Source organism: Amblyomma mixtum, chromosome 7 (genome assembly GCF_055824585.1).
Source record: "Amblyomma mixtum isolate Tamu chromosome 7, ASM5582458v1, whole genome shotgun sequence".
In the NCBI taxonomy this organism is placed as follows: domain Eukaryota; kingdom Metazoa; phylum Arthropoda; class Arachnida; order Ixodida; family Ixodidae; genus Amblyomma; species Amblyomma mixtum.
In genome coordinates, this window is record NC_143018.1 from 7,620,605 (window position 1) to 7,692,113 (window position 71,509).

At 48.1% G+C, this 71,509-nt stretch overlaps 2 protein-coding genes across 3 annotated transcripts; one reads left to right on the forward strand and one right to left on the reverse strand.

The window, feature by feature from the left end:
• Window positions 1-14,230: 14,230 nt before the first annotated feature.
• On the reverse strand, window positions 14,231-34,781 carry LOC149334877 (neprilysin-2-like). Its single transcript, XM_089553684.1, has 8 exons — window positions 34,008-34,781; window positions 32,194-32,600; window positions 28,729-28,969; window positions 25,758-26,234; window positions 24,157-24,384; window positions 21,908-22,315; window positions 16,926-17,191; window positions 14,231-14,424 (listed from the first exon to the last, which is right to left on the reverse strand). The coding sequence occupies exons 1-8, from the start codon at window positions 34,779-34,781 to the stop codon at window positions 14,274-14,276; spliced, it is 2,952 nt and encodes a 983-aa protein (XP_089409810.1). The 3' UTR covers window positions 14,231-14,273.
• A 12,312-nt stretch (window positions 34,782-47,093) lies between these two features.
• LOC149334878 (cytochrome P450 3A8-like) lies at window positions 47,094-60,365 on the forward strand. 2 transcript variants are annotated; one of them, XM_089551513.1, is made up of 5 exons: window positions 47,094-47,221; window positions 47,477-47,683; window positions 52,513-52,702; window positions 55,175-55,383; window positions 56,798-60,365. In XM_089551513.1, exons 2-5 carry the CDS (start codon window positions 47,507-47,509, stop codon window positions 57,752-57,754), a joined length of 1,533 nt encoding a protein of 510 aa, XP_089407639.1. In that variant the 5' UTR covers window positions 47,094-47,221; window positions 47,477-47,506; the 3' UTR covers window positions 57,755-60,365. The 2 variants fall into 2 exon arrangements, with proteins under 2 accessions (XP_089407639.1, XP_089407638.1); XM_089551512.1 differs by lacking the exon at window positions 47,094-47,221 and having other exon boundaries at window positions 47,232-47,683.
• The last annotated feature ends 11,144 nt before the right edge of the window (window positions 60,366-71,509 follow it).

Sequence of the window (71,509 nt, forward strand, 5' to 3'; positions counted from 1 at the left end):
AAAGGACTAGAAAAGATCATTTACCTACGCCTAATAAAATTTCTAGACAAGACTAAAGCTTTGACTGATTGTCAATTTGGCTTCAGAAAGGGCAAATCGACTGAAACGGCGCTGCTCATGATAAAAGAAAGTATATTGCAGAGCATTGACAATGGAGCATACACGCTGGGCCTCTTTGTCGATTTCAGCAAAGCTTTCGACTGTCTTGATCATAACATACTTCTTGAAAAACTCGCTTCATATGGCATCCGCGGAAAACCTCATGCTTTACTTAAGTCGTATCTCAGCAATAGAAGCCAGTCTGTCTGCATTAAGAACGAACAGTCATCCTTACTTCCAATATTTTGTGGGGTACCACAAGGAAGTGTATTAGGTCCGCTTCTGTTCAACTTGTTTATAAATGACATAATTCATATTGACAACAGTGTTCAGTTCATCATATACGCTGATGATAGTAGTGTCCTTATTTCTGGAAACGATCCCAATGATCTTGTGCTACATTGTAATGATGTACTTGAAAAATTGTCTGTTTGGTCCCAGTCAAATCGCATGAAAATAAACGCTCAGAAAACGAAAGCTATTTTATTTCGAGCCCGTAATAAGAAATTCATTCTTGAAAGGTGCCTAATGATTCGTGGCAAAAGTATTGATCTTGTGGAAGCTCATAAAATTCTTGGTGTGTATTTTTCTTGCCATTTGAGTTGGGACACTCATATACACTATGTTGCAAACAAGATTTCTTCAGTGACTGGAGCCGTATCTCGATGTCGTGCTTTCTTGCCCCAAAAGGTTAAACTTCAACTATATAATGCATTATTTGCCCCGCACATGAGCTACTGTAGTTTAGTGTGGGCAAGCACGACAAGAGCAAATACTGACAAAATAATAGTTCTTCAAAAAAGGTACATTCGTAACATAGCTAACATTGACCGTCAGTCTACAACAAGACATTTATTTGCAGAATATAATATTGTTAGCTTTGACCATCACTATGAACGTCGCTTGTTGCATGTTTTCTATTTTTCTCAACATGACACTCAAAGTTCCCTTCTTTCTCTAGCGCTGCTGCAGCCTAAAGCTAATTCTTTAACTCGAATTTCCCAACCCTGGTTCGTTCCATTTTTTCGCACTCAGTACAAACTGCAATCATTAAAACACAACCTACCAGTCTTGCTAAATAAACTCAAACAAGTAACCTTCAAATCGCCAAAGCAACTACGAATACACTTTTCACAGTTGTAAATGAGAGTATGATTGCAATGACAAATATTCTACCATGTCTCTATTTCTTTGCACATTTTTGTTCATAGCGTTGTGAATATTTTTGTTGTGCTGCTCGGAACCGACGTCTGCTGTTGCCTTTGTAAACGGCTCCAGGGCCCAGTCAAGTTGCTGGCTGCAACTTTTAGCCCTGGAGGCCGTCCAGTATTCTGGTAAATAAATATGAATCGAATCGAATCGAATCGAATATATGCATGATATAGTCAGAAATATACACAGGAGAAACGAAGAGGAGGTGCATCATACACGCTATCCTCAGCCGTCGTCTCTAGGCTGATATATGTACATTTAGCTTCCCGCTTACCACTCTTGTGAACGACCCCCGCCCCTCCTTCTTTTTCTTTTTCCTGAGAACATTAGCGGATGCGAAAGACGGGACTCGAGGGACACGATGCACAATAGATTTATGTTCTTCAGTCGCATGATGAGCTTAGCGTTTACTGCGCCATCTCCTTTGAATAGCTCCACCCTGGTGAATGGAAATGACGAATAGCGGGAAGATTTCTTCAGTGCCAACATTTCTTGCTGCGATGCGGAAGTCCAAAGCTAATTCTCGACTGCGTAGTCACGAAGTCAGAAATAAAAGAAAAAAAAATGTGAGGAAACGAGAGTCAGCGAGGCATTCATAGCGCACACTACTTTCACGAGCTGTTTTTATTTTCGAGTTCTTCGGTTCAGTGAACTGGAAGTCATTATGAAGCGTTCATTTCAAGCGGCCGAAGAAGCTTTCTTTGGGTTGCAAACAAGTGAGCGCTAAAGACGCAACGGTTAATAGCAGCAGTTTCTTGATCTGCTAGTTCGCGGCGATAGTTGAGCCAAGTTCATAGGAGCCTGCAGTATCATCCAAACTTATAGTAGAAGCACAACAAAAGCTCATCGATTTAACTACTTCGAATTCATAAGAACACCTCTGGACCAATGAACATAAAGTTCAGCCTGTTCGCCAGCTGACCAAAGGGAACGGCCCATGCATGCGTTGTCACGTATCCCCTGTGATTGGGTGTAAGGAAGGTGCCCTTCGGGAGAGATGCGCTCAACTGTCGCTGTCATTTTTTGCCCTTGGAGAGCATAAAGTGTCTGCGAGAGCTCTGAAGGCCACGCTTCGCATTTATGCGGCGTCGGTGTCGTTGACGTAACACACCAGTTGCAACGCGTTACGCTGACTGGTCGAAATGTAGTGGCACCACGCATAACATCCTGACAACGCATCACTCTGATTGTACCGGATAAAATGACGTCATGTATGACGCCATAACAGCGGCATTAGATTATGCGTGACCTCATGGCGCTGTTTATGTTAGGATATGCTAATCATCGACTGGTCTCAAAACAACGACGTCACTCGTCATGTCGTTCTGTAAGAAAGGATGGGTCCATCTCTATCCAGATGTACGGACGGGACGAGACGGGACGGGACGGGACGGGACGGGACGGGACGGGACGGGACGGGACGGGACGGGACGGGACGGGACGGATAAGAGACTCTACGTGACGGTGCACACTGTTTCGCTTGAGAATTTCGCACCACCACTGCAGAGTGTCGGTCAAGTCCACATTACTCCAGTAATAAGTGTACGAGCAAATATGAATTACCTGGTCAGTTTCACTGCAGCTAGACACTTCATAGCCAGTCGTTTTTAGGGCGAATGCTAGCTGTGATAAAACAGCGCATACACTGGACACAAGTATAACGACACGAGCGGCGTTGAATAGCATTTGCTTTTTATTCGGGCAGAGTGGGCATATACATATATCGGCGTGCTTCGGCAGCTGATATTAGCAAAAGTGAAAGTCACGCAGCATCAGTGTCCTCGCAAGCAATTAAAATAAGAAGAGATGAAGACAGAAAAAGCACTTGGAACTTGGGCGAACTTGAGTGGGCATGGAAGCCCCTTAATTCAGTCGCGTTAACATCGATCCTGTGGTACTTAACTGGATAATCGCATTTCTTCCTAACCACACCCAGTATGTCACAGCTAACGAGACTGACTCCCTTGAGCTACCCGTCCAATCAGGAGTGCCTCAGGAATCCGTCTTGGCTCCATTGCTTTTTCTTATTTATATTAATGGCCTACCCAACTGTGTTTCTAGCTCTATTTGTCTTTTCGCTGATGGCTGTGTAACCTACCGTAAAACAACTAATGCTTCTGATGTGACATTACTCTAGACTTATTTCAAATAATGTCGCTTCTTGGTGCTCCCTTTGGCAGATGAAACTGAATGCTGCGAAATGCAAAACAATGCGAATTTCCCGCAGTCAGTCATCCTATACCAGCTACTCTATTGATGATTATCCACTTCACTCCGTTTCAACCTATAAGTACCTTGGAGTACACATTGCTAATAACCTTTCTTCGAAGATTCATATTAACTACATAACAGCCAAGACCAATCGCATGATTGGGTAGCTAAAACGTAACTTTTCACTGGCTCCATCTTCACTGAAAAAAATTAGCAGTGGTTTAGCTCTGGTTAAACCTGGAGGACTGCGAAAGCAACGAGGAGAGAGAGAGAGGCGATGGAGAGCGCGCGGCAGCGGCGGCGGCCCCGGCACGCTAGCTGTGCGCCGCTACTGCGCATGCGCAACTGGCGAGCGGGGCGACGGCACCTCTGAGTCACCCGCGCAGCGACGGCGGCGGCGCGCCAGCTGTGCGCCGTGTGACGTCACTGGTCCTCGCGCATGCGCAGTATGGCCTTTCGTCAGCTCCGCAATATGGCTCGGCGACTCGCGTAGTGTTGCTTTCGTAACAAAATAGCTATATACTACTTATGTCCGACAAAATCTTGAATACGCTTCATTCATATGGGACCCTGGCCATGTATCACTGAATAAAACCTCTGAGAGCGTACAAAATCGCTCTGCTCGTTTTATCCTCAATAATTACCACCGCACGGCAAGCGTCACTAACATGAAACAAAGTCTAAATATGCCCCATCTCGCTGTCCATCGTAAGATTTCTCGTATTTGCCTCTTTCATAAGATTTATCATCATAACCGTCAACTCAGATCGCGCCTGATCACAGTTGCCGCTCATGTTTCTGCCCGTGTCGATCATCGTTACAAAGTCGCCATACCTCGCCAAAACATCATGACGTATGTACAGTCTTTGTCAAAAGTAACCAGGCTGCACGTTTTTCTTCTCAGTCGTATAATAAAGCTATTATGCCAGCCCTCAAGCTCTAAATCTCTGTATGGGAAGGAGAACCCCTGCCCTCACCTTCAAAGAACTTTTTGATCTTTAGGGAAGCCGTGGGGGCTCTGTTATACGAATGAGAAGCATACCATGGAGCCTGGTTACTTTTGACAACTACTGTAAATTCATTTCTACCAAAAACATCCCGTAACTGGAACCATCTACCTGCTGCCCTGGTCGCTATCACCGACAACCACCGCTTTCGTACTTCCCTTACTAACATACTTTGAAGTCCTTTCTTTATTTTGTTACTCGCACTTGGCGTTTATCATGTTCTGTATGACTGTTCCTTCATTTTTTTTTAATACGTTGATGCTCTACTCTGCTGAATTCTGTTCATTCTGCATATGCTGCATTCTGTTCAACCAAACTATTGTGTATTTACAACCTACTCGTGTGCTTTGAATGCATGCCGTTTTTTATTTTTTTTTTGTTGTTGTTGCCTTTATTTTCCCCTTCATTATTATTTTTTTTCCTCTTCTTAATCAAATTGCAGAGTGTCTTTTGTATTTCTGCCCCTCCTCTCTACAATGCTTTCGTAAGCCCTGAGGGTAAAATAAACAAATAAATAAATAAACCTCAGCCGCAAAATACGTCGGGCAGTGGAGGTGGAAGGAGGCCAAATCTTGCCTTCCTTCTCGTGTAGATATGATGCATATGTGTTTGCGAAACACTTATTTTATGTGTGCGAGTAGGCTGATCAGTTAGGGCATGTATTAATGAGGATGCCATAAATGAGGCCCCTTTAAGTCCTGTGGCTACATAAATAAGTAAACTAGTTGTTGCAAGAGAACACCGGCGCAACTACGGCAGCACAAGGCGAACTAAGCATGCACGAAGTTTCGTCGCCATTCTTTTGCATGTTGCTTCAACTCGCCCAGCAATCTGTTATTCTAAACTGGCAGTACGTATACTTCTCTTACCGTTAATAGTGGTCACTTTCCTATCGCAGCTTGCGTCTGATGGCGTGGTTGAAGTCTTTCTGCTATGAGGAAAGACGGCCAGAGGAAACACTAGCCGCTTTCCCTCTTTCGAATTTACTCTTCTGCATCTACAGTGCTACGAAAATGAAGACCAGGTACTAGTAATTGGGAAATGGACACCGTCGGCGCCTTCAACCGAGAAACACGCGCTTAGTATGAGTGAAGAGTAGACTCAATAGCCTGTCGAGCTGATTATTCTCTGGACGGATATTAGCAATAACAGCCGTTCTTGATCTCAAAATCCTGCTCCATTTTAAGCTGATTTTGCCTGCACAACACGATAGGCGTTAAACATCGTTGTTTACTAAAGGCCCTCGACAGTTCTTGTTCCCAGCCGCCAACAAACACAGCCTCTATCCGACCCCTGCAGCGAAACACGCGGACAGGGCAGCGCGTTCGTCGAGTCGGTCGGTGTTGTTGATAGATAATCCCACCGCTGTAATTGGATCAACACAGCACTTTTGCTGCCTGAGCTCGGCGATTCCACAGCGGCTTCCCTCGCTCGTCGCCAGACGCGACGGCGTGTTTGTCGCGAATCCCGCGGCATCTTTATTAATTTATTACGCGGCAGCATAAAGCTTGCTTTAAGCGGAGAAGCCGCAGTAGTTGCTGGAGTTGGCATGTCGAGAAGATCTAGACTGATCGACAGGGTCGTAACGTCACACGTTGGGCTGTAGAATGAAATGATCAAAACTTGAATTAAATCGCGATTATGAATTCATAGAACTGAGATGCCATTGCGACATGCAAGGATGTAAAGTGACATAGGCGCCAAGGGATGTCCATAGTTAATCCCTGCGTGCTGCAGGCCTATTCCGCTTCTTATTTTCATTACGCGGTATGGCAGCACGACCGGCCAGCATGATGCCCGTCTTCGTATATACACCAAGGACTGATTCAAGGTTTCTCGGAAAAATTGCGTTTTCCTCTAGTGCTGCCTACCATAGATGTATACGATAACGCTCAGCTCCCGAGAACTTTGTTCGTAAGGAAATACGAAGTTTTGACTCAGACTTGGAGCAAATTAACCGTAATTTGTCGTAAAAGAGCAGCATGTAGCAGGCTGTGCCATTTTGGCTCAGTTTGGCGGAGCAATAGAATCGCTGCATCATGCAATTGGTTTATTGGGGTTTAACGTCCCAAAGCGATTCAGGCTATGAGGGACGCCGTAGTGAACGGCTCCGGAAATTTCGACCACCTGGGGTTCTTTAACGTGCACTGACATCGCACAGTACACGGGCCTCTAGAATTTCGCCTCCATCGAAATGCGACGTGATGTTGATGCCTATAGATATTTTCAGGTTTATACGAAAAATGAACACTGACCGTTTACGCTGGATTAAAAAACATGAAGGCAACTTTCAGGGAGTTATTCTTCCAAAATCTTGTGATTAAAGGAACACTGAGGACTGATTGAAGTCGGCCTCTATTGATATATTGTCATGACCAAGTTAAAGAGAGGATACTCTTATTGATGGTCTTTCATTGTTGCGCTTTCGACAACACTTAAACGCATGAAAGAAACAACACATAACACGGATGCGTTATGTGAAAAAGTGCATAACACGAAACTATGCTGTCAACCAACCAGCCGAATTGAAACCTTCTTTATTTACTTTAATTTAAAGCGAAGATTCTGTAAGCTAAAAAAGATAAAATCAAACGTGTATTGTCACCGTTGGCCGAATTTTCAAGCAAATTGCGGTGCGTCAGGACTCAAGACAATTATTTCACGTGGATCCCTGACGCCAGGCTACACCGCCATTCACTTGTGGAAGGTGATTACGGAGTCCTCTTCGGCTTGACCCATCGGTTTGAATCGAGCGGTGGGGAAATAACTGTTCCATTTTTAATTTCAATTATCTCAGCAACAAAGGCGTCTTTTGCTGCCAAGGAAGTATTGATATAGCCCCAAAGAGCCGCAATATCTGCTTTCACGATGAACAAGGATTCGATTGAGTGGTTCTGATTCTCCCTTCACGAAAGGAGGCCTGGAATTTTGTTTCCCGAGCTTGCGTTCTTACGCTTCTTCAAAAGCTCGGCGCGCACTTCGTGCTTGCGTTGTTACCTTGCAAAAGTTCATTTCTCTTCGTTTATTTGATGTTCTAGCTACCAGGGATATGAGCCAATGCGGCAAGAAATATTTGAATTTTGCGTGGTTCTCGTGGTTTTTGCCTTGAAGTATTGTCCCTCGAACGAGGGCGAGTGGAAAGAAATACGAGAAATTAAAACGAGCACGAAACGTTCCGTGCGTCGTATTTGTTCGGAACCAGTCGATTGCATTATATCAGCCGCTATGATAAAAGTGCTGTCTTTTGGGAGGTAACATGGCCGCGATATGTTGCGGACATAATTAAAACTACAGTATAAAATGAAATGCCGGGAATCAGGATTGCTTTGCTTAAATGATTTTCGCCGACTATACGTTTCTCCCGTGCTGTACTCACCACATAAAGGAAGGATATTAATTTATTTTTCGCCCGGACCTCTTCAATGACTGTTATCGTATTATCAGCTCACGAGAATTTTATCGTTTAATCAATCAATCAGGTCAGTCAATCAGCCGATATTTTGTAGAACTTTATTTTTCAGCAGAACCAATATATTAATGCAACTGGAACGCTACCGCCGTGATGAGTATGGAACCTACGTGCCCTTGCTCATACCGCCACGGATTCTGAGCCACCATAGCAAGGGGGGGGGGGGGGGGGGGGGGGGGGATGCTGTTTTACTTTTACAGACATTTAGGGTAAATAGGTAGTGCAATGACTTTCAGCATAGGTGCTAGTAAAATAAACTAGAACATAGACGTAGACAGAGAGATATATGAAGAGGAAGAGAGAAGACAGGGATGTTAACCAGAAGGACGTTCCGGTTGTCTACCCTGCTCTGGGGATGAGGGAACTGAAAAAGGAAAGGAAGAAGGGGTAAGGAGCACAGTCACAATTTGTCACTCAAGCCAGTTGTTCCCAAGAATAGTTTTGCAGCCTAGAGGGCAGTCGACTGCTGTGGTCGCAGTGCGAGGATGTTATCCTCTGTCAAAGGGCGAGGATCGAAGCGGTCCAGAGCACAACACAGCTTATGTCATTCGCTCGCAGAAGGGATATCGGCCATTCCAATCATTCATGCAGAGGTTCTTGGTTCCTTCGGGCTGTAGTTTAGTTGAGCCGCAAGCACTGGATGTAGCGCATCCAGTGCTCGCAGTGCGCTGTGGTGCTGGCGTGCGAAGGCTAGAAAGCAGGGCACATATGGCATTCTTCAAGGACGGGAGCATTGCAGTCACTTGCAGATCTTGGTCATGGTCCGGAACACGGCTTTTGTCTGTACCGGTCGTAGCCGTTGGACAATGGGAGTTCGGCAACGTCCCTGACCCAAAGGGCGTACAAGGCTTCGGTAGCGGTGGTCAGGTAATATCTTAAGAGGCATTAAGTCCGGCGTCACCAGACGCAGGGTTCCCTTGATTTAGTGTGGCTGTTGGAGGAGGCGGGCACGCTGCAGTGGCGTTTGGGGCCTTCCCTTGAAGGGTGACTGCCTTCTCTGAGGACCTTTGGCGGCGCGAATGACGTCGTCGCACCTTTCCAGCGACCTCTGTCTGCGTAGAATGGTCTCCAGTACCGCCCGTTCAGTTTTTAGACGAAGGCAGCATTTCGAGGAAGAGTCGTGAGGGCCACGGCAGTTGATGCACTTCAAGGCAGTCGCGCGACAAATGTGGCCGCTGTGTGGCTCGGAGCATCGTGAACATCGTGTAGGCAAAAAATAACAGCGCGAAATAAGTGAGTCAAGATTAAACGACAACAGGTATCAAATTTTTGTTTTCGTGTTTTCTTCTTTTCAGAACATGGTTTAGATCTCAATATACCTAGATCACACCCTGATATTCACCTCCGACCTCTAGATAATATGATTGTATTTCTTCTTGGCGCAATTTCCGTTTCGGTGTCATCAACCGAACGATCGCTGCGACATGTAGCTGGTCTTGATGTCACTGGAGGCACGAAAAAAACGGCAGTATACCTGCTGGTACGCCGTTTGTTGTCATTCCCGCTCTTGAGTAGACGGGTTTATGTTTTGTAGTGATTAAAACTACGTATCAACATTTATATCGCACTTTTTTTTTTCGTGCCTCCTCTGACCTAAAGGCCCACTACACGTCACAGCCATCCTTCAGTTGATGAAACCGAAACAACATGAGAGAAGAAATTCAGTTATAAATAACATAGCGGTCGAAAGCGAATATCGCTGTGTGATCCATGTGCTATATTAATGTCTAACGCATCATTTGAGAGAAGGAAACACGCGACTACAGTTAGGTGTCTAGATTGTCCTTTAAGGCAAGCACAGGCTAGATAGGCTGCCTTGATGCGATACCAGCTTGCCTTAATTGTAGAAAATTGAAGCTTCCCAAAGTTAAGGGGAGTAGAGTAGCTGCAAATTCACCAACCTTAGATTGTTCGATACCATCCTTGTCCGATAAGCGACGTCGAAGACTGCTTCAGACAGTTTGGCCATCTGGCTTTAGCGAGCAGACGACGATATATGAGAACTTGGCTTCGGGAATGTAATGCCATGTTTCTAACATACGCCGTCGAAATGCCGCCGAAGCGTCATATTCTACGAAGCGTCCATGAATTGCGTCCGTGTTTACTATCATAGAAACGCAAATGGCTACTCAGGAATGGAATGCATGCAAGTTATGCACTGAAGAAGAGCCGGACGGCTGCTATCATGACGCTATAATAAAAACGCACCGATTTCACTTCTTTTCGGTACAATTTACAGTGCGGTTGGAATGGCGATACAAAGTTATGGCGAATACGTCGTGACGCGGATGCCTCCACGCCTTGAATATGTACGTGTTCCTCATATTTGTTGTTTACTTTGGCACTGATTATAGAATCTTTGTTTTTTTGTAAATGAGCCCGTAAGTAAGGATGTCGCTAAGAATGCACATATATGGACCAAAAGCTGCGGAGTTAGCTAGCAGCTGCGGAGTTTTCATATTCAGTATGCTGCTACTGCCCAAAACAAATGAAACAGCTTATGGGGTGGTGCTGTTTACAGACACGTATCCTTACACGTGCCACCCTGGGTATCTAGCACCCGTATCATGTCTTTGGCTATACAGGTACAAGCAGCCAACAGTATCAGCGGCCCATTGTAAAGCGTTTCCTACCAGTCCATGCCCAAACTCTGGACATCTGCGCGCTACGTGCCTCGAATCGAATGCACGTTAGACTGCCGAGACGGGGGGAGGAACCCATTTTTATGAAACAGCACCGGCTCCCCCCTCTCACGGAAAATATACGGTGGCATTACGTCCGCAGAATGGACATTAGCTTGTCCGAATGGGCTTTCACCGGACACGTTCACGTTTACGTTGCTCGCGAATGACGATATGGTCAGTGGATGTCCGAGTGCGCGCACATTGTCTGTTCGAAATTCAAGGCGTGGAAGAGACCGCAAAATTCGCCCTCTCTTGGGGCCTGTTTGCAACGCTCTGCATTTCGCTTCACGCGAAACACTCGATACTGAGGTGAGTGCTTTTAGGCTGTTCTGGGACAAAGGGAGTCCGGTACTCACTTTTTCGCTGCCTGCCGCTCTAACGTTTCGCAATATAAGCGTCAAATCTCTCCAGCTCGAACACTGCTCAGCTGAACAAATTTCGTATTTCACGAACGGTGCAGTTTCCGAAACACACGTGTAACAACGCTTGGGAAGAAACATTTACGGACAAAGCTGATCTCCGGCTGGAGCGGGACACACATTACCCAAACATCGATACTGCTTTCTAAGATGCGCTTTACGAGCAGATCTGCTCTCGGAGCCTGAGTAAACACTTTAACGCGTGTGCTCCGCAGAATGGTGCAAACATTCTGTCATAGGGCTTTGCGGATGGAAATCAGAGAGCTGAGAAAAAAAAATTAGCCTTAACTCGAGAGACTGCCCAGTGCAAGCATTGTGTAACTGAGCCATCCGCGTTTCTATCCGGAGAGGAGGTGGAGTGCCTTGGGTGCAGAGCGCAAAAGGAAAGGAAATACGAGAATAACTTACTGTATTACATGATTCGTGTCTTTTTTTGTTTGTTTGTTAGGAGCGTTACGAGTACAGTCGAGGCCGCTTATAACGGCCGCAGTTATAACGAACGCCCGCTTATTACGAATGAGGGTGGTGCTACCGCCAGAATATGCATTAGGGCATTGGAGCGGCCGGAGTGGGTGAGAGAAACGGGGTTTAATGACATCATAGTTGAAATCAAGAGGAAGAAGTCGGCCTGGGCAAGGCATGTAATGCGAAGGCAAGATAACCGCTGGTTTTTAATGGTAATGGAGTGGATTCCAAGAGAAGGCAAGCGTAGCAGGGGGCGGCAGAAAGTTAGGTGGGCGGATGAGATTAATAAATTTGCGCAAATAGGGTGGCCGCAACTGGCTAAGGACAGGGTTAATTGGAGAGACATGGCAGAGGCCTTTGCCCTGCAGTGGGCGTAGTCAGGCTGATGATGATGATGATGGCTGAGTCTCAGATACAACGAACAGCCGTGGCGGTGTAACTAGGTTGGAACGAACGAGGAGGCACCAAAAACTCGGCCCCGCAGTCGAAAAACTCTCCTATAAGCGCGGAGATGGAGGACCGCCTCTGAGCCCCCGGGCGCACGTCACACCCTCACGGCCGCCGACAAAATGGCAATGATGGTGCCACCATCTATGCGTCCGTAACCTGGACATTGTCGACACAACGGCACAGGTTTACCAAATGCTGCCCTCGAAAACGCATGCCTTGAAAGGCGACATCCACACTGATGAAAGAAAGGGCAAGCTAACGGCAGCGACCAGCAGCAATGCTTTGAGAGGTACGATTCCGTACGCTACAGATCGAAAACAAGCCTGAATAACGCGTGTCATCTTGATTTCATGCGACGAGCGTGCATGAACCAGGCAGAAATTCCAAAGGCGCGATGGGTATTGCGGGCGATTTGCTCGCTGAGTGTTGCTTGAGAGCTTTGCAACGCACCACGCGTTGACTTCTCTGGCGTTGGTGACAACATTCTTCTCGCCACGAAATGTCAAGTGCAAGATCCAGCCACAATATAGGGGTGCCTTTCACGCGCTCAAGATGTCCTATCATCGGTACATCATCCAACTGACACTGATAACAACTCACTCAGCAGATGGCGATGTTCCGGTTCTTCGCTGCTGTGGAAAAGGTTAAGGCGTTAGATCAAGTCAACTCGAATGAGCCTGAAAACGTTGAAAACGTTGACGGCATTGAGCACCAAAATTACCGTTAGTCGTGACATGGTGTATGGCCCACAGGGCACAATTTTGATTTTAAAAAAAGTTTTTTGTTTACTAGATTGATCGCATTCTAAACCCTTCATAGTAGCGAAACAATGTTTTAAATTCATTGTATGTGCAGTACTTTTAATTCATTGCATGGTTTGGTTTATTTGTTTATTGGGGTTTAACGTCCCAAATCAACTCAGGCTATGAGGGACGCCGTAGTGAAGGGCTCCGGAAATTTCGACCACCTGGGGTTCTTTAACGTGCACTGACATCGCACAGTACACGGGCCTCTAGAATATCGCCTCCATCGAAATTCAGCCGCCGCGGCCGGGATCGAACCCGTGTCTTTCGGGTCAGCAGCCGAGCGCCGTAACCACTGAGCCACCGCGGCGGGGCAATGTACAGGAAATTTGTACATTCTGTACTGTGGTTATTCTGTGCAGATGGGTCCGTAAGGCCTTAGCTCTGCCTTTTAATGTGTTTGTTCCTTGTGCAGTTGCGCAGGCGAAATAAGTCATGAATGAAAGGCTAAACGCTCCAAAAGATACAAAGATCTAGAGTTTTCAATGCTTTATTTTCAACCAGTTATGTACCTGATGCGCCTTCAAATAGGTGGCATTATCAAAGCACAGCAACAAAAACAATAAACAACGACATTCATCAGTATTTACATACACAGCTCCAAAAATTCTAACGCTAAAAAACTGCCAGCTGTAACACGCTATAATACGTTCCATTTGTGACGCTTGAATAACTGCCTGGGCACGTCAATGCCGAGGCATGTTCAGAAAACGCGGATGATTTTTTTGCGGAAAAGGTACCGCAAAAAGTACAGAAATATTGCCGCTGCGACACAAGCACCGGCAAAACGAATTTCCGAATCCGGGGCAGCTTCCGGAGTTTGAAGGCGCTGTGTCACAACAATCTTGCACTGAGACGATCACTAAGAATAGTCTAACAAAGCTGCGAAAAAAATGTCTCTTCACTTTAACAGTCTCTCTCGCAGTCCTGTTCGCCTTCAGCGCTGGAGGTCAGCGGGTTTCCCACTACTGAGCCACTGTGGGTGATGAACACACAAGGCGGCCTTGAGACAGTCCGCAGAGCAACCTACTGCGAAACACAACCTACACGTTGAATTGCATTCTGCTTCGAACAACACGAAACATATGAAGGCTGTCCACCTAATAAACGATTACGATATCGGCAAGGTATTGCAGGGAAAATAACGCATGCTTGGCCACTGCGGAAAGTCAAAGTCCACACAAAAGCTCAATGGACTAAGACGTCAACGATTAAGTAGCATCAGAGGCGTGAGCGGGTAGGCAATATCAATCAACTCTAGGAATATTAGACACCTCTACGAGTGCTTGTCATGTTTATGAGTGCAACTACACTTTTCAGAGCAATTTGAGGACGGGATAATGGAGTCAATATTATAAACTGAGGAAAAATAACAGGAAGGGAAGAAATTCTCAAACGCAAGGACATGAAACTGGGTAGGCGAAATGAAGTGTTCGTTAGGATCGGCGCGGGCGTCAGAGCAAGTTGAAAACGTGACATGCATCCTGGGGAACCATGGGAGATCCGGGCGTGCAGTTGAAGGAGCGACCAAAGTCGCTAATGCTGCGCACAGCGGCGTTGCAGTCCGAGCCGCGTTGACTTGCCATGCGCCGGCTTCCTTCGCACCTGTGCCCTCAACGGACAGGAAAAAACAAGGACTATATTTTTTCATCGCTTATTAAAGGGCAACTGCAGCACTTTTTTTAGAATTTCGTGATATTCAAGGATTCAAATCTATATAGACTTCAGATAAAGCCTGCGAAGTGTTTTTGCACTAGCATCTAAAATAGTGATGTAATCGACGATTGAATTTTGCGCTTCTCCTCAATGCACCGGAGGAGTGCAAGAAAACTCGGCGTGACGTCACAGAAGATATTTCAAATTACCGCTGTCGTCAGCCACACCCTGCCCCGACTCATTTTACGCTGCCAAACAACTTCGACAGGGCTTGTCTTCGGTGGCGTTGGTTTTTTTTTCCTTCAAAGCGGGCGTTTGTGCATTGGAAATGTACTGATACCTTCGATGACGTCATCATGCGTCCCCCACTTAGCGTTGTGCGCCGCGGAGAAGCTTGAAAGGTGTCCGGATTTTAATCAGCGATTACTTCAATATTTCAAGTGCTAGCCCAAAAAGACTTCGCATGCTTTACCTCCAAGATTCACGAATTCCACCTTCTTAATCTCGTTGATTTCTAAAACCTATGCAGTTTCCCTTTAAATATGATGTTCGCCGGCTATAGCACTTCAAACTGTCAACTGAAGATCGTGCAACATGCAAAGAGCAAATAGCGTAACACAGCCACGAAATGCGGGAAAACCTCACAATCTTACACAAACCCCACCCGTCATTCAACACGGAACAAGCACACATCATTCGCAAAGTTCTCTCCTCTCCTTGCAGGGTTGCAAACCAGAAACCTTTCTGGTTAACATCCCTGCCTTTCCCCCCTCTCTGTATCTCTCTCTCCTCTCCGCACAAATGCTCTGCAACTTCGGATGGCGTGAGACAGCTGACCGTTCCAACTGTAGGAGGCACCGGCAGATACAGGACCCATTCTGTACTTGTGGGACACTGCCATTACTTCTTATTTCTTTTACTCTCATCCTTCTTCCTGGAATTCTTGGCTTCAGTCAGACTCGGCATATGAACAACGGGCCTTGCCGGAGCAAGCACTCTTTTTCACAGCATTTAGCACTGGCCTGAAGTAGCGTTTTTTCCACCTCCTCCACTCATTTCGGAGCAGATGATTGAACGCGTTTAAGTATTCTAAAGTTTCTACTCATTTCTGGCTAAGGAGATATCGCGTGCGACATTTAACGCAACCTGTTTAACAGTTTCTCTTCCTGTATACCACCGCCGCGGTGGTTCAGTGGTTACGGCGCTCGGCTGCTGACCCGAAAGACGCGGGTTCGATCCCAGCCGCGGCGGTTGAATTTCGATGGAGGCGAAATTCTAGAGACCCGTGTACCATGCGATGTCGGTGCACGTTGAAAACCCCAGGTGGTCAAAAATTCCGGAGCCCTTCACTACGGCGTCCCTCATAGCCTCAGTCGCTTTGGGACGTAAAACCCGAATAAACATAAACCTAAACCTCTTTCTGTATAGCCAAAAGGATCTTTCCTTCGCCAGTGTGTTGTCTCCAGCTGATACGGGTTGAACTAGAAATCTGATTGACTCAAACATAATAGGGAAAGGTTTAAACATCACAGTTAAGCGGCTTTAAATTAATAGCCTGCTTGTGTATTATTTTTCCTTATTTAATACATAACACGCGGACTGCTTGAAATGTGTATCGTATACCGGCTCGTGTGAGGCCTTTCCACGCGGCAAGATGAGTAGATATCCACAGATCACAAAAGCCCAGCAAATATGGAAAAATGCCCCTTGTTTTCACGCCTGCCACCATACGATAAGAGGTAGTTTGCACTCGAAATCACCTAATAAAGTACGATTTATCGGGGCATCCACTTGATTTTTTTATGGCTGCCGGAAATAGCTGGTGTTGGTATAGTGTGTTGGCGCAGCGCGCATTTGATAGGTCAGATAGTGCAGCTAGGGCGAAGAGTCGGCCATGAAAATCACACTGCTTCCGCAGAATCTTATGGTACCTTATAGTGTCCTGAAAAAACTCAAGTTTAAAATATCCCCATGAGTTCAGTACTGGCGGTCAGCAGATGGCGCGATTTGATTTGATTTGATTTATTGGGGTTTAACGTCCGAAAGTGACTCAGGCTATGAGGGACGCCGTAGTGAAGGGCTCCGGAAATTTTGACCACCTGGGATTCTTTAACGTGCACTGACATCGCACAGTAGACGGGCCTCTAGAATTTCGCCTCCATCGAAATTCTAGAGGCCCGTGTACAACGTCCCAAAGCGACTCAGGCTATGAGGGACGCCGTAGTGAAGGGCTCCGGAAATTTTGACCACCCGGGGTTCATTAACGTGCACCGACATCGCGCAGTACACGGGCCTCTAGAATTTCGCCACCATCGAAATTCGGCCGCCGCGGCCGGGATCGAACCGACGTCTTTCGGGTCAGCAGCCGAGCGCCGTAACCACGCACTGAGCCACAGCGGCGGACAGTAGATGGCGCGAGTTCCTCGATGTCTACCAGTGCACAAACGCACCTGCTCCGGCAGTAGGAGAGGAAGAACAGCTGGTCAGCGCTGTACAGGTGCTGCACCTGGTGTTCGTCCTTGATGGCGAGCCGAGTGCCCGCCATGGAGGCGGCGTCTCCCGTGGCCTGCAGAGCGCGCCACGCCAGCCCCAGGGCGACGATGTCCCGCAGGTTGGGCAGAAATTCGGCGCTGCAGTTTGCGCTGTCCGTGAAGTTCGCCACGCGGCCTAATTCCGGCCAGGTCGAGAGCGGCACATCGGGTCCGATCTCCGCAGCCTGCGTGCGTGTGTGGAGATGAGAACGAGAAACGGATTCTGAGAACACACGATACCGGTCCCTCAGGCTTGATTCGACATGGTAACCAACGCGAAGTAAAACACGTTGCGGGGCTAGTTGGTGATGCCTTTTCTTTCGTTCAAATTTAAACAGCGCAGCGAGTTATGGAAAGAAAAATGATAGGTGTAACGTTAAGAGATCGGAAGCGGGCGGAGTGGGTGAGGGAACAAACGCGGGTTAATGATATCTATAGTTGAAATCAAGAGGAAGAAGTGGGCTTGGGCAGGGCATGTAATGCGAAGGCAAGATAACCGCTGGTCCTTAAGGTTAACGGAGTGGATTACAAGATAAGGCAAGCACAGCAGGGGGCGGCAGAAAGTTAGGTGGGCGGATGAGATTAAGAAGTTTTCGAGGATACGGTGGCCGCAACTGGCGACAGACAGGGTTAATTGGAGAGGCATGGGAGAGGCCTTTTCCCTACAGTGGGCGTAGCCAGGCTGATGATGATGATGATGATGAAATTTTTGAAACGAATACACAGACATGAAAGGACAGCGCCCATATCCTGTCATGTCTGTCTGTGTATTAATCTCAAAATTTAGCTCCATTTAAATTTGAAGAGAAGAAAAAAACCAGCGCGAAGGAAGTGTAAAAGGGGTTTTTGGAGGACGCAAAGCTAGCGCGGGTAATCTAGAGGGATTATCCTTTTGGGGAACCTCACCTTTTTAAGGAAACATGAGAAGTAAACTTTGAGGAAAATGGAATAATTGCGTAGTGTGAGGAGAATTTAGGAGCCGAAATTTGCTAACTTTTTCGAAATTGTTATGTATTTCAAGCTGCAGCAGGGGAAAACGAGCCATAAATTGTTATTTTGGGCTCTACTTGAGAGAATTCGCCTGCGCAGACTTATCTCCGCTATACAACAAACAACAATTAGCCCAACTCTATTACTACTGTTTCCTGCGAAACCCCTTCTGGCGCTTATTTTGGTCGTCTAAGTACTTAAGAGACATGAAAAAGTGCTCTTCTCTCTTTAGCTGGATCTTTGCGTTTTTAGGACTATGTAGTTAATACGATGAACTATCCAACAATCGAAGCTGTTCCGAATCGGTGTGTTCCTTACATTCTCAGTAGCTATCATCGTACTGCCAGCACAACTAATATCAAAAACACGTTACACCTGCCACCACTGCCATGAAGACGTCAGATACTACGACTATGGCGGCTACATAAAATATACTATCACAACACACTTCACGATCATTTGCTTCAGCGGCCCTCTTATACCTCACGTCGTGTAGATCATCGTCATAAAACTGGATCTTTTTCATGCCACACAAATGACAATTCCTTCCTCCCGCGTTCAATTAATGAGTGGAACCACCTTCCCTACGCGCTATTGTCTATAACACACATTATCTCGTTCAAAAATGCTCTAATAGCTCATTTTGGTGTTCCTAATCATTTTTTGTGTTGCTTAATATGTTTTCGTGTCACTGTATATTTTAGTGTTCCTATAATTAATCATTTTTGCACTGTTTGTTATTTTTCACTTGCATGGCGTTGTATGCATGTCTGCGTTTTTCTCTTAATCCTCTAATTTTATGCATTCCTCTCCCCTCTGTAACGCCCGGCCAGGGCCCTGAGGGTATTACAAAAAATAAATAAACAAGCACAAACTACCCCATTTTCATTGGTTCTGTCCTAAGGTTTGTTTTCATTAGCATAACGACCACGCAAACTTGCAAAAACACGTAGTGAACTATTTCAGATTCTGCTTAGAAGGGCTCGGCAGGGCTCCGATAATTTCTGCGAGAAAGGCTGAGCCAAAAACGTTTTTGGCAATAAAAATTTGAGTCGATTTCTGCCACTCGATAACAGGGACTCTCTTTGGTGTAGAATTCACGTCCCGTCGCTCGATCCGGTCCAGGAATGCGGGTTTCCCTGGTCGTTGTTGGGATGTAGCTAGGCGCATGAGTAAATGCTCATTCATCATTCATGCACTGCTGGGTTTAACCGAAGCTCCAAACATTCCATGCACCGTGTAGTTCTTTTGGTTAGTGGGGTGGCGTTGTGTTAAATGCAGTTTGTTTTGCGCGCCAACTTTATGTTTTTAAGGCGAAAGCCTTTAATGCCTCATACTGTGGTTAGCAGACGCTGTCTTCAGCCGTGTCGACAGACGCGTCGACAGACGCTGTCGGCAGCCGCGTCGACAGATGCTGTAGGCAGCCGTGTCGACAGACGCGTCGGCAGATTTGTCCGCCTTTCGGCGTCACTGCTTAAAAAGAAACTGCGCCGAGGGTGGGAATAGAACCAGGGCCTTTGGCATTTGAAACGGAGACGCTACCACTCCGCCACGAAGGCTCAAGGTTCGAGCATGAATAAATGCGCATCTAGTGAATGCATGGGTTTCATAAACAAAATAAAGGAAATAAAGCGAAGGAAAGGAAAAATAAAAATAAAATTAAGAAAATAAACAAAAATAGAAACAAAAAAGTAAGAAATGAAAATAAAAAGGAGCAAAAATAAAAAAATAAAAGAAAAACAAAATATGAAAGATAAAAAAGTAAATATAAACAAACAGTGCGCCAGGAAACGCTTTCGCCTTGCAGCACTTTAGAGAGCCAAAGTGCCCCCTGAATTTTTGTTTGAATTCAGCTGCAGGCACTCGTAATGGTTCTGCGAGCAGCCCCGTCAAAGGTTAAGCCATGCACTAGTACTATGCAGACATGAAATGTGGCGCGTTAGCAGCGTTTACCCCTTCGTTTAGCAAAGGGGAAGTGGTTTAAGAATACACAATGCGTTGCGTCTTTTAGCGTCGAAGCACCAGAAGTTAAGCGCTACCGACGTACGTCATGACTCAACAAGACACCCATGCTCTCTCTACAAATAAACACTCAACGCGGGAGGCAAACAGCAGGGGGAATGCCTCAAACGGAAGGAATGCCTCAGTCAGTTGGCCAACATCTTCGAAGGGCAAGATCTTGAACTTCAACTTTATTTCTCGTCATCGCGAGTGGAGACTGGGACTAAAGGTACCAAGTACCTGACGAAAGGTCCCAGCCCGCTACAGTAAACAGTTTCGACAGCAGTGATATCAGAAGGAAATGCATATAAACGGCAAAAGTGCAGAATTTACATAAGTACACACATATTACACTTGCATATAATACACATTACACAGCCACAATGCTCACATATCACAACTGCACTCTACATATTCATTTTGTGAATGGATATACGTACGTATACAAACAAGCAGAAAAGGAACAGAATGAAAGTCATCAAGAAGAGGAAAGAGCATCGTTTAGTAGCAATGTGGTAAGCTCTTTTTTGAAAGTACCCAGTGAAGCGATAAAATCTACCAATTCCTCAACCTTATCTAATATTTCAGTTGACTTATATAAGAATGTCTGCTTTCCGTAATTTGTTCTTGTTTTCGGCATGTGTCTTATGCTTCGCCGTAGAAGGTGCCGAGATGTATCTGGATTGGATGTTTTAGAGAATAATTTCTCTTTGTGTACTGTAAGCAGAAGCTTCTTATAATAAATTCTGTTGGCGCGAAGAAGTGAATAACGCTGGAATAATGGAGCTGTTGCAAGATCTGCGTAACGGCCATGGTAATTGCTTGATAAACGAAGAATGCGTTTTTGTAAAAGAACTATAGCTCGTTGTAGTTCGGTGTTGTTGTTGTTCCCATATCAAGATCCCATAGCAGAGTTTCAGCAAGATCTCGTCTGCCTCTGGGCCGAAAGGGTGGTTCCCTCTACATAAAAAGCTGCATAAGCACTGTGCATTATTCTCCGTTCCCTCTAGTTCATCATCATCATCATTTATTTTACCCTTAAAGGCCTCTGTTGAGGCATTACATAAGGAGGGGGGGGGGGGGGGGGGGGCAAAGCAAATACAAGTGAGAATAATACGTTAATACAACAAAACATAATGCAATACAATAAAATGAAAAAACGATACATCAAAATACAACGTTGGTCAATAATGAATGGCGAAAGGCTGAATTAAGCGGTAAAAACAACAAGAAAAAGAATAAGTGCAACTGGGTGAAGTTTGAAACAAATGGGCCGTATCTTTTATTCATTACAGTGATTAATTAATGCCTGTCGAAATTTAGCAGCGTCGCGCTTGTTAACAATGCAGTCGGGTCATCATCGTCATCATCAGCCTGACTACACCCACTGCAGGGCAAAGGCCTCTCCCATGTCTCTCTAACTAACCCTGTCCTTTGCCAGTTGCCGCCACTGTATCCCCGCAAACTTCTTAATCTCATCCGCCCACCTAACTTTCTGCCGCCCCCTGCTACGCTTGCCTTCTCTTCGAATCCACTCCGTTACCCTTAGTTATATTGACTTCACATTACATGCCCTGCCCAAGCCCATTTCTTCCTCCTGATTTCAACTAAGATGTCATTAACCCGCGTTTGTTCCCGGGTAGCAGGTTCCAATTTTCTATTGCAGATGGAAGAAAAGATTAATTAAATGCCAAGGTCGATCCATGCATACGCTGAATGCTGAGGAGGTTAAACAGGCGGCGCGATGTTTGGTTTGGTTTATTGGAGTTTAACGTCCCAAAGCAACTGAGGCTATGAGAGACGCCGTAGTGAAGGGCTCCGGAAATGTCGACCACCTGGGGTTCTAAATTTCCGGAGCCCTTCACTACGGCGTGTCTCATGGCGCGATGTTCTGATTGCTGCAGACTCACCGGGGCCACGAACATCAGCAGCGCGTGAGCGAGGAAGGCGGCCCCGAGTCCTCCGAAGTTGGCCGGAAGGACCTCGTCGCTGGGCGGGTGGTAGAACGGGTGGAGCAGGGCAGCGTGCGATACCCGCAGCCGGTTGGTGAGCGGCTCGTACCGAAACGTGTCGAGCGCGTCGCCGTGCCACGACGTCTGCATCAGCTCCCGCTCAGCGGCGGTCAGGGTCCAGAACTCCATGTTGGCGTGCAGCCAGTTGTCCAAGAGCATCGCACGCCGACTGCTGTCGTTGGTCGAGGACCGCGACGGTGGGACGCTGCTAACGTTGCCAGACAGGTGACACGACTCGCAGAAATGCTCGTACAACTGCCACAGCGTCTCGTTGGAGCCGTCAACTCTCAGCGGCCATACAGTGACCTTTGGGGCAAAAGCGTGAAGGGATAAGTTTGGGGGATTTGCCGACAGTAGAAAAAAAACAAGAGCACTTGGGAGGTTCTGAAGCCGAATCAGAAAGGTTTGGTTTGGTTTGGTTTATGGGGTTTAACGTCCCAAAGCGACTCAGGCTATGAGGGACGTCGTAGTGGGAGGTTCTGAAGCAGAATCAGAAAGGTTTGGTTTGGTTTGGTTTATGGGGTTTAACGTCCCAAAGCGACTCGGGCTATGAGAGACGCCGTAGTGGAGGGCTTCGGAAATTTCGACCACCTGGGGTTCTTTCACGTGCACTGGCATCGCACAGTACACGGGCCTCTAGCATTTCTCCTTCAAAGAAATTCAATCAGAAAGGCTTTCTTTTTGTTATTCCATGCGCAATATTCGTCAAATCGATGAAATTACCGATAAATTTGTAAATTAATTCACATATTTAACTAATTAGGTCGATTAACTAATTACCAAAATAACGCGTTAACCTTTGGGGACTTCGATGCAATTGAATTTAATTGTTTACTTAATCAATGCAGTAAATATCTAATTCATCTATTCGAACCAACTAATAATTTTGTTCGTTGCATTAATAACACGTTTAATTAATCATTTTGCCAAATTAATAATTCATACCTAGTTATTTGTTCAACTATTCCATTAATTACCGCTGTAATGGATGACTGACAGTTGATGCGGACACGCTCTGATGGCGCGCTCTGCCTGCAGGCTCTCATGATAGGTCCTGTGTACACGCCTCTCCCGAGGCAAGAAATGCTGTCGCAGTTTATTTATTTATTTATTTATTTATTTATTTATTTATTTATTTATTTATTTATTTATTTATTTATTTATTTATTTGCAATACCCCTAAGGGCCCTCGTGCGAGGGTATTACATAGGGGGGGGGGGGGGGGGCGATACAAGCATAAAAATATGGCACAGGCATTTGAAACAAAATAAATGTAATAATGAATTAAAGCTAGTAATGTACACAAATAACACAGCAAACAACGCAGGTAATGAGAACAAAAAGTAACTGCGCAAAAGTAACTGCGCAAAAGTAACTGCGCAAGTAACTGACTCTTGTCCCGTCCTTTTGCGCAGTTACTTTTTGTTCTCATTATGTCGTACCAACTAGCCCCTCACCGCACTCTTCTAGAAAACAACGCAGGAGTGTCCATACGCAGACACAGACTGCTCGGCGATATGACTAGACTCCACTTTTTTTGTGGCGAACATCACTATTGGGCTCTTTTAGACGCCTCTCAGACTCACAAGTCTCGTCAAGGTAGACGTAGTCGCATCCTGAACACGGGATGCTGTAAACGGCACCAATGTATTTTGATTTGGGATGAACGCCTTTTACGTTCACCAAAGCCCCAGTTTGCTTGCCGCAACAAGGGCGATATGAATTTTCAATGTCGTAGAATGAGGACCATGGACTCGCCTATTCCGGTTGCATACGGCACGTTTCGGGGGGAACGACAAGGGAATGCAGAGAGTTGCACGACCTGACTTTTTCCACAGATTCCACAAAAGCAGTTGTGTTGCGTACTCGTTGTGTAAACGTTCTTGCCGCAGTATCTCTCCACGTGATCCCTGCGGTCTCTTTTGGAGAGCATTTGAACTATTGTGACTCCTTGTGTCATTTCATTGTCAAGTTCCTTGTTTATTTTATGGTCGGCGTCTAAATTTTTACCGTTCTTCTCCAAAACGCAGCTTAGAACGTCTTGCAGCAAGAGATGGAAGTGATTAAGCGATTTGGCATTAACAAGCCTCTGGCACCATCATCCCGATATGATAAGGGAAAGTGGTACTTGTCCGTGGCACCCATACATCGAGGTGTTGGATTCTTTTGGCGATCGCCACCTTGGCCTTCTCGCTGAGCTGCGTTGTCTTGGCAGCGGCGCGCCCCAGGAAGTCGAGCAGCCCCCTGAGGAACACCTCCACGCTGTGCCGCGAGTCTCGGGTGAAGAAATAGACGGCGCTCTCGGAGGACAGCAGCAGGCCGAACCTCGCCGCCATCATCCTGTAGCACTCCACCTTCACCTCCTTTGCTGCCACCTGGGAGAGACGCAGTGAACCTTGTCTCGTAAATGTCGCAAGGCGTTAAGCGAGGTTTCTAGGTGGCCTAAAACACTCGCGGAAGCAAATACGCTGGTTACTTGGCCCTACGCACCAATCGGTTTTTAACCCCCCCCCCCCCCCCCCCCCCCCAGCATATCTCCATATTCTGCCGCTTTTGCTACACATCTGTCCGCGTGAGCTAGTTTCGAGTTGCGGTCTTCCAAGAGACAAGAAGCAGCGATATGTGGCGCGAAATCTGCGCAGTTGCTTAAGGGGAGTTTCAGTATTAGTAGCAGTAGTCGAAGAGTTTATTTGGAACAAAAAATATACAAAATTTGTCCTGGGTGAGAAGGCTAAAGGCATTTTCGCCTGACAAGGCCATCCCAACCTTGACAGCAGTGGAAACCACTATAGGCATATCCGAACACATTTTCAGTACAGTACATCGTACAACTAATACGCTTAGGGACCTCCTAAGCCTAATTCAGGTCCCCTTCACGGCTTCACAAATGTCTGTTGTATTTATTTCACATGGGAAGCGTCTTTTCCGCGCGTTTCTCGTCACTGTTCGTGGAACGCATGGCTTTGCTGCTCGCACGTGGAACTCTTCCCCCAAGCGACGCTCGCTGTCACAGCGAAGAATGCTATTTCAGAACACTGGTGCCTAATTGGTCGACCGCGACTTCCTCCGAAGATTTAGTGACACAGAGGGTTTTGCGATTCAGCCATGCTGGCTAATCTGGGTAGAGGCTTCTGTTATGCTAGCCTATTTTTGAACTTAGCGTTTGTTCGAACAAGCGTCGTATTTATTCCTCATACCCTCTCTTGAGAAATGATCCCAGCTACTGACGGGCTTCCATTGAATAACTGAACGCCTAAATCTTAAAATCGTAAATAACTCACAATTGTGGTAACTCATCAGTAGTTAGTCCCAACGTTCTTAAGCTCAATCACTATTCCACAATGGCCGCTCTTTTGCATTTAGTACAAATACAGGCGTCTTAGACGACCAATAAAAGTTGAAACGAAGAAAAATTTGAGGCGTTTTGAAATGTGACAAACCTGATTTTCAGGGTCAGAGGAATGTCTAGATTGCATTCGGAGGATTAGAAAGAAGAAAAAAATGTCACGGCTACACCAGTGAACCAGACCCAACCGGTCACGTGGTGCATGACCGAATATTATCGGTCACTCGACCGAGAGGTAATGTGACTCATGAATTTACGTCATTTCATGAAAGTGAAAGCCTGAAAATTTCCAAAGGCCTGGCTATATCAGCCGACGCTGCCACGAATGCACTGGTCCTGCAAGGTGTCTTCGGGCTCTGCTAAGAATGATGCCAGTTTCTGTGCGAAACTCATGAAGCCCACCTCTTGGCTGCCGGCTATGAGGACGTAATCCTGAGGCGATCCGATGACGATGAGGATCTGTAGGAGCCACCAGGACAGGTGCTGCATCAGGTCATCCGCGCTGTATTCGGAAAGCAGCTGGTCGACCGCCCTCACAAGGCGCACGTCTTGCACGGACACCAGGGTCGTCTCGTCCGCAGCGTGTCCGCCCGGCGCGTTCTTCACCGGCTCGAGCCAGTTGTCGACGGTGCTGTTGCGGACGTAATTGGCGAGCGTGGCCAGGCGGGCAATCACGGGCCGTTCCAGGGTCCCAGGTGACCGCACGGCGTCCAGGGTGGACAGCACGGCCCTTTCGATGGCAAGCCGTAGCTCGATGCTTCGGGCTTCCGGCAGCGGCGCCTTGTAACGCTCGTGGAACAGCTCGAAGTACTTCCGTCGGCTGCCGACCTCTTCCAAGGTCCGCACGAAGTCGAGCCAAGTCGAAGCCTGAGCCGCGGCCTGCGCAAGAAGGGCATCAAGCGCGGTCAATGCTGACCTCGTGCTCAATCGCCTTCATGGTGTTATTATACCTGCCCTGAGTAGTTTGAGCACTACTGCTTTGATTTAGCAGATACTTGCGCAAGGAGACACAGAGGAGATCCAGTTCTGCAGCCGATGTCAAAGTCTGTTCGAGTGTCTCTGCTCTGCACTGCCGTTCTGTTGCCTTCCTTTTGCACTGATAACAGTTGTTGTAGTTTTTGTTTCTGTGCTTCCATTTCAGTCTTTTTATCAGCCCGGTCCTGTATTGGCCTGTGCTGGCCTACACTATGACTAAACAAATAAATAAAAAAGTTTTACCTCGAACCATCCTCATCTTAAACTAATACTGAGGGCTGATAGAAGCTGGCCTGCATCGACAAAGTACCGCGTTCTGATCGTAAGGAGACCACTCTCACCCAAAACGGAGCTTACATAAGCTAGAAGAAATGAAGTGAATTGAGGTGTCACCATCGCCAGTAGACTTCGGAAGTAAAATGTATGCACTGATACTGATTTATGCCGTGGATCGGAGAAGCTACGTCACTTCAAAACAGTGTGGCACCCCATCCTTTTCGGTGAGGACGTCCCGAGGTTCAGTCACTTGGCGAGAAGATTTTTAAATACAATTTCCAAGCCAATAAATGTGTCGCTTGCCGCTGGACAAGCAACCATATAGTTAGAAGGAAGTATATAATTACTTTTTACTGAAAGCAATAATTCAATAGAGTCGTCCTCACTGTCGCTTTAAAAAAGACGCAACAGTGCTGTATAATTTCAGCTTCATTGTAATAGCGGCCATCATGCGTTGTGCTAGTTAATATTGGTTTATCCCAGAAGATCGACGCACGAAGATTAGCCGCGCCATTCGTATGGTTTGCCACACCGTGGTGGCCCAAGGACCCTGGTTGGATCCCGGAGACGGAGGCCGTGTTTCGATGGAAGCGAGATGGAAGACATCCGCGTACTGTGCAAGCTCAGAGGAACCTCAGGTGGTCGAAATTAGGAGCTTAAAGGGGCTGCGAAACACTACTTGGGGGGATACCGGCTATACTTCAGGTGGGTTCTTTATGTCACACAGATGCTGACTTAAAAAGAATTACAGGAATCGATGCACAGGAACGGGAGTTATTCAATGATGAAATTTCAAAATACAAGCAAGCAAAACGCTGCCCTCAATTCTATTTTGGCGGGGCTTCCCACTCCTATTTCGCTCTCCCTATGACGGCACCTGGCGCAACCAATCAAAACAGCCTGCCAGAGCACGTCGCGGAAGTTTGCACTCCATGGTTGCCTGCTCTCTAACTCGTTCTTGCTGAGACTGGCAGCGTCGTTTGCATGCCAGAGCCCCTGGTGGTGTATTTTTATTTTACTTGCTTTGCAGGAATTTTACCTAAGACAAACAAGTTGTTGATCTAATATAAAACGCAGACAGGTGACGAAATGTGTCTCTATTTATTCACACTATTTGCAGTATATTTACTGTTTGTCCAATCATCAAGCTCGCGCCAGGTGATGTCATATCCGCTGCTAAAACCCGCCACTGTGTGGGGACACTATCAGAGCAGTGAATTTGTTTTTGGGAGGACATTAAAATATTAAAAAACGGAATATATGCGGTATTACCGTCGCTAATAGCACCATTGTAACTCATTGTATGCGTTCAACAGGCAAAACAGTCAACTAAGATTCTGTTTCTGGGCCCCCTTAACACCTTGTCCCTCCTAGTCTGAGCAGCTCTTTGACGTTGAATCCCGTAAGCCATAAACCTTAATTTCGTTCGTATAGAGTGCCAGGCACTAAGGACGCGCACACTATGGTTTCCACTACAATTAACAATACTACAAATAAAGCGTATATCAAGTTTTTTGCTGCAAAAATGGATGCTGTTCAGCGGTTGACTATGTTGTGTAGTTAGCCCGAGTCCGCTAATATATACGCATTGGAAGAAATCTAATGGTCACAGATATGTATGCGATAGAATTTAGGAAAGTAGATGGCCTTGCGAAGTAAATAGTAAGCGCACCCGAGACGATGGCATTAAAACTTCCTGTTGGACGAGTTGGTATAGTTCATCTTGAAGTAGAGGGGTTTGCAAAGACAAGGACATGAGAGGCGACACACACGCATTCTCTCTCGTCCCTGTCTTTGTTGGTGCTATAAAGGCCTCTACATCAATACGATGACAGAAGGACGACGATATAAACTGTCGCCAGTCTCTGCATCGTCTTTCTCACATCATCCTCTTCTGTGCACTTACAGGCAGTCCTGTACAAGCCAGCCCAAAGGGCATTCAGTGCAACCGTCCAATTTCGCAGTTTGTCAGCAGTGACATCAAAATTTTCATACTGCTGCCAGCTTTGTCTCAACAAATCGTGCATGCTTTCATGTATGACAGACACAGCAGTTCCTGCTGAGATACGCTCTGACCGGCTTCCCAAATGAGCTTCGATCTCCGTTAGATTAGCCTACGTGCCTCAATCAACAAGGCGGGCGCGCCCTCGGGGTCGGCTGAATGGAGGTAGGCTCGAAACCAGGTGTCGATGCCCCATTTAAGGCTCAGGGCCAAAGCGGTCTCCAAGGGGTGGAGCTCAACTGTGCTCGAGCGGAGAAATGGCCACGGCACGGCCACCAGGTCGAAGAAGTCTATGATACTGTCCGCGGCAGAGGACGTCTCGGAGCTGTCGGTGCACTCTAGCAAGAAGTCCGTCACCATCCTGCACAGATAGGAGGGGCCGGTCAGTGCTGGGCCCATGCAAGTGCATATAGCTGACGGGGTTAGAAGGGTTGTCTTGCAGGCCAGTTGGTGAACCAAACTTCAAGAAATGCAATACTAAAAAATTTTCCGATTCATTCCTTCCCCGCACATCAGTAGACTGGAATCGCCTTCCCTCCTCTATTGCAATGATCACCCAACCTTCATTATTTCAGTCAGCCATACGCAATATGTAGCTACTAACAAGTTTTGTACTGTATAACAGATCACCTTCCTAGTTTCTTTAATTTGTATTTTTGCTGTTTTTTTGTGTACTGACATGTGATATTACAATTAGAAACTTCACTTCACTTCACTTTAATACCTTAAAGACCCTCGTTAGAGGGTATTACATAAGGGGTGGGGCACACAGAAATGAAAAACAGAATGACTAACAGATAAGTTGAAAGTTATACAAATATAAGATTATCACTGGGCAAGTACACGCGTGATTTCTTCGATGAACAATGATTGGCATGTGATAGCAGCAAGTTCTCGGGGAAGGCCGTTCCAGTCGTTCGCGGTCCGGGGGAAGAATGATGAAGAAAATGTAGTGGTGCGGGCGCGAGGTCGTGACACTTGCTGCTGATGGCCGGTGCGGAGGGAGATGCGTGGTGGTGGTGCGCAGATGTAGGGTTCCTGTCGTAGCTGTCTCTTAGGTTGTAATCATTCATCCTGTTGTATGCCCGCAGACTTAACACTGTTCCAGTTATATTCCAGACATTCACGTTATTTGTTACTTATATTGTGAAATTTTTGCTGTGTTCGTATATATCGTTGTATTAACCCACTCCCCTCTGTAATGTTCTCACCCTGAGGGTATCAATAAATAAAAAAAATAAAATTCTTCGGCGCGGCAGAAAAGGACGAGACGTAGAAAACACACCACAGAGCGCCAACTAACTGATTTTATTGAAACCCGCGTCAACGAATATATGCTTTGCGCTCATCAATGACAAAAAAACGATAAAATACAGTGAAGAGAGCACTAGGTAGAAAATGATTGCCAAACACACGGCACACGTGACACAAGCGAACATCGTCTTGCACCAAATCTAATCATTTCGGTAGAAATTCTAATTCTTTCTCGAGCAGCGTCACAAATGGATTGCTCACGCATGTGTTTGTCCCCGCACGAAGAATGACTGCTGCTTCAAAAATTTCTCTTTCAAGACGGTCTTTTTTGTGGTCTAAAATAACTGCAGCGCTGAAAAGCGGGAAACAGCCGCATTCTTTGCAGTGTATATATTCGTTGACGCGGGTTTCAATAAAATCAGTTGTTAGTTGGCGCTCTGTGGTGTGTTTTCTACGCCTTGTCCTTTGTCTGCCGCGCCGAAGAATTTCTTCAAGTAGCTGACGGGGTACATTCACTCTCGGGCATCCAGCGTAAAGACGAAAAAAATCCGTCGCCACAGCCTTCTTTCCGGCGGAAAGCACTCGGTACGGAACCGATTTCAACGAGGGGAAAAAACGGTCGGTCGCCACAAAACCAAGAAGTTGGTTGTGGCCTCGTACGTCAGGAGGGTGTTTCAGCCCCGTCGTGCAGGCGTTAGGCCTATACAGTAACACGTCACCGCTTCTACCACTGCGAAGCTTCATCATCATCATCAGCCTGACTACGCCCACTGCAGGGCAAAGGCCTCTCCCATGTCTCTCCAATTAACCCTGTCCTTTGCCAGTTGCGGCCACTGTATTCCTGCAAATTTCTTAATCTCATCCGCCCACCTAACTTTCTGCCGCCCCCTGCTGTGCTTGCCTTACCTTGTAATCCACTCCGTTAACCTTAAGGACCAGCGGTTATCTTGCCTTCGCATTACATGCCATGCCCAAGCCCACTTCTTCCTCTTGATTTTTACTAAGATGTCATTAATCCGCGTTTGTTCTCTCACCCACTCCGCCCTCTTCCGATCTCTTAATGTTACATCTATCATAGCTATAGCTTGCTTAGCTATATTTGTGATGCCGTAGCAGTCACCTTACCATGTTTGCCGCATGGCAGTACTCACCGCCTCTCTATTATCTCGTACAATTCAGTCGTCTTATTTACGGCACGGGCGAACGCCACTGCATTTTGGCGGACGCGAATTTTGCCGTGGTTGATACTTAATGTCAAAGCACAAAATACGCACAAGAGCATTTAGTTGGTCACACTCAGTTTGGTTTCCTCCGCTGAATTCCCCTCGTGGAGAGAGGTGTGGATGCTTGAAGTCTGGCGCCGTGTTAAGCCTTCTCCTGCACATTAATGACTGAAGCATGTTAACTGTTTTAATATCGTAGAGTGCTAGCTGCCACGAAAATCCGGGAAATAGGGCCTATGTAATGCTGCTGCTATAATATGTGTTGCGCCAACAATATTTGTCGCACATACCGCGTAAAACCACAAGCACAAATTGGAATTTTTTCTCCTGAAAATTGCTCTGAAGCACAGTCCCCATTATTGCCTCACTGAAGTGAAAAAACGGTGTAAAAGTGTGTTTCGTTTTCGAGTTACGCTTGTTTTCATCTAAAGGAGAATACCATAGTATACGTACCAACGCCAGCATTCCCTGTCGACAAACACAACAAAATATTTTCTGTCGTCAGAATTGCTTTTGAAGCGAAAAGCTTCACTAGGCTCGTCAACACCGCGCTTCGCGTGGGCCACCCCTGGGCGACGCCGCGGCGCGCCCTTCCTCCTCCTCGCCACCCCGTCCGTTCTCCTCGCCACCGGTTTACCCTTCGCCGCTGCCGCCGCCGTCCCAAGAGGAGAAGGTTGCGAGAATGCGTGTGCGGCGGCGGCGGCCACAGAAGAGGCGCAGACATTCGCCATGGAAGGAAGAAAAGAAGACCGAGAAGTGGTAGCGAGGGAGTTGGCTCAAAATCTACACCGCTATCGTAGTGCTCCCAGTGCATTGTGCGCGAACTGCCACAGCCATGACGTCAAACAAAGCATAACTGCAGCTTTTCGCTTGTATATCCAGGCTTAACCAGAGCTAAGCCACTGCCAATTTTTTCTAGAATTTTGGTACATGGCCTTGTAACAACACTACAATGCCTTGTATTGCTCAGATCCTTCCTTCGACAGAACCAGTTCTGGAGTGACAACATTAGAGAATAATCTCTGGCGTAGGCTGGGCCAGACTCGGTCGTACTGGATTCTGCTTGACACGGAAGACAAACTTGGTCCTGGGCCCTTGTGCAACTCACTTGGAAGCCGTGAAGGTGGCTTTGTCATTAATGAATATCTGCACCATGTCGAGCTCGTACTCCTTGATCTGGTGCGCCACGAAAGACCGCGACCCTCGCTCGGCACTGGATACCCTGAGCCGCTGGGAGCAGACGAACGCGTTCAGGTCGACGCACGGGTCCACGCTGTAGTTGAGCATGCCCTCGAAGGACGCCGTCAGCTGCTCACACGCGTCCGAAGAGCAGACGCGCTTGTCCGCGCCGTCAAAGCGGTGGCCGATTAACAGGAAAAGCGCCAATGCCCCCACCAGGGAGGCCGCCAACGCCACCAGCCATAGAGAGCGGTGACGTGTGCCCTTTATCGCACCCATGAGTGGCTGGCTGGGTGGCTGGACTCGCTCGGCCGTCTCGCTCTTCAGCGTGGTCGCCTGCAAGCCATGGCCGAAACGATACCACGCCCACTCTTTACCACAACTACTCTATACCACACTCGTACGTTCACAACTAGAATATGCGTCATCAATCTGGGACCCTGGTGTTAAGAGTTTGGTCGACCAACGGGAGATGGTACAACACAAATCAGCGCGCTTTATTCTCTCTGACTTCCGGCGTCAAGCTTAACGGCTATGAAGGCTACATTGGGCCTAACTTCACTTGCATCACGACGCAAAATTGCACGCCTGTGCCTTTTTCACAAAATATTTCATCACGAGTCCATTCGCTGCGAGTTACTTTCTCCCCCTTCATATATTTCACGCCGCACAGATCACATACATAAGGTAGGCATTTCTACATGCAAAACTAAAACATTCTCGGATTCTTTTACTCCTCTCACGTCATATGACTGGAACCACCTTCCTTCTTCAGTTGCCACAATTCCTGACCCTGTATTGTTTCGGACTGCTGTTCCTGCTTCTATTGAATGATAAATTGTGTTTATCACTTATTCTGACTTATTTATGTTTTGGCAATTTATTGTTCTCTGCTGTTATTTGTATTCAGTGTTATTATGTATTACCCACTCCTCTCTGTAATGCTTTGCCCTGAGGGTAAAATGAGTTAAAAAATAAACTGTAATCAATATAATGCAGAGCGCAACCATTGGGGCAGGCAGTTTTGTTGTAATCGCGTGATGCTTTTTATTAGCCGTAAGACGCACATGCATGCATCAGCGTAACCAGATGAAAAGACCTCGTCGGATGCCTTCGCGTGGCACAAGTTTCGTAGATGCAGCAACGCCAGAGGTTGTGTCCCTACGTCTTGCTAGTGGATCAGTTGTGGGGAAATCATTCTGTGCTGATTTATACGCTGAAGCAGCAATTGTGGCATATCACATTAGGCTGTAGCAACCATCGGGGCTTGTCGGAAAGGGAAAATCATCGGCAAAGCTGGCGATTTTAATGTAAAGGGGGACAAGTAAGGGGGGATAAGGACCTTACCGAGACCATGGATACTTTACTCGACTGCGCATCTCATTCCCTCCTTGGTTTAATTTCCAATGAATCTCACCTACATGCATCCGCTGTAGATTCGACCAGCGTCGCGCGTACGTTCCTGGTCATGAATGAATTCATGAGAGCGCAGGTTTTCATTTTCAGTGAACAGGGGGACCCAGCCGGTCGATGCTAAGTCGGCATTCCGGACATAAAAGAAATTTAGATATCAAACAAATAATGCATCATAGTTTATTAGATTTACTGTATACGATTCAATTTAGGTACGCCCTGGATAGGAAGTATGTGCCGCGTGGCTTCACAGGGCAGGCTTTACCGGGCTGAGCTACACATCAGCTATAGGTCTCGCATCACGCGACTCATAGTTGAAGCGGTACTTGCCAGGTCCTTGAGTGCTACAACCGAGTACAAAGACCGCATTTCGCCCTCCGACATTCGGAAGCGACTTCGGCTGGTTCTCCTCGTCGGGGACTGTGAGGGCGGCGCGTCGTTGCCGTTCTCGACGTGGTATTCTTCTGGCGACTGAAAACTGACGCAGCTGGCGCGTTTGAGCTGCATTCTGCGTTCTTTCCTTCTTTCCAGTGCGTTTTGTTCAGATAGCAGATCTTCAGCGCCAGCACCAGGCTCCCCGGGGATGTTCGCATCTTCAGCTGGAAGTGGCGAGATAGCTCCGGCGGGGTCCGCGTTCCCGACGGTTTCCTTGGCGCCGCCCTCAGCGTCATCGTCCGCGCGCAGAGCGGAGACCATCGATGGCTGGGGTCCCACCTGGAGCGTGCCTTGCCTTCCTGCATCCGCTGCTCCCTCGCGGACCTCGGGCGACTTAATCCCGGACGGTGGGCTCACACTACCTTCCCTCTGTCGCTCTGGTTCATTTTCAGCTTCCAAGGAAAGCACAGGCGGAACTTCGCCGGGCTTTCCCTCGTTCTCGTCGCGACCAGCTGCGTCTTTGGCAGATTTCCGCTTGTGTCGCCGGACGTGGGTAGTTGTGGTGCGCACCGCCGTGGGGTCTTCTGAAAGCATGCGAGACTTATTTGTCGGACGCTTTCCACGCTTTCGCTGCTTGGGCTCTGCTGTTGTTGCACCAGCGGCAGCACCCGTGTCCTTGGGGCCTTCTAATTGCCCTGCGGAGGGAGATGGCGCACCTGGGTTCGCCATTGGATCCCGTTCCGCGTCTGCTCTCCGTCCACTTGCGTGGGTGATCAGTGGGGATCGATTTCTCTCCGGGAGCTCCGAAAATGACGAAGGTTCTGTTGACTGCTGACCTGAACGGAAGAAAGGGAAGGTATTTCAAGAAAAAACATCTGTCTTCAGGCTGGTTTGTCTATGAATAAGATTTGAAACTAGAGCTACTCGAGAGACACGCCAAAACGCACCGTAAGAGAAACACGTTAGAAGGACCGACATTTGTATCGATTCATTTGATTTGCGTTCCGTTTGGTCTTTATGTCAGTCAGTCATGACGAAAGCTACAAGTGGTGTGAAAATAAATGGACAATGAGAGGGTGTACCGCCGCCAAGCACCATATACACTGCAGCCACAACTAGTCCGCCTGAGCCACACCGAATGTGCTCGATCTGCTCGTAGCCCAACTGCAGCGCAGTTTCTTTGTCGCGACGTATTCAAGCCTCTAAATTGTCACTCGTGTCAAACGAACCGTCGTGCACAGTCATTCGTTGGTGTCGGCGCCGGTTCCTCCATACACGACGGGTGTTTAACGTGTTTATGCAAGTGTGTCTCTGCGACGGCCAGACTGACGTCTAATCGCACGGCATACGCCACCGGCAAACGCGAGCAATAGTAGAGCAACAAATAAAGTTTTAACGAATTAAATCTAAAAAGGAACACGGCTACATGACGGTATTCACATTGCGAGCACGTTCCATGTAGCCCAAGGTCGTCACATTTGTCGCGGTCGAAAAATGGGCTGCGATCATCACGCACTATGTGCACACTGGTGGCAATAACGCAGAACTTTCTGCTCAGTCGGAAAGAGAACAAAGCTAAGCTACGCAGCCAAAAGGGTTACACAGCCCTTTAGAGTACAGTTATGATTGTAGGAATGGCTCGGTGGCATGTGCCCTGTCTGGTGGAGATTTAAAAAAAAAAGTACCAGTGGTGCTTTTTTTTTTCATCATGGTCCTAGGCTGAATCTCACGTGACCCTATGGCAGCCCTTCGCGCTGTGCGTGGTTCCGTTGTTGCAATTCTGCATGTATGTGTTTGTACTGAACCGCGCTTCGTCTTTCATATGTCTGCATTCAAGACACGAGAGCATTACAGCACGACGCGCACATGTGACCACACGCATCGCACTGAGAATGCTAGCCGGGCAACACATCTGCATACCCCACCCACCACCCGCCCCATGGTTTTGTGCAAGGTTGCCTTCATAGCAGTCTCACTGTGACTTGCCACACAGACAGCTATGCGGCCTTAACTCACTGTGGTTTGGGGCTGGAAATTGCTCTGCAGAATTCCCGGTCCAAATTCACTGGGTTAAATCATGTGCTTATCCGCACGAGAAAATAGCTTTTTGGTTGATTGTACCTCCGAGAAATACAACTGCAGTACCATTAAAGGCCATCTGTCGTTTAAACTTGCCAGTGCAAGGTTGCCAACATAGCAGTCTCACTGTGACTTGCCACACAGACAGCTACGCGGCCTTAACTCACTGTGGTTTGGGGGTGAAAATTGTTTTGCAGAATTCCCAGCCCAAATTCACTGGGTTAAATCGTGCTTATCCGCACGAGAAAATAGCTTTTTGGTTGATTGTACCTGCGAGAAATACAACTGCAGTACCATTAAAGGTTTAAACTTGCCAGTGCAAGGTTGCCAACATAGCAGTCTCACTGTGACTTGCCACACAGACAGCTATGCGGCCTTAACTCACTGTGGTTTGGGGGTGGAAATTGTTTTGCAGAATTCCCGGCCCAAATTCACTGGGTTAAATCATGTGCTTATCCGCACAAAAAAGAGCTTTTTGGTTGATTGTACCTGCGAGAAATACAACTGCAGTACCATTAAAGGCCATCTGTCGTTTAAACTTGCCAGTGCCGGATATGGGCGCCCACGCTCGCAGACGACACGAATGTGTGGATTTCATTCGTTAATTGTGCGCGTTCGCTTTCAGGAACACCTCCTGAATTTGTGAGAGGCATAGTCTTTTATGAACTCTACCCACCCCTTTTTCTAAGTACTCGGAAGGTATGAGGACACCGAACCTGGTGCACTAATCAAACATCTGCACAGTAACGCCATGTTTGCCTAGTCTGTTTGTCGACATGTTGAGTGCAAGCACTGTGCAGCGACGCCATTTTTGTTCCTAGCATGTCCAATATTCTTGTACAAAAAATTTAAATATTAGAAAACTGTAAGGTACCGGTACACAAACATTGAAAGTAATGGTCTATTCTTGCGATATGCGCCAAAATCTTTCTTTTATAGCGTTTCCATGGCTCGCATTGAGCAGTTATGACTGCTTTAGAAAACCAATGGGGATCGCTTTTGACGAAATCAAAATCGTTAACAGCAAAAAAACGCAAGCCTGTCGACGGAAGATCTGCTGATATATTTATTGTTGCAGTGAAATCTTACAATACATAAAAAAATTGCACTTGCACTTATAAATTTTTTCAAGTTCACCAATGCTTTTGTCCAGAATTTCTGGGTATGAGAAAGCGTGCACTATACGTGAGGAACAAGTCTGCAGGCAAAAGCGTTCGGCACTGCGCACTGGGCAAGTTGCACACATTCAGAAGGAATCCTCTTTGCTGTTTACGCGACTTGTTAATAGCCGCCGTTACCGGAGAACGAGCGAACAGTGCTAGTGGATATATTAAAAAAAAAATGGTGTGGTTTAGCTTTGGTTAAACCTGGTTGGTTGCGAAAGCAAAAACAGCAGAGGGTGAATGCACACGTATGCAGAATTTTTTATTCTCTATTTAACATTCATAGATGGCGTTGAGTCCTCATACCACTACCAGCGCAGTGGCGCGGAGGTTAAGAGGTGTTCCACTGCACTGGCAGGTGGCTGTTTCTATCCCAGCCGCCCGTAGGCTTTGTGCGACCCATGTTGCTCTTCCCGAGCAACCTCTCGCGCCGCTGGCGCGACGCTCTTCCGAACTTACCCGAGCTCACCCGAGTGACTCGGGTAATCTCGGGTAACTCGGTTTGCTAGAGGGCACAAGATCGCGGTTGCTAGGCAACGGCGACTCAAGGTCAACGGAAAGGCTGACGTCACACCATCTGTTAGGCGCGGCGGCGGCTCCTCGAGGTACAGGGGGGTCCACGGGCCACGGTCCACGCGACGAGCGGTTAGACCTAGCCTAGTATTGCTTTCGCAATAAAATCATTTAAAATTCCAGGATCTCTACTAGGTCAAAGGCATCAGAGAGTGAGTTTTGGCGAGGAGATCTAAGTTGTGATGTTAAAGCGTCGGTAAAAGCTAGGATGTCGCTGAGGCGCCTATCTTCAATCAACACCGAACAGTGCTGGTGGCATTGGGTCACGTAGTCACAATACCCTGCTCACAGAATGTGCGCTAAGCGCCTCGAGGCATCAGAATCGCACATTGTACTCACGTGGTGGTCAAAGCGCTCGGTCCCAGTTTAACGGCAGAGGCGTCGTCTTGAGGAGGTTCCTGCTCGGACGAGGTAGAACGACCGCACGTGAGCTCGCTCGCGTTCTTCTTCTTCTGTGGCGGGCGCGTTCACAGCCGGGACTCTCGCGATATCCGGGTGGATTCCGCGTGCAACCTTCGCAAGCTGATGATGATAATTGGGCATTGTCAGAACAGATGTACCAGAGGTATAGAGAACCTTGAGATGTAAAAGGTACACAAAGCTATAGGTGAGAAGTGCAATCCCTTCGATCGCCAACAGAAGCTCAAGCATTTTATAAGAGCTACCGCCTCATTCCAGTGCTAAGCGCAATTTTTCAAAACCCTTTTGGAGCAACTTTCTTGAGATTAAACAAAATACCAAGGAAGCATGAGCGGGGTAAAAGAGCTTGTAGTTGCGTGAAGGCTTTCTAGATGACCCACACGAACACGCATCAGGTTTTTTTTGCTCGTTGAATTTCATAAATTTTCTGAAATTTACACTTACACGTATACATCTCTGGTCCCCACTAAAAGCTTATAGAAACAAAAAACAGTTGATGTACACTGCACTGATGTCACCTTTTTAACACCAAATTGATCATTTATTTCTTTCTACCTCTCCATATCATAAAGAAGCTCTTGTTTTGCTTCCAATGTTAAGAGGACGTAAGCTGTAAATTGGCCAAAAAGTGTAATATAAGTTATTTATCCGGCCCTTTAGCAAAGTGACGACTTCTTTCACCTCACTACGAAAGAACATCAGCACTCTGCTCTTTCTCATGATCAATATTTCTCTGGAACGAAAGCTTTCTGAAACGTGGAATATTTAGCCCCGTTCTCTATTTCACTCATCGATCTCACAGCATTTGTTTAGCCTATTTCAACTACACATCTGAGATCCTTTCATTTATTTCCTAATTGCTATTATTATCATAATTATTTTATTTTTCCCCACCATTATTTTCTTGTTTAACATTTTGTGCACCTATCAGTTGCCGCCTGTGTCTTGGCCATTCCCCCGCAGTGGGTACGCGCAATTATCTAGAGGACAACAACAACACCAGCACGCAAAAAGAAAAATTTTGGGAGGGCTGTTGGCGCAAATTTTGCTTTCATTTCTCTGCCCTTGTTTTTGTCCTCTTATTATTTTTTCCGTAGTAGTTCTTTGTAAACGGAGATCTCGATTATAATCAAAATCAAGTGATTCACTTATAATTAGTAAGACATTTCAAGAAGAACAGCGCGAAATAGACAAGGACTGAAGAAAGACACACAGCCAGGCGCAGCGCCTGTTTGTTCTAATTAGTGAGTTAGTTTCGCACATTTAAAGTGTTAATGCTGTGCGGAAGGGTGTGGTAGGCGGGGGGGGGGGGGGGGGGGGGATCGGTCCTCTGCAAGGCAGCTTCCCAACAAAGAGGATGCGGTGGTCAGCCTGACTCCTTCCATAAGAGATAAAGACAAGAAGAACATAATGATGGTAAACTTACTAACAGAAAACACAAATTGTAAACGGAAGCGGCTGTGTTCCCGTTAACCAAGCTTGGAACAGCGACATAATACTGCATTCCACAACGGCAGCTTACATTCTGTTCCATTCACGGATCTTGAGTGTAAAAAAGAATATTCTATCATATAGATATATCTCTGCGATGCTGGATACATACATATTTCCCACCCGTGATCAGTCCTTCCAGATATAAAATGTGGCGGAAACAAAATGCACGTCCTTGATAATTAGCTCATCAAAGCATGTGAGAGGCAGCTTCGCGACTCTGATATTTTTTTCCGTTACCAACGAGCCGCTGGTAACAGCGCTCTTTCCAAGAAGGCCGGTGTGGAGCGTCTGTATGCGTTCGGGCTGAAGGGGCATTGCAATGAAGCTGCCGGAAGCTCGGAGAAGACTTCCGGTATTCCAAAGGGAGGCAACCGACCGCCAATCGTCATTTCGTTCTGCAGTGGTGTGCTCCAACTCCGCCTCAGAGTAGGCGCTCATCGGAGTAAACCGCGGCCACTGCGAACAGCTTTGACCTCACTGAACCTCGAACTCTTGCGTGAGTTTGAGGTCCGACTTCCTGATCCGTGAGGTTGGGGTCGACCTTATGAAGATACCGACCTCTGCATTAGATTAACGCGACTGCTGACCATACAGGACGGACTTCTCACGACCGGTTGCTCTAAGTGACATTTATAGCTAAGCCAAATGTTCAAAAGGGTTGAGAATTGGGCGAGTTGGTACGAATTCATACTTTCTCTGCTGTAGCCCCACAAGAACACGGACGTAGACTTAGTGACGACAGCACAAGTGCTCACTAACAACTGACAAAATTTATTAAAAGCACAAAATATATAGAAAAAACCTACGGTTAAATGCGCAGTCCAGAACAAGGTTACAAAAGCGCAAGACAATAACACGTGTTACAGCGCCACGAATCTGCCTGTTATCATAGTTTAATGGTGACGAAAGTCTTCAGTTATGTTGACGACTTTATAGTTTTTGTGGAATGTCGTAATCCCACCCGGACAATGGTCGATGTTTTGAAGGTGTTCAAAGAAAGAGGACGTGGCTTGAATTTTACGTGTGAAGCTCCCGAAAATGGACGCATTCAGTTTTTAGATCTTTCCTTGTTTTTCGAGGGCAACCATATGTGCTGGTCGTTTTCACCAAGGTCAAAGAAACCCTTTATGAATTTTTGTTCCGGTCATTCGAACTTGATTAACAATGGCATTGCGTTGAATGCTTTGAATTCGGCTTTCACAAAGTCCTGTTTCCATCGGATGGACAAAGCGTTCGCCGATCAGATGGCCACACTAAAAAACGCGGGGTTCCCAGCCTCTGTGCTTGCTTCGGTGTCGAACAGATCCTTATGGTACAGAAGCAAACTGTAATGGGGACTAGGTCACATAAAGAGAGCGCACAGGGAAGGAAAAAGCTCGCCTCCATCCCTTACATCCACGGAGTGTCTCACAGCCTTAAGAAGGTGGCTCGCCGTTATGAGGTGGACTTGGTATTTTCGGCTAAGAATAAGGTAGGGCGGATATGTGACGCCATTGAGAGGTGTGACGCACCGCGGGAGTGAAGAAAGGCTTGTGGTGTGAAGCACTCCAATCCGTTTGTGGTCTGTGCTTGCGGAGTAGTCTATGCCATTCCCCTGAAATGCGGTCGACATTACACGGGGCAGACGGGACGCTGTCTGAATGTACGCCTCCAGGAGCAAGCCAGGTCACTTGACGGAGGTTCGGGGACGCACCTGACCAAGCACGCCAAAAGCCACAAGTGTGTCCCATTGTTCAAAGAAACGCGCGTTCTCTGGACACATAGACATAAGACTTCCCGGGAGATTATGGAGGCCTTCCGTATAAGGAAGTCGGCTGATGAATGCGTGAGTTCGCCATCATTGGTGCTACTTGAAGCTGAGGTTGATTATCTTGAAAGAGCATTAACCTATGATATAGATAGATACAGATATAGATAGATATGTTTATTTGAGTGCCTCAACAGCCAAGTGGCCTAAACGAGCGCACACTAGGTCGCACACTAGGTCGCACACTAGGTAGCACACTAGGTAGGATAACAGGTAGATTCGTGGTGCTGTAACACGGCTTATTGTCTGGTGCTTTTGCAAACTTGTTCTGGACTGTGCATGTAGCCGTTGGTTTCTTTCTATTATTGCGAAGCAATACTACTGTCGTGTCCGGTCGCTGTGTTGAATGCAGCGAAAGACGCACACGGTACTTTTAGACTTCGTTTATTTAAAGCCGATGAGGGTGCGACCAGCGTCGACCGAGGCAGGAGCCGAACTGGCCGCCCGAAGAAAGGAGGGAGTGGAGAAGCGTCCACGGGAGGGAGTGGCTTCCCAGAACAGGAGGAGGGTGCGGGGGCGCACCGTGGGGGGGCATCTGGTGACAGCGTGCGACGAGGGGCAAGTGTCGTTAGGAGGAGGATTGAGTGGTCGTTAGGAGGAGGATGCGAACTGTCGTTAGGAGGGGAATGCGAGTGGTCGTTAGGAGGGGGCGCACACACACAAAAGCAATAAGGGGACACAACACTTCCTTCCCCCTTAGAAAGTTGCCTGGTATCGTGCAGGGGGTCGGCGCTCACGCGTGGAGGCGCGCTGGCTTTGTGCGCTCGGGGGAGAAACACTTGTAGGCTGGCTGTTGTTCGCTGTGTCTCCTAGGTCTGTCCTGGGCGAAGTCTCTTCTTCCGGGAAGAGGTGCCAGGCTATGTGGGAAAATGGTGCACGTGTTCTCTCCGCTGGCGGACAGCTCTCAGACGGCGTCGTAAATCTACGCAGCTGGTTGAGATGTCGGCGTGCTACTGTGCCATGTATGTTGACGAGACAAGAGCGCAGGCCTATGCGTCTGACAATTGTAGCTTCCTCCCAGCGTGGCTTTTTCAGAAACTGTCGGGCGAGGACGCGCTGCCCCTCATTAAGCGTGCCGCAGCGCGGAATTGCTTTTTCTTCCCGGAACGTCTCTGCTTTTGGCTCGGGGAGGATGGCTGTGAGCTGGGTTCGCATTTCACGCTCGAACATCATTTTCGAGGGGGTCTCGCCTGTTGTGCTCTGAACCGTCGTGTGCTGCTTGAAGAGAAAGCGCGCAAGGCGGCGCTGCAGCGAGCCTGTCTGATCTCTTTCAAGGGCGCGTTTTAGCTCGGCTACGTAGCGCTCGGCTTGTCCGTTTGTCGCTGGGTGGTAGGGGGCCGATGTAACTGATGAGATCCCGTTGTCGCGATAAAACTTGAGGATCTCCGCAGACACAAACGGTGTTCCGTTGTCCGACACTACCTTGCGCGGCAGGCCGAACGTTGCAAATAGTGATCGGAGGTTGTCAATGACTGCTGCCGAAGTCGTCTGTCCCATTTGCCTTATCTCAAGCCACTTTGTGTAGGCATCTACGACCACAAGGAAAGTGCAGCCCTCAATTGGTCCTGCAAAATCAATGTGCAGTGTGTGCCATGGTGTGTCTGGCTTTTCCCATTCTGGGACAGGAGCTTTCGGCGGGGCGCTCCGGCTGCTCTGGCAAGGCTTGCATTCTCGCACCACTGTTTCGATGTCGTTGTCAATGCCAGGCCACCACATGTAGCTTCTGGCACACTTTTTCATTGCAACGATGCCCCGATGTCCGGCGTGGATGAGAGACATAGCTTGTGCGCGTAGTTCTCTCGGCATCACAACTCGGGACCCAAATATGATGCACCCGCGATGGGTGCTCAACTCTGTAGCTCGCCTGCGGTAAGCGTCGAAGTTGTCCCCTTTGAGTTTATGCACGTTGCCTTGTTGAACAGCTGTGTAAACTAGCCGGAGAGCTGCGCACTTCTGCGTAGATGCTGCAACTGTGCCTGCTGTAAGCGGAGGTTCTGGCAGTGCTTCGAACATCAGAACGTCTCCTGGTGGAAATGGTTCGTCAACAGTTGCGTCTAGTGGCAGACGGCTTAGCGCATCGGCGTTTTGATGTTTACTCCATTTCATCACGCCTAGTGGAGAAAACCAGTTTCTCCCTAGAAGGCTTGATCCTGTGCCCTTCACAACAAGCAGAGGTAGCGTATGGGTCTGGCCGTTGTAGTTAACCTGCACGTTGGCAGAGCCCAATAGTGGCAGATTCTGTCCTGACCACGTTCGCAGGTGCGTGTCGTCTTGTTGCAGGGCGGGTGCGTCAGATGGCCATGAAGTTCGGAACGTGTCCTCACTGATCAGAGTACAGGCTGCGCCGGAGTCCACCTCGAACTTAATCAGCTGGTGATGTACGCTTACTTCTGTAAAAATCTTCGGTCGCGTGCCGAGATTCATGGTGTTCAGGTCGTACAACACAGATGGTGTTGCTGATGTTGTTCCATGGAGATCAGATAGCGGCGTATTCTCTGAGGCGTTGACGCTGTGATTAGGCTGGGAAGGTGACTTTATCTTGGCAAGTCTCCGTTTCGTAATGCATGCTCTTTCGATATGCCCTCGCTTGTGGCAAAAATTACACGTGGCTGACTGGAATCGACATCCCTGGGGGTTGTGTTGGTCGTCACACCGCCAGCAGCGTTGTGCCTTTTTGACCGATTTAACAACAACAGAAGGCTTGCGCACCTGGTTGCTTGTCTGGTGTACCGGCTCGGTGTTCCGGCGAATCCCTCTCTGCTGGTGACCGGCGCTCTCCGCTCGAACGGCGATGTCGTAAGCTTTGCTGAATGTGAGGTCCTTCTCAGCGAACAGGCGCTGCTGCAGTGACTCGTCACTCAGTCCGCACACAAATCTGTCGCGTAACATCACGTCCAAGGGAAGCATGGTGGTGTTAGCAGAAGAAGCTGCGTCTCCCTCCTGCCCGGTAGCTGTTGTCGACAGCGTTCCAAAATTGCAGTCGGCAGCGAGCTTCTTGAGCGCGGCTACGTAGGCGCTCACAGTTTCTCCTCCCAGTTGATCTCGTCGTTGGAAGCGAGCCCGGCTGTAGACCTCGGATGGCCTTGGGTCGTAGTGCTTTTGCAGTGCTGATACGATGTCGTCGTAAGACACTGCCGCTGGTGTGCTTGGCTGAATAAGGGCGCAGACAGTATCGTAGGTCTGCTCCCCGCACAGCGTCAGCAGGTTGGCCCTCTTCAAGGCTGGGTCTGTGATGTTGTTAGCTTCAAAGTAGAACTGAAGGCGTCCAACCCACGATGACCACGATGAGCCGTTGAACTCTGGTATCTGATTGGGAAACCCTCGCGTAGCCATGGCTTGTCAATAGCGTTGCGTAGCGCGGGTCGAATCCACTTTCTCGTCGCCACTGTCGTGTCCGGTCGCTGTGTTGAATGCAGCGAAAGACGCACACGGTACTTTTAGACTTCGTTTATTTAAAGCCGATGAGGGTGCGACCAGCGTCGACCGAGGCAGGAGCCGAACTGGCCGCCCGAAGAAAGGAGGGAGTTGAGAAGCGTCCACGGGAGGGAGTGGCTTCCCAGAACAGGAGGAGGGTGCGGGGGCGCACCGTGGGGGGGCATCTGGTGACAGCGTGCGACGAGGGGCAAGTGTCGTTAGGAGGAGGATTGAGTGGTCGTTAGGAGGAGGATGCGAACTGTCGTTAGGAGGGGAATGCGAGTGGTCGTTAGGAGGGGGCGCACACACACAAAAGCAATAAGGGGACACAACAACTACTTTCGCTACCACCTCAGCCCGTGCCGTGCCGCGGCCGCATAGCCACGCTTGATTTTTCGCGTGGCCTCGCTGCGTGACGTCATACCATCTGGGTAAAAACGGGGCCCCATCTCACGCCGTCGCCTTGCGCGGCGTATAGCCACGGCCTGACTCCCGCTCCTCTCACCAGGGGCGCTGCGCGCTATGTGACGTCATACCATCTGTGTAAAAACGGGGCCCCATCTCACACCGTCGCCTTTCGCGGCGCGTAGCCACGGCCGTGGCCTGACTCCCGCTCCTCTCACCAGGGGCGCTGCGCGCTATGTGACGTCATACCATCTGCTTAAAAACGGGGCCCCGTCTCACGCCGTTGCCTTGTGCGGCGCATAGCCACGGCCGTGGCCTGACTCCCGCTCCTCTCACCAGGGGCGCTGCGCGCTATGTGACGTCACAATTGAACACCTCATAATCAAATGTGATGGTATCCATCCGGATGTCGATGCAGGCACAGTCACTCTTTCTGAGGCCCTAGGGTTTAAAGATAACAATGGTCATGTAAATAAATCTGCAGTGGAAGTCAGCAAAAAGCGATTGGAGGATTGGTGGCTGAAAAGCAGAGATGTGGCATAAGGTTAGAATAGTAGGAAACCGTAGGCAAAGTTGATGGAGAATCTTAATGAGAATTATTGCCAACACAGTAAACAAAAAAAAATAAATAAAGAAAAGCTGAGCATAGTGGCAATTGCCACCACCCCGTTTCAAAGGGGGCGCTCCTATCCATCCATCCATCCATCCATCCATCCGTCATACCATCTGCTTAAAAACGGGGCCCCATCTCACGCCGTTGCCTTGCGCGGCGCATAGCCACGGCCGTGGCCTGACTCCCGTTCCTCTCACAAGGGGCGCTGCGCGCTATGTGACGTCATACCATCTGCTTAAAAACGGGGCCCCATCTCACGCCGTTGCCTTGTGCGGCGCATAGCCACGGCCGCGGCCTGACTGCGCTCTTCTCGTCAAGCCCATGAGATGTCGCCTCCAGCCTATACGCTTCGGCAGGTTGCAAAGAGAAAGCATCAGCGAGCTACGGAGACAGAAGAAGAACGGCAGCAGAACCACATATTGCTTCGCAATTACCAGGCTTAACCAAGCTAAGCCACAGCCAATTTATATTTTGTACATTTAATAAATTTTGTCAGTTGTTAGTGAGCACTTCTGCTGTCATCACTCCGTCTACGTCCTTGTCCTTCTGCTGCCACAGCAGAGAAAGTATGAGCCCAATGTTAAGAGGGCGCTCAAAATGAGCAGAGCGAATCGATGAGCGCACCGTGTTGAAAGGGACCACGCTTTATTCACTGCGTCCTCCGCAGGTTACTGCGCCATTTCTTCTCCTCAAAACAAATCTTCTGTGGGCTTCCGGTGGTGACGTTGTTTGTTTAATTGTTTTTGCGACGACAATGCATAGGGCCTCGTGCCACGTGTCTCCAAGCGATGCGAGGCTCGTTCCTAGTTCGTAAGCGGTGGATACTTAACCACTGCAATAACAAATGCTGATTGCTATGGCGGGATCTATTGCTATGGCAGGAAATGTTTAGTGTCATCATTGACATTCATCCAGGCTGCCTATCTCGAAATGCCTGCATTAAACCCAGTACATAACAGGCATGGCGGGAAAAAATACAACTTTAGGAATGGAATACATATCAGAAGCTAAGACAAAAGCTAATTGCACCGATTTTGCGTACGGTCTCGGACGTTACACGCTTCAGTGAGCGTCGGAAACTTCGCGAGCGACCGGCTTGGGAAACTGCCAGCTTCGTTCCAGGACTTTAGATTGCTCTGCGAAGTGGCCCGTGTGTTAGCCACAGCAGTTGCAGGTTCCTCAAAGCAACCAAGGCGCCGAGGTATGTGCTGTAATGTTTCTCGCATCTTCTCGGGGATTCGGCTCTAATGTAACTCGTTAGCCGCCGTAAAGAGTCTCGAGGCTGCGGTTTCCACTTAGTAGCTAAAAATCATAAACGAAGACCGGTAAATGATCGGCGTACTGTCTTGCGCCGTTTTCGAGTACCGCCCCAGTGAGAAGGAAGTGTTTATTTTTAAACTCTGCAGCGTTGAGGCACATGTACTCTCATCACTGCCACCACGCGTGTCTCGCCCAGAGAAAGCTCCGCAGGTGGACACACACAAGTATGACGTACCTGGCGGGCATCGTTGTCAGCGTTGCAGCGGTCTTAGCAGCCACCATCGGGTACTTCGTAGTGAGACGCCGCCGCATGCTCAGATTCTTCAAGGACCTCGGCATTCCGGGGCCGAAGCCTGACTTCATTTGGGGCAACCTGAAGCAGATCACCCGCAACCGACTTGCGGTACGCACCACACCTTTCTTGCATGCTTCTGTTGTGTTACAAAGCTCATTTAAAACAGCCCGTTGTTCCCTTCCTTTTGCTTGCGCGCGTTAAAGAAAACACAAACGCCAGGACAAAAGACAGAGAGGGAATTTGTTTTGCACCCAACACCAAGAGCCTCCTCTATGAAACAATCCTTATGTTGTAGCCTTCTAATTCTCCTGAATGGATTAATCCAGGACGATTATAATACAACCTATCAACCAAAACCCATAATTCGGGATTGCTGTCGGCTAAATTTTGGTCTTTAAGAATTCTATGTGACTTTTCTGATTATTTCTTGCGGCGTTATTTGCGTTGTGCTTTGCCTATGATTATTGACATTTTGACCACATCGCATATTATTTGCCTCTTATGTGCCTATGTGGCCTGTCAATTTTTCATTTAATTACATTTTCAGGGGTGACTGTTTATGTGTTACTTTTTGGTTAAATAGATATCTTCGTTTTTAATTTTATGAAATGTCGCATAACCACATTCGTCCTTTTGTAATCTTATGTAATGCTCTGCAACCACCGTCTCCCCCCTCTGCTGTCAGTTATCTAAAGGAGCCGGGAACTTCTGTCAAGCTGTTGCTACACCATTTTGTTCCGGATCCCCGTTTCTAAGAAAGGAAGAAAGACTTTAAAAAATAAGCTTCAGATACAGCTTGTGATAAAAAAAAATGGCTGGGGCTTAGCTAAGGTTAAGTCTGGATATCTCGAAGGCGAAAAGCTGCGGTGATGCTTATGGTTTAGCTTATGGCTATGCTTTATGATTTAGCCTATAGATATGCTTACGGTTTAGCTTATGGTTATGCTTTATGATTTAGCCTATGGATATGTTTACGGTTTAACTTATGGTTATATAGCCGGCCTCCGCGATAAACACGCGCTTGCGGCGAACGTCAAACGATGACGCATAGCGCGCGGCAGCATGCGCCCGTTCTATGGGCAAGCGCGCCTTATATACCCTGCTTTCAAATGCGCACTGCGCACGGCTGCGGAGAAAGGTCAGACGGTGGCGAGGTGGAGAAGCGGCGGTGCACATGCGCACTAGCCTGCGCCGTGCGTGACGTCACTCGTGCTCCGACATACGCCGGCTCACGCGAAGCGCGGTGTTGACTAGCTTAGTCAAGCTTTTCGCTTCAAAATGCACAGGCCATCGCCTTTGCCTCTGGGCCATGCTGCCACTGCGGTGTGGATTCAGAGCACTGTTGTTCTCACCCTTCCGGAGCTCAAGAGCGCCAGCGGTGCCGTAGGAGCGCCCCGTTGCACGGCTCACAGGCAAGGCTAGTTGCCTGCACATTTTTAGGAAATGCTTCCCTTACGAAGCGAAAACCCCCCTTCCTAGTCCTCCGACAGGCCAGCTTTCTAGCCGGGTCTTGCGTCGCCATGCGTCAAGTCATCCAAAGTAGCCTCTCCCGGCTTGTGACCGTATACTTGTGTCCTCGTAACAGGACATATCAGAATCAGAGTCCTGAACCTAACGTGTGTAACACTCCCAGGTTTGACGGGACAAGATTACACGATTGCCTAGAGCAGAATTCAGCCTGCGCTTCTGTTCCCACTGGTGTAACGCCTCTGAGAGACATCCACATGTTCTGAAAAATACCAGCGCTCAAAATTAATAACGTTACCCTACTTACAGGAAAGTACTTCCACGTAAGATGTCAATGCGCCAAGAACTACCACAGCCCTTAACAAGCGGTAGATTTAAGACGAGAGGGACTGTCGTTTGAACGAGCACTTCAGGTCAAGGAGGTAACTATCGTCATTATTCGAATGTTGGCTAACGTGGGCGTTGGTTCATCCCCTTCTTCAATCAATCAGTAAGTCAATCAATCAAATAGTCAATCAATCAATCATTTTATTTTCATCACAAAGTGATGAGGGTTGGCTCAGGCAAAAAGTGGAAACAACTTCCACTTGAAAGAGCCTGAACCCCCCGTATTCATGGCTTGCAGCGTGGGGGGACACGTGTACAAAATAAAAAGGGGGATAATATTTGCGTGCGAAATAAAGTGCAAAACATTTTGCGCTTAATATGTATTTGGCCTAGCTAGCCATTTGGCACTTAGCCTAGCTAGTCAAGATACAAAATTGATGCATGCATTTTTAGTCCCACAGTCCCTGAGCCTGCGATTGTGGCTCAGCTCGAGCCAGTTGGCAGGCCCGTGCACTTTCCTTCTCATCCTTCTTTTGATTCGCAACAACAGACTTCGAATGCGTAGCAAAAAGATCCTTTTGAGCTTTGTCCTTCTCTCGCACAGACTTGTTAAGACTGCCATAGAAAACAACGGGGTGCGTTTTTTGCACTGATTATGAAGCAATTAACGCTGGAATGTTGTGAGATACTGCTATAAAAATATTGATATAAATGGTCTAATCTTCAGAGTCGGTGCAAGCTCTTGCTTTTAAAGTCTGTCCTGCAGCTCACGTCGAGCAGTTAAAGCTGCCACAGAAAACCAATGGGGTGCTTTTTTGACAATAAATAGCAGAAAACTATAAGCGTCATAAGGAGGCATCTGCGGATATAATGATTGTTATGGCGCAATCTTGCGATATATTTAAAAAAAAATGTACCCGCCGCGATGGATCAGTGGTTAGGGCGCTCGGCTACTGAGCTGGAGACCCCGAGTTCGAACCCGGCCGAGGCGGCCGCGTTTCGATGGAGGCGAAACGCAAGAGGCGCCCGTGTACTGTGCGATGTCAGTGCACGTTAAAGATCCCCAGGTGGTCGAAATTATTCCGGAGACCTCCACTACGGCACCTCTTTCTCTCTTCCTTCTTTCACTCCCACCTTCTTCCTTTCCCTTAAAGCGCGGTTCTGTTGTCCACCAATATGCGACACAATTACTGCGCCATTTCCTTTCCTCGAAATCCAGTTTTCAATTAACTGTTTGTTTGTTTGTTTGTTTGTTTGTTTGTTTGTTTGTTTGTTTGTTTGTTTGTTTGTTTGTTTGTTTGTTTGTTTGTTTGTTTGTGTTTAACTCAGGCTATGAGGGACGCCGTAGTGAAGGGCTCCAGAAATTTCGACCACCTGGGGTTCTTTAACGTGCACTGACATCGCCCGGGCCTCTAGAATTTCCCAGTGAATTGCCTTCATAAACACCTCGTCCATAAAGACCTCCTCATTGACACCATGCGCTTGTCCATAATTTCTGGGTGCACGTATAGCAATGCGGTTGTTGCTGCCTAACGCACTAATTGCTAGCTAACTTTCGCATGAGGAAGCGCCCTTTGCACAAGCTTTCAAGACCCGCGTGTCAGTTTGCAGGGCAGTATTGGGGGGCATCTGATGGTGTAGCAGGCAGCGTCAGCGCTTCGGCGGACGTGGTTGCTGCTACGCGCACATATTATTTCGATCTTTGGCATCTCTTTCCATCAACTCACTTCTGTCTGCGACCGTGGAACAGTTGTAACCGGGCCCGTGCATTTTCCTCCTCCTTCGATCTCAGCAGGTGACTGCATGAAAAGCAGCGCCGCCGCAAATGGCCTCAGCGTGCCCCACTTCCCGTACTAGTATCTAAAAGGCGTGGATTTGACACCCCATTAAACCTGGTGGAAAACCTGGCGTAGGAAGGGAGTTGTCATCAGGAAATGAAAGGCGCTCTAACTGTCTCACTTCTTGGTGGATACCTCAGTGGGGAAAGGACGATGGTGGGAGTGAAAAAAGAAAGAGAGAGTGACGTGCCGTATACCTCCAGACCTCCAATATGCATCTCAAACACTCAACATTATGCACCGACACATGTCCCTGGTGTCAGGCGCGCCCTACACTCTTCCACATTTCATGAGGATGTGGGGCCAAACCGAAAAATCTGCAGGCGCAAAACACGTTTTTAAGAGGTGGGAGGGCTGCTGACAAGCGATAACCTGGAGAACCAATAAACCCTCATCCAATAGGTCAACAGGGCGGCTCAAGCCAATGGAACCCCGTAGTAGGGACCCCATCCATAAGCTCGAACAACTCCCCTTCTGTTTAATGAAGGTTTTCCTCCTCCTCCTCCGTATTAGAGATCTCCGGAATAATTTTGACTATCTGGGGATCTTAACGTGCATTGACATCGCTTGGCTTCTGTGTTTCGCGCCATCGGAACGCGGCCCGCCGCGGCGGATACGAACCCGGCTACCCAGGCTCAGTAGCGCCCCAAACACGGAGCCACCGCGGCGGGTGAAAGACATGGAAGAGTGTTAAAAGCAGTATAATTGCCGGAGGGGGAGGTGAAGGACACCCCCGAAATTTCGGAGCGACGCTTTGTTGTGGTGTCACGTGTATGCCGAAATCGCGAAGTGTATCATCCCAAGAATGAACCCGCCGCGGTGGCTCAGTGGTAAGGCGCTCGTCTACCGAGCCGGAGTACCCGGGTTCGAACCCGACCGCGGCGGCCGCGTTTCGATGGAGGCGAAACGCAAGAGGCGCCCGTGTGCTGTGCGATGTCAGTGCACGTTAAAGATCCCCAGGGTGGTCGAAATTACTCCGGAGACCTCCACTACGGTACCTCTTTCTCTCTTTCTTCTTTCACTCCCACCTTCCTCCCTTCTCTTACGGCGCGGTTCAGGTTGTCCGCCGAGGTATGTGAGACAGATACTGTGCCATTTCCTTTCCTCAAAAAAAAACAATTTACCAATTTACCAATTTATCCCAAGAATGTAATTCTGAACTAAAAACTCACGAGTGTAACGAGTACCACCAGAGTGTAGTCAAAATAATTCGACAGATTTCCGCTGCAGTATTGGGATAGCGGCGCTGTATTGTGTTCACGCGTGGCGCATTCAAATATGGCGTCGGTGTACTTTCCTGCGCAGACGCTCACGGAGTGGAAGAAGCAGTACGGAACGGTGTTTGGTGTCTACCTGGGCAGCGATCCGTTCTTGGTCATCGCGGACCCGGATATGGTGCACGAGTGTTTTGTCAAGCAGGGAGCCATGTTTCTAGACAGGCCGACAGGCTTTGTTGATGCGGAGCCTTTTAAAAACAGTCTCTTTCAACTCAATGGTAAGCCCCACGAAACATAGCGCACAGTCTCGACACGAGCGTCTTGCTGGAGATGCGCCCGGGGAAACTTGGGGGAAACTTAAGTTCACCTTAACAGTACGACGGCCCGAGAGTGTTAAAGGATCCCTATGGTCAGTGGAGGCCAAATGGTGCACCGTTTCGCAGGCATCGAGATGCTTGTTGCCATCGCATACTGCTTTATTGCACATTGTCATTGATATTAATTGGTGGCGCTAATTAGTTATTATAACTAAGTTTTCCAGTAATGCAATTCGCCTGCTGTGCGCTGTGAGGTGCAGAAACTTTCGTTCAGTGGGCTTGTACGAGCACCTCACAGCGCACAGTAGGCGCATTACATTACTGGAAAACTTAGTTATGATCACTAAAGCAAAAAATTGGGCTAGTTGGTAACGATCCATCTAAAACTGCCGCACAGAAAAGCACGGAAAAAGACACGGAGAACGGACAGGGTGCTCCTGTCCTGTCCGTTCTCCCTGTGTTTTTCAGTGCTTTTCTGTGCGCCATTTTTAGATGGATAGTTATGATCACAAATTAGCGTCACCAACTAATATGAACGTCTATGTGCAGTGCAACATAATCTGTTTGTGACCTAATTTAAACAAATGAAACAGAAAATATTAAAAAATTATCAGCGGCGTAGCGGTAGCCTGTCCAGCTCCCGACGCACAGCAGCTCGATTCCGTTTCACCACTGCGTCTTTTCGACATCACTACCCTCTCGACCAATCAAGATTCTCTAGTCACATTGTCGCCGACTCCGGGTTTTCCTCCGAACGGGGCCATTAATTCTATCGCTTTAAAAAAAAAGGAAACTGTGCAGGAAATAGAAATGGCATTCACAATTTTTTTTAGCCGATCAAATGCTGAAGCTTGTCAGTTTATGCCACTGTCTTGGCCGACAGAGAAAGCAATGCAAAGACCGCTGACAAAGTTGGTGGGTCTACAGCCGTGCCCTGCACGGCAACGTCAAGCTTCGGCCCTTCCCCAGTCATTAGGCGACACGACGCGAGTTGCCTGAAGCGCGATAAGACAGCTGTTTGAGTGGACGGCCGACATTATCGTGCATACCGTGAACCCGAACCATCACATTTCTCCCGCCTTCGATATCGTACAGCCGGACGTATCGGGCCATTTTGAGACGCGCTGAGGTGAGCACCAGGGAGGACAACCACAGCTTCCAGAACCGGCGTGAGTGATCTACGTACACTTTAGACACGAGCAGCACTACGCTGTCTCCTCCGCGAGAAAAACGCATCCTTCCCGAGCCGCTTGCAGATCACAACCATCGGAGACACGCCACGCCCCTGTTTCTTCTGCGTCATAGTTGGGGCGGTTCTTCAAGGTGCGCTCGGGGATCATCGAGTGTGATAGACTGACAACGCCATCCAGGACAGACTATTCTACTGCGAAAGCTTTGATATTGAAGCCCCCCCCCCCCCCCCCCCCCCCCCGCGCGAATCTGATCTCTATTCAAATGAAGCCTCTAGCCCACGCGAACAGCCTCCGCCCTCCTGCCGCGGGAGGTGGTTGGTTGGAAACCCACCGCCAGGCACTTTCACGGGAGGGCGCGTATGGAAGTGACTGCGCACACCCCCGTTGCGTCCTTTCGGGGCAAAACCAGTTTCCAACACGATCATCCAGCAAAGTTCCTCCTTCATGTCGAAAGGTTCAGCGGTGTTCTCATGAGTTGGTTCTGCTAGAGTAGGATACAACTTAAAAAAACAGCAGTTGCTAACACTGGGCCGCGGTCCGCGGCGTCCTGTATTACTCCGCTGCCCAATCGCAACTGTAACCGAAATCATCTTTTTAATGTTTGACTATATCAGACAATCCATGTATAAGAATTCTAGAGCTCATAATTTTTTTGTTGTGATAAAACTTCTTGTTTACGTAACAAAAAACGTTTAAGCAGCGGACTATGTTTTTGTCGTGGAGTAATTCTGTGCGCAGAGGCTGAATGTGGGCGGAGCTTCACTGCAGACTTAAGTTGTATCCGACTATAGTGTTCAGCAGATGAGAGTCTCAAACACCAAAGCGACTTTCGAGAGTTCGCTGTAGCGATTGCAAGCGATTTGCAAGCAACATGGTCGGTGTTAATTACTGGGCAAGTCAACGCTCACCACAACAGAGTCAGTTATCACGGTTAATGTATCAAAAATTGTTTTACTTGCGTCTTGTAGATCTTCACTGACCACAACGCCCTGCAAGTCTCTCCCCTGCGCGTTAAAGACATGCGAAGAGTTTTTAGCACGAAAGGGCACCATAACGTTGATCGTTGTTTTAAAATAGAACGAAGTTTTTGGGTTCTTAACTGAGTAGCGTACTTCAGAAATATGCCCTACAGCGTGAGAATTCTAATCAAATTCGTGCGCAGAAACATGGAAACATTTCCTTGGCACTGTAGTGAGACTTGTGTGCGCTCACCTAAACATTGCTGTATTCGTGATTTCAGGTAGCCGATGGAAGAACGTGCGGGCGGCGCTAAACTACGCTTTCGGACCAAGCGTGATAAAAGAGCTCTCTGCGGCAGCCAGTTTGTGCTCCTCGATATTTGTGGACACCGCGGCAAGGATAAGCCGGACCAACGGATACGTGGAAATCTATGACCTCTCCATGGGCCTCGCGTTCGACTTCATCATGAATGCGGTGTTGGCGCAGAAGGTGGGTGTTTAACCTGATTGTATACCGGGTGTTTTTTTTTTTTTAAGAAGGTCCAAAATTTTTAAAAAACGGTAAATTGCTTTAGATTTATTTTAGCACTGGGGCTATACTGAAGGCTACGGCGGGCGCCAAGCAAGAGGAAAACTGCTTTAATTAGGTCGCTGATTAACTAAATATTTTAATAAACTTTTCTAATCTTTATTTTAGGGGTTATGTTGTATTCGCAGAATTGCAGATCGTCCTCCAAACAGTCCAACCGAGAAAAAAAGTTTTAATTGAAAATTTTTCACGCACTTTACGAGGCGCGAAAAAGTCACCCTGTTAGGCATCTTCACACCGTAACTCAGCGGCCGTGAGCGCCTCTGACGTAGTTCGCTCCGCCCTGCTCTTTGCGTCACACGGCTGATATCACAAGCAAGCCTGCACTATCGCTGCTTGTTTCGCTTCGCTCCGCGACCTCACGGAATGCCGCGTTGGAACAAAAACGCATTGACACAAAGCGCAGGGCGGAGCGAACTACGTCACAGGTGCTCACAGACGCTGTGCTACAGTGTGAAGCTGCCTACCGGGGTGACTTTTTCTCGCTTCCTAACGCGCGCAAAAAATTTTTTCATGAAAATTTTTTATCTTGGCTGGGCTGTTTGGAAGATGATCTCGTATTCTGCTAATACAACATATCCCCTAAAATAAAAATTATAAAAGTTAATTAACGTATTCAGTTAATCAGCGAACTAATTAAAGCAGTTTGCCTGTTACCTGGCGTCCGCCGTAGCCCTCAGTATAGCCCCAGGGTTAAAATAAATTTAAAGGAATTTACCTTTGTTTAAAAATTTTGGACCTTCTAAAAAAAAACACCCGGTATTTGTGCCATCTTGGCACGAAAGCGGATCTTGCGTTAGTTGCGCTTAAGGCCTCTCCAACATGCCGCCGCGACTAGATAAAGCTGTCCTCGTGCGTTTCAGCTTAAGGAGTAAGGACAAAGAAGGTTTACTAAGTGCGTTGATTACAGGTTAGTCAATATACGCACGAAAGATACAACTCAGCTGCCTGACAACAAGCTTGTGGGTCACTGTTATTTTCATCAAAACCCTGGTAGGGAATGAAACAGATAGGTTTGCGCATCTTTCAGGATTGCTTCTATCATTGATCTCATAAGGACAACTTCACAGCACTGATTTTCTTATTAAACTTGCCGTCTCAAAACTACCGCTGACGCGATGGCCACATTAAAGAGATGTGGCAGCATAATCATCACGGGCTCATAGTTATCTTTGGAATGAGGAGGATTTCGGTGTTTTTCAACAGGCAATGTTAACTTTCGAGATGTTTATTTGACATTGTGCCGAATTTTTATGGCAATTTGCAATTCTTTAACGCTACGTGACTAAAAATTTGGTACTTGTCGTTTATTCAGGTGAGCAGCCAGCGAAACTCCGGCGAGCCCATTTTGAAAGATCTGAAGCAGGTATGCAAAGACATGGAAAACACGGCCATGGAAGTGGCTTTCGCACTGCCCGGAGTACGCGCTCTGCTCACGTGGTTGTATCCGCTCACAAGGCATGCCAGAGCTTTCAAGGATGTCATCAGCCTTGTGCGGAGTACAGTAGAGCTTCGCCGTTCCGGCAAATGGGAGAGGGAGTGTAGCATACTGCAGGTCCTTTTGGATGCGCGCTCAGAGGACTTCAGCATTGGGCGCGAGAGGCCCAACAAGCGCTTAAGGCATCTGGACGACCAGCACATCTTCTCTAACAGCGCCATTTTCCTTTTGGCTGGCTTCGAGACAACAGCTACAGCGCTGTCCTTCTTGGCGTACCTCATGGCCAAGCATCCGAGCGAACAGGATGAAATAGTGAAGGAGCTTGAAGAGCTTTTTCCCCACAAAGCAGCGCAGGATCTCAGCTTTGACGAATTGCGCCAGCTTAGGAGGCTAGACTGGACGGTACTAGAATGCCTTCGTCTGTACCCGCCCGTCCCGGTGTCCCTAACGCGGAAGTGTTTGCGGGACACGACCATCTGCGGGCGATTCGTTCCCGCCGGTGTCAACATCATGGTTGCGCCCTGGCTTATGCACTACGATCCAGATCATTGGCCCGAAGCTGGACAGTTTCGCCCCGACAGGTTTGCCGATGAAAACCGCGAGCGAGCACGCAGTGGGTCGTACGCGCCGTTCGGACTAGGACCAAGGATGTGTATAGGGGAGAAGCTCGCGATGCTCATCCTGAAGTCCGCTCTAATTCGTTTGCTTCAAGAGTTCCGGCTAACGCTGTTTGGTGAAGAGCCTAGCTCAGTTGTGGCTGATCACGGCTTTATACTGATTCCCCAAGGAATAAATATCCGACTCGAGCTCAGAGCGGAAAGAGAGACAGCCTAAGTATGACGTCTGAAGTGTAGGATTGTGGAGCAAACAGCTTCAGTACTCAGAAGTGAATGAATGCAGCAAAGAACATGGAAAGAATCATGGACATGAGATGAAAATTAATGTTGCGAAGCTTAACTTTGGGAAAAAGAGAGGACGGGGGACACCGGCCCAGCCGAAACCGAACACACTCTCCTTCTTTAAAAAAGACAAGTTACTTTGTCCCTCCCCCCCCCCCCCCCCCAAAGGAAAGACAATTAAGGAACTTTTTATATCTCACGGCCAACAATAGACATGTGCATTAAGTTCCTTGCAGTATCGGTGTATCACAATCTAGGGAATGCATATAGTTGCATGGTGTTGTCAGCCATCTCGGAACGACCATCCGTCAACAGTTACACCGTGGTCAGCAGCATCGCTCGGTCAATAGAGTGCAACGTGCAAGACCTTTACCTCCCGCCGTCCACCCTGTCTGCAACGGGTTCGCCGCGCCGAAGGATGGCGCCATGGCTCCGTATGAGAACAGTTGCCCGCGGGAGCTCTCGCTTCGCTCACACGTCCAGAGGACTGCGCGTGCGCCGTTCGGTCTGCAGGACGGAGCGTCGACTCCTTTGCGCCGCGCGCTGGCTTCACCCAACACGGGACTAGACAGACGCTGTTGTTTGAGCATGCGCTGCTCCGGAGGCAGTGCAGCCCGTTGGCACCAGGGGGAAAACGAAAAATTTCTCCACTGTTCCTTTAGGTTCAGCTCCCTGTGCTCCCTCCGTTCTGACGCCAAGGTCACCCTGGCTAAATGTGCCTCCAAAACATAGTTTCATATTGTTTATATTATCTATGACAATATAAACATATGTTTATATTGTCTATGAGTAGGGGTTGAGGTATTCGGTTTAAACAAAAAAAAAGCGATATCCAGTGAAAAGCACAGTATCCTTCAAATGAACAGCATAGTCATAGCTTGCTGGGTATTGCGTAAGAGCTGCAGTCGGTGACAGGAGAGAATAGAATCAATCAAGTGTGCAAACCAGAAGCACGGTGAGACAACGGAACATTCTATTCAATAATGCATTTTTACATTTTGTCTTGATACCTTACATTTCCTTCATTCAGACTCAATGCTCTCGAGACAACACTTGTGGGCATCTACAAGACAGCTCTCAAACTCCCTATAACAGCCTCTACCGTTAAGCTGTTTGCACAGGGCCCTTCCACCCCCTCCATTCTCATATCGCCCTATGCCGTACGTGGCTCGCAGCTTCCCGGCTTTCCCTTACCCGTCAGGGTCAGTGGTGATTAACTGAGGCGGGTACCTCTCCAGTTCCCGTTCCACCTTCACCTCTCATTCCCCAACCAAGCACCCAGCGCTATGTCCCTTTCTTCCCTTTGGCCCTGTGCCATTGCGCTGCTTCACTAGATACCCAATATTAGTACCCTCCCCCTCCCGTCCGACATGTCCCCCGTCCTGCACGCCAGCCGGTCGTCATGCGGCCGAGCAGCACCATTCCCCTCTCTTTGATACCCAGGGAGTGGCCAGCACGGATGCCTCTTTCGTGGCTCCTCGAGGCTCCTGCGGCCACGCTCTGTACCATTCCCACCTCCCCACACCTGAAACACACGCCAGCGGGACGTACCTCCGCCATCCGGACGCATTGTCCCTCGCGGTCCTCGCCATTGCGTATGCCCTTTAGTTGTTTGCCCTCCCTCGCTCTCTCCAGGAGTACACAGTCTATTACTGCTCCCAAAAGCCGCTATCCTCCACACGTACAAAACCGCAGCCTAACACCTTCCCTCCAACAAAAAGTAGAACGAGTGGTCTCCGCATTGCAGCCTTCCCCGTTTTCGTCCGCTGGGTCATTGGGTATTCTGGGATTGACGACCCATCAGCTCGCCCGCGACACTCCTTAACAGGCGCCGTTGGTCCCCTAGCCCAAGCCCATGGTGGACAGACAGTGGGAGACTCCCTGTGCCACACCATCAAGGAGGTCTAGCTCGAGCTCCGCCTTAACAAATGCCTCTACCTTCCCCTCCTGCATCAATCACGGTGCCCGAGGCTGACCTTCTGTGGCGCATCATCACCTCGTTCCGTCTCTTTCTCTATCATTATCGATCCGACCCCTCCTGTCCCAACTGCCCTCTGCCACGGTGTAAGAATATTCTTACATCGTTTCCTCTACCTATGCGGGCCTACCCCACTGCCTCTTCTATTGCCCGGCTACTCAGCAGACGGGTTCCTATCCCCCCTTTCCTTTCCATCACCACCGCCCCGCCGCGGTGGCTCAGTGGTTACGGCGCTCGGCTGCTGACCCGAAAGACGCGGGTTCGATCTCGGCCGCAGCGGCTGAATTTCGATGAAGGAGAAATTCTAGAGGCCCGTGTGCTGTGCGATGTCAGTGCACGTTAAAGAACCCCAGGTGGTCGAAATTTCCGGAGCCCTTCTCTACGGCGTCTCTCATAGCTTGAGTTGCTTTGGGACGTTAAACCCCAACAAAACAAACTAAACTTTCCATCACCACCTGGCTCGACTGGATTGGCGTTGAAAGGGAAGAAGAGCGTCGACTGGTTGCCCGGGCGGTCGATATTCTCGACCTGTAAATTACCGCTGAATAAATGTCATCTCCTACTACTACATTTTGAAGCATTCCTCTGTTATTCTCAGACTTCGGGTGCGGACCAAGTTTCGCCAGTGAGCGTAGCGCCTTATGCTCCAGAAACCGTCATTATTCTATCAGAGCCTTTACATGGCTAAGTGGTTTTCGTACATCTGTAACCATTAAAAGCCACCGTCAAGCGTGATAAAAAGTGTCATGTTCTCGACTCCTCCTGGATTTCGGCCGCAGTTACTTTTTCTCTTTCCAGTTAGAAGCTTTGTTGTTTTGAAGTTTTTGCTGCTTTCACAGTTCATTCCGTGACTGAAGGAGCGACAAACACACATGCATTATCCCAAGCAGATAAACCTTTTATTAAACAGTTGAGCGCGGATACACAAGACGGACAGTGACACTAACAACATGAGAGCTGAGCGTTGTGCTTAGCGCCCGAGCTGTGTGCCTGACTTTCCGCATAATGTTTAGCGCTAAATATTTTTGGTAATGTGTCACCAACTAGCCGAACATTCTACCTTTCTGCACATAAAGTTGTTCCCACATGAATGCAGTATGCAACTTTCTAATAAGAGCTGCTCGGGCATATTGGTTTCTGGGCTGTTGCATGCACCTGACGTAAGCACAGCGTAAGTGACAGCAGAACGGGTTTGCAACAACAGCCCAGAGAGGAGTAATTTCGGCCTCCTTATTATCCTCCTTCGTCTTATAGACGTTTCCATCGGGTTGCTCTTCCCGAGTAATGCGGAGAAGGAATAGCTCACGCAAGCTTCATTTTTTGCGCAAATGCGTCTTCGGGAAGCTGTCATTCAGCGCGTTAATCGTTAGTCGACACCACCCGCCACCTGCCATAGTTGCCATGTGGAGGCTTCACACAAACGAACCTGGCCCGGTGTCATTACTTCTGGGCTGGAACTTCACTTCGCTCCAGCCAATGGGATTGTTGCGGTCTGGGAACGTCACTGCTGACGTCACTTCCCGCCAGCCAATCAGCCAACTTTATGACAGACGACGCCAGACGGTGTAGGATGCAGCCTGGTTTTTTCTGCGGTGAGGCCTTGAATGCTATCGCATTAAAATCAGCACCGACTTCAGCAATCGCCGTGAGGTGCCGTAGGAAACTTATTACTTTATGCCGAAACCAAGAGGCGGACAGGATAGCTCGAGGATATAGTAACTACCGAGCATCCAACGTCAACGACCTTGAAGAATCCCTGCCAGTACCTCAGGAATACTCGGCCATACTCAACAACTACAAAGGCAGCAGGATGCGGTACCCACCACCGCACAAATCCTTAAACAAAGAAGAGGCTGTCACATGGAGACAACTTCAAACAGGGTCATATCCAAATCTAAACACACTAAGTAAAATTCACCCCACACTTTACGCAAACAATTGTCCGTGGTGCCATGAAAAACCTACACTGTATCATATCACATGGGCATGTCAAAAAGTAGCCTTCGTCCCAGTTATACAAAACCCAAGTGCGGAGCAATGGGAGGGTCTGCTCTCCAGCGACTGCCGCGATGACCAGATCGGTTTGATACGGCGAGCTCAGCTGACAGCAGCATCCGGCGGAGCCCTGGAATAGGGGCAACCGACCTTTGCGGATGGACTCATCTGACCACATAAAAAACACTTGTGCTAGAGTCAAATAAAGTTATCCTATCCTATCCTATCGTTACTTTCTGGTGATCGCGGTCTCCCGGTGACTCATTAGCGCGGAGAGGCTTTCTACACATACGCCCCGACAGGAAAATCGAAGTAAACTGAAACTATTAACTCGGCTTCCCGAGATGATTTTCCTTTTCTTGCAGCATTGCAGCGTGAGTGACATGCTAATGAACACGCGGAAACAACTTATAGAGGGTCACTAGGGGCCTTGTTTTGCGTCGTGCTTACGCCGCCGCAGGCAAAAGAACGGAGCATGGAGTGTGGTTTTCAACTGGCTGAGGCACGCCGCAAAAGCAGGTTTGATTGCGCTTTTAAATTATTTTCTTTTTTTCAACCCAGCTTAGCTTCGCCGCCCTGCTGAGTCTCTAGCATGGCGCCGTCTTTGAGTTTCTTGCTAAAGGAATACCGAGTTCAGGAGCTGGGCGTAAGTCATCTCTGAACGGAGCTGCGTCTAACGAACTCTAGCTCATTTGTGTGGGTGTTTGCCTATTGCTTCTCCGTCTCTCATTGTTCGCCGCAAGGGGATCACACGCACACACGCACTCTGTATGCTGTTCTTGTGTTGTTACAGAGATGAGGTTTCGTTATGTCATGTGCTGCTGTCTGTGCAATAAATCAGTCAGTCAGCCGGTCGGTCGGTCGGGCAGTCGGTCCTCAAGCGGGTTCATAGATTAATTGTTCTTTGAATTATTACGCTTGAAATACATAATGCATGAATAAGTAATTAAGTCCGACATTTCCGCCTATACTCGCTCTTGCACACGCACGCGCGCCAGCCAAGACACGTGTGTGCCTACTGTGGAGCGGAGGATTCACAAGCCACGTTCTTCTGATCGCGTAAATCTACTTCTCTCTTGTTGCTGTACAATATTTTGCTTATTTCTTGCCCTCCGCATCAATCTGCAAACCCCTCCGACTTCGGGAATGCAAGCCGATGCGCGTACTCTCGCATGACGGAACGAAAATTGCGAGGACACTTTGGCAACTGAGGTGTTGAGAGGCGAAAGCCGAGGACACTATGCTGTGACAACTTTCGGTGGATGTGACGTCACACCGTTCCCGTGGCTATATCGATACCCAAATTATGCATCTTTCGGATACCTTTAGTGTTAATTACGCTTAATTACACATTTTTCCATCTAATTTCACACAAATTCGACGTTTTTCCGACCATTCTGTTACAATTTTCACTATGCCGTGACGACTTCTGGTGGATGTGACGTCACACCATTCCCGGGGCTATATCGGCGTTCGCGCTATTTCGACGCAATTTCGACATTTTGCCTATAATTAATTAACTAATTACTCTACAGTCATCAAACTTGGCTTCTAGGTTTGTTTTTTCTCCTCTATCTGAACCAACCATTGGATTTCTTCTATCTTTTTTAGTTTCCGAGTTAAGCGCGTGTGACACACTTTGTTAACAGACGACCGTAGGAGCCATTAAAGGCTTAAAACAACACGACAGCACCGTAACGAATGCTCCGCCCTCGGAGGGCGCGAAGAAACAAAGCGAATTAGAAAAATATTCCGCGCAAAGCGCGCTTTGCTTGCTGCATAAACAAGTCAAGCTTTCTCGTTCATCACTTTTAATTGTGATGCAGCTGTAAAGTATTACAAGCTACTGTTATGAACATATTGATGAGAATGGTCTAATCTTGCGATGCGTAGCAAAATCCTGCTTTTAAAGTTTATCGTGCGCTAGTTTCGATTACCATATAGAAAACCAATGGGGTGCGTTTTTGACAATAAATACAAGAAAACTGTCCAAATACCAGAAAACGTCCCGAAGGACTAGGAAAAAGCAGCGCACTAGCACAAACACGGGGGAAGAAGGGACGAAACACAGTGCTAACTAACAACTGATAGTTTTATTCAGAGCGCCTCTGTTTAGGTACAAGTAGCCACATCTGATAAAGCACGGCACAACAAGACAACAAAATCTACGATGATACAAGAAACTCGCGTTCTTTTTTTTTTTTTTGATATGGCAATGGATGGAGTGCTGACGCATGCCGGACCTAGCTTCGCAAGCTCTGAAGTCTCAGTGATATCTCTCGTGACCGTATCTTTGTGATATGCTACAACTTCACACTTCTCGACCTGCGGATGACAAGCACAATCACGGCAATGAATTCCGATGTTGCGAGCAGTACTTTTACATTATTACAGTGTTCCCTCAGCCTGTCGTTAGGACAACGACTAGTTTTACCAACATAGTAGTTGCCACAGGACAGAGGGAGAGACAGGCCGTCGTTGTCTTAACGACAGGCTGAGGGAACACTGCAGTAATGTAAAAGTACTGCTCGCAACATCGGAATTCATTGCCGTGATTGTGCTTGTCATCCGCAGGTCGAGAAGTGTGAAGTTGTAGCATATCACAAAGATACGGTCACGAGAGATATCACTGAGACTTCAGAGCTTGCGAAGCTAGGTCCGGCATGCGTTATCACTCCATCCATCGCCACATCAACAAAAAAAAAGAACACAGGTATCTTGTATGATCGTAGAGGTTGTTGTCTTGTTTTCCCGTGTTTTATCAGGTGTGGCTACTTATACTTAAACAGAGGCGCTCTGAATAAAACTATCAGTTGTTGGTCACCGCTGTGTCTCGCCCCTTCTTCCCTCGGGTTTGTGGACACTGCTTTTTCCTAGTATGTCGTACCAACTCGCTACTGTCCCGAAGGAGGATCCGCGATTATATTCTATCTTATATGGCGCAATATCTAAAAAATTACGTTCCTGAACAAATTCCTTTCGAAAAATTTCCTCTGCTGAATTTTCGGGTATGAACGCGGCTTTCGCGCCAAATCGATTAGATGGCGGGCCCATGCGCAAAGCGAATTTTCGCCGTCGCCTCTGCGCCCGTGCCACGTCATTCAAGGACGCAAAAACGCGCCATGCACATGCAAACACTTACTGCACACGAACACAGGTGCAGAAATTAGTTCGTAACGTGGACTACGACTTTGTGCCGACCACCGACGCGGTTGGAAGTGGCTTTCCTCTTTTCTTTCATCTCGCCTTGTGCTCTGACTTCCGCGTTTCGTGATTCGCAGCGGCTTGTTTCCTTCGACTACCTTTCTTCCTCTAGTGACCTCCGCCCCTATGTGTGCCCTGAATGCCGCGCGCACATCGCCGACTCGGCTTCTTGTGCTTGGTATCTGCGTGGCTGAACGAGCGCTCTCAGTTAGGATGGTACCGGGGAGGCTGAAGTAACTGTCTCGAAGTTTCCGGGGACCCCAGTGCGCACGTCTTCGCTGCAAAGGAGCAGCTCGGGGGCGAGGGCAAGTCCCAACAAGTTTCGGGGCATGTTCCGCGGAGACACGAACATGCACCGCCCGCAGGTGAGCCACTCCCGCGGATTATCTTTGTTCATGCCTTTCCGAGTAGCATGTTCAGTGCAGTACAGCCGCCGTAGCACGAGGCTTTAATCACTTTCAGTGGTGGCCCTAATTCCGCGATTGAGCAATTACGAATTGATGTGTACCGAAAATATGCATTTTGCAGCGGGTATGTGAGCTGTTCAACGCGCGATATTTATCAGGCCAGGCCCAACGCCAAGGTTGCTTTCCTTATCCACAAAGCCGTTTGCGCACCAGAAAAAAAAACATTCGCTAACTGAGCGCTATTGTTAAGAAAGCATGTTGTATAGGAACAGCAGGTCCCTCAGAGTAGGAGTCGATCCTGTATTATTCTTCCTAACCGTGCATAAAAGTAATGAAAAATAATATACACAACGTACAAAATGAGATTATTTGTATGACTGATTAATAGATGAATTGTAATTCACTCTCTGTTTCTTTCTTCTTTACTGCTGCATTGTCTCAGTGTCTGCATACCACAGTTGTAATGTGTGCGTACTGCCACATCTAGCTGTCATTCCACTCGTTCACAACGGGAAAGCTGTGATTCAGGTGTCCTTGACTAACAGACACATGTCCAACATTCTCGGGGGAAAACTTTGAAAATTGGAAAATTGTAAGATACCCTTATGTAAATACAGAAGGTAATGGCCCATTCTTCTTACCTGTACCCGCTGCGGTGGCTCAGTGGTTACCGCGTTCGGCTGCTGTCCCGAAAGACTCGGGTTCGATCCCGGCCTCGGCGGCCGAATTTCGGTGGAGGCGAAATTCTAGAGGCCCGTGTACTGTGCGATGTCAGTGCACGTTAAAGATCCCCAGGTGGCCGAAATTTCCGGAGCCCTCCACTACGGCGTTCCTCATAGCCTGAGTTGCTTTGGGAGGTTAAAACCACATAAACCACAATAAAACCAATCCTCTGACTTGTAACCAAATCTTTTAAAGTGTTTCCATCGATCGCATGGAACAGTTAAGACGGCCATAGAAAAACAACGGGTAACGCTTTTGACGATAGCAAAAACGTTCACAGAAGAAAAAATACAAGACTGCCGTCAGGTGATCTGCAGATGTTTTAATATTTATAGTGAAATCTTGCATTATATGAAAAAACTGCGTTCCTATAAGGTTTCCCGCTCAAAAATGCTTTCGTCCAGAATTGTTGGGCATGAACTCCTCCTCTTCTGTGGCAAAAGGCCGACTTTCAAGAAAAGAACGAAAAGAAGAAGAAATGAAAAGCCGCTGACCGGTTTATGCCCTAGAATTAGGCCCTTGGATTATACCAAAAGTGGACACAAAACTTTTGGAAAGTTAGTCCAGAAGTCCAACGCTCTGCAAAAAGCACACGGTAAGTTGTATTCCTGGCGTTGCTGCGAAAGGCAAGGCGAGAGGGCCGAAGCACATTTCGTTGTTAGAGGTAGGGATCTATATTTAAGAGTAAGTGGGAGACCCCGACGTCGTATTCAGCAAAGGAACGATCGACGCCTCGATCTTCCGGCACACATTCGCAGATTCGCAGCGCAAACTGATCAGCGACGTACAGTCTTTGTCAAAAGTAACCAGGCTGTATGGTTTGCTTCTAGCTCGTACAGTGGAGCCCTTGCAGCTTCCCTGAAGCTGACATGGTCGTTAAACGTAAGGACTGGGGGTCCTCTTACCTTCAAACACGTTTTGATCTTTAGGAAAGCCACAAGGGCTCCACTATACAAGCTAGAAGCAAACCATGCAGCCTGGTTACTTTTGACAAAGACGGTACATAGAGGGATCATGAGAAATATCAGATTACCGCCTCTGGGTGCCATGTCATGAGCAGAACGTATGGAAGATAGCTAAATACAGGGTCTGTTCTGAAAGTAGTAGGACTGGCTTTGTCCTGGGCGAACGGGCAGACGAGAGGTGGTCTGCGCGTGCAGGATCGTTGAAGGGGGATATTGGGAATGCTAGAGAAAATCGCCAGTTGGCTCTCGGCCGTAGAAGAGAGCAGGCCGCTTGTACTGTGAACCCCTGTTGAAACGTCTCGTCACGCAGAATCATGGAGCGTTTACTGGATCAGCGATACGCGATCAAATTTTGTGCAAATCTTTTTAAAACGGGCAAAGAGACTCGCGACATAATTAAGGAGGCCTACGGTGACGCTGCCATGAGTATATCAGGTGTTTTTTTTTAGTGGCACAAGCTGTTCCGAGAAGGTAAGAAAAGAGTGGAAGACGACGACCACTCCGGACGCCCTTCGACCAGCAAGACCAACAAAAGTGTGAAGCGAGTGAAACATTACTGAACATTGATCGTAGGATGAGTATCAGAATGATTGCTGATGTCTTTAGCATTCCTCAAACCCAAGTTTTTGAGGTCGTGACAGAAAACTTAGCCATGAGGAAAGTGTGCGCGAAGTTGGTCTCGGGAGTGTTGTCAGAGGAGCAAAAGAATCTGCCAGGATCTTCTTCATCATGTGAATGAGGACCCCGATTTCTTGCCCAGCACAAGGCGGCAACGCTCCCTCAGCCCCCCTACAGCCCCAACTTGGCCCTGCCAGACTTCTTTCTATTCCTGAGAACAAAATCGACGCTCAAGGGGAAACATCACGGATCGGTAGAGGTGGTTCAACAGGCCGTGACGAGGGAGCTAAACAGCATTCCGGTCCAGGCGTTCCTGGAGGCGTACGAAAACTGTAAAACTCATTGGCAGAAGCGTGTAGGTGCGGAAGGGGGCTAATTTGAAAAATTTTAATCGTTCGTACTATTCTCATGAATAAATTTTATTTAAAAAAATCAGTCCTACTACTTTCAGAACAGACCCTGTATGTCGCACGCCGTTGCCCCCGAGTGAGTTTTCACCCGAACCAATATCCAGCTCGGAGCGATTCACTGCGCCGCCCTGAGAACTATGCGCCACAACGCGGCAAAATAAATAGAATGAGGCGACTAACGAAGGCGCTTGTAGCGACAATGGAGCTGGCTATCAGAGAGCGGCGCTCGGACGAAGACAAACAACGCTCCCTCCGAGCTCCGGCGTGCACCTTCAAAGAGAACCGGTTGCTGTTGCTGGCGTTCCTTCTTCCTGCCGTCCGTACTTATGTATATATGCACGCGCACTTCTAAACAATAGCCTGAAGGCTGATAGGAATCAGTATAGTATCCACACGTGCTTTTGGGAAGTCAGTCTTCATACGCCGTAGTTGGTGCCTGCCTGTATTTGGTTCAAAAGGGTTGAGAATTGGGCGAGTTGGTACGACTTCGTAGTGTTATGGCATCACAAGGACGGACATGCACGGAAATAGCGTCTTGAAAGAGCGTTAAACTCATGATAACAGGTAGATGTAACACGTGTAATTGCCTGACGCTTTGTAACCTTGTTCTGGACTGCGCATGTAACCGTTGGTTTTTTCTTATTCTTTGCTTTTAATAAATCTCGTCAGTTGTTAGTGATCACTTGTGTTGTCGTCACTCCGTCTACGTTCTTGTCCTTGTCCTTGTGGTACCACAGCTGTATTTGGTGGAGGCTATAATCAAGGCAGGGATAAATAAGACAGGTGGAAACGACTTGTCCGCGTTGGACAAGGCGGAACCTGAGGAAACTTCCTAAAATTCCCTCTGTAGGGTTTTGTAGAAAACTGGATGCTGCTACCCTGTTCCATAACTTGTGGCAGTTTTGGGGGGAGGGGGGGGGGGGGGGGGGGGCAGTCTTTCGCCCCGCACTACCACTCCGCGAATGCAACGTCTGCGCTCGAGGCAACAAAGGGAGGGAAGACAAGGCGTGATCACTCATATGCTATTTATTACAACTTGTAAATAATGCACACAGAGGGCCAGCTAGCTACAAGACATCGGGACATTCATCAGAAGTAGAAGGGTATACGTAAGAAGAGAAAGGAGAATATTTACGACTATATACAAGAAAAATCAGGCCACCGTTCAGGCTTCCGCGCCTCCGTGTTCCGCACTCGCTTTCGGCTCTCCGTGGACGGCTCGCCCTCGCGCTTCACGAACGGACCCCGTGGCTGCACCTTCCAAAGGATTCTCGTCACTTGAAGAAAATGCTCAACAAAAGCGTAGCATTCACGACAATTCCTTCGTGGTGCTATTCTGCACCGCGCTGCCAAGAAGGCACATCAGCCTTGCTAGCAACTCTGAATTCCGGTCGCGCCTAACGCTGTTCAAGTCCTGGCGGGCATCCCATGAACTGAACTGACTGCCGTCCTTTGTCCCAAGAGCTCGCAACAAAATGGGCTGCCATTGTGGCGTTATGTGGGGGCAGTCTTCAACCCCGTTACTCCCAGCTCAAGGAAGCAAAGGAGCACAAAGCGGTTACACTCACTTCCTAATTATTACAACTTGCAAATAATACACCGAGCGTTTCGGCTAGCTACGAAACATCAATGGGGCATTTCTCGGACGTAATAAGTTACATAAGAAGGGTTTCCAACTTGCCGGCTGGGGCAGGGGCGCGACTTCGGCGGTATCGGCGGTGAACGTTTGCACGCGCCGAGAATGGTGGCTGGGTCTTCCCGTGCGCGCCGCATCCTTGGAACAAAGCCACCCTTAGGCATTTGGCGGCGGAGGTGACGAGAGCGCTCGTTCGTACTGGTGGAATGTTATTAAAGAAAGGAACATTACTAAAAATGCTACTCTGCTTTCTCGATTCCGGAAACTATAGTGATTATTTAGAGTACAATACCTCGTACTCTGTAACCATGAAGATTGTTTAGCAACATCCCAACGGACAATGAAACTCCATTGGACGTTCATAGAAGTCCACAGGACGTCCCACACGTCCCCAGGATAACACCATCTGTCGGGCTAGTTGGTTGCGATCCATATGATGATGATGATGATGATGATGTCCTCGGGCTGAATGGCACATACCCACGGCGGGGGATTGGCCAGGGTGCATAGCGAATACGTATCAGCGCTCTTTACATTCTTCTCCTTCTTCTTCCTGTGTGGTGTTCGCGCTGCTGATACATACGTCCCCAGGACATCCAAGGCAGCTTCAGTGCCCATTGGGATGGTATAATTAGCGAAACCAAAAGCTTTTTTAAAGTCTGGGAATAAACCGAGTGTTACAAATTTATTTCAAATATTGTTGATTAAAAATATGGAAAAAAAACGGTAGCTATGATACCGCATACTGCTTTCACGGTTTGGGCTTTGATTTCCACTCCGGCAGCAAGCTTATCATTTAGATGCATTTTGTATATATGATTTACGCTGCAGCTGCGGCAGTTAAAAAAAAAAGGCAGACGATTTATGTACGCTTAGGCCAAATGCGAATTAAGTGCGCGAGCACTTCGGTTTCGGGTCGAGGTAGGTTCGAGGTTTCAAGCAAAGATCGGCGAAATTGGACTTGAGATTCGCCTTAAGGGTAGGACATGATAGCGGTAGTGGGTAAATGCCCGTATATTCGGGATTCCCTCATTTACATTCATAGATCGCGGGGGGTCTAGCTCGTACCAACCCTACCAATGGGCTACGATGGCAGGTGCTGCGACCGGTGGTGGTTGTGAGGCCCAGGTGGCTCTGCCCTTGCAACCTCTGGCGGCCAATCATTCATAAACGGGCCTTTAAAATAGCCCCACTTTGAGCAGACGAAAAAACCTAGAGCCATGGCAGTCTTTGTTCACTGATGTTTTTTGAGCCATAAAAATTCATAATCGCCGTCATCACGAAATTTTGTTCCGACCTTAAAAAGGCTTTATTAATTTTTCTTGCGCTTCGCGTGCATATTAACGCGCAGTATTTCGTGATAAACATCGATCGGCTCTTATCGGTTGTCCTCGTCGCCTCGTTAACGGTTTCAGATGCGTTCGTTTTTGAAGCACGAGTCCGCTGCAACCAATAAAAAGAGTGTTCCAGTAAAACCTCCGCATGAATTATCTTGCTTCTTCCTTAGAATAGTAAACAGTGAAGGCATTAGACACACACAACAAGCGGCAAAAAACCCACCATAGAGAAAGAACACTTTTATTACCTGTGGCCATTCATGCCTGTAATGCGGGTTAGTCCCCTACACATCAAAGTTTTCAATTTGGGTTCTCATGTGTACGACCGTGCCATTGATTCGTCAGCTAACATAACACGAAAACAGCGCAAACTTCACGAGGGACGCAGAGAGGGGAGAAGAGACACAGGCGCTGGTC

Bases quoted from the DNA above. Each gene is read 5' to 3' on its own strand.
- LOC149334878 (XM_089551512.1), top strand. From the start codon at position 47,438: ATGTACTCTCATCACTGCCACCACGCGTGTCTCGCCCAGAGAAAGCTC. The intron at 47,684-52,512 runs GTACGCACCACA...TTTCCTGCGCAG, and splicing joins TCACCCGCAACCGACTTGCG to ACGCTCACGGAGTGGAAGAA. The intron at 55,384-56,797 runs GTGGGTGTTTAA...TCGTTTATTCAG, and splicing joins ATGCGGTGTTGGCGCAGAAG to GTGAGCAGCCAGCGAAACTC.
- LOC149334877 (XM_089553684.1), bottom strand. From the start codon at position 34,781: ATGGCGAACCCAGGTGCGCCATCTCCCTCCGCAGGGCAATTAGAAGGC. The intron at 28,970-32,193 runs GTGAGTTGCACA...CTATCTGTGCAG, and splicing joins GCCACCTTCACGGCTTCCAA to GATGGTGACGGACTTCTTGC. The intron at 26,235-28,728 runs GCACGTAGGCTA...CTTCTTGCGCAG, and splicing joins CGCCCGCCTTGTTGATTGAG to GCCGCGGCTCAGGCTTCGAC.